Source organism: Crocodylus siamensis, chromosome 1 (genome assembly GCF_052110815.1).
Source record: "Crocodylus siamensis isolate JL-2025a chromosome 1, ASM5211081v1, whole genome shotgun sequence".
NCBI lineage: Eukaryota > Metazoa > Chordata > Crocodylia > Crocodylidae > Crocodylus > Crocodylus siamensis.
The window spans coordinates 370,678,012-370,733,660 of record NC_143395.1 but is presented as its reverse complement, the minus strand read 5'-3'; the positions used below and the strand labels follow the sequence as shown (position 1 = coordinate 370,733,660).

The 55,649-nt window shown below is 43.0% G+C and overlaps 1 protein-coding gene across 1 annotated transcript; it reads right to left on the bottom strand.

The window, feature by feature from the left end:
• Positions 1-44,706: 44,706 nt before the first annotated feature.
• STOML3 (stomatin like 3) lies at positions 44,707-54,456 on the bottom strand. The gene is made up of 7 exons (XM_090031726.1): positions 54,405-54,456; positions 51,016-51,119; positions 50,353-50,425; positions 48,414-48,496; positions 47,245-47,448; positions 45,779-45,913; positions 44,707-44,910 (listed from the first exon to the last, which is right to left on the bottom strand). Exons 1-7 carry the CDS (start codon positions 54,454-54,456, stop codon positions 44,707-44,709), a joined length of 855 nt encoding a protein of 284 aa, XP_089887852.1.
• Positions 54,457-55,649: the final 1,193 nt, after the last annotated feature.

Below are 55,649 nucleotides of genomic sequence, written 5' to 3'. Positions count from 1 at the left end.
TGTGATGGTGAAAATTTGAAGATTCCCCACTACAAATCCTCATACATCCTCCAAGACTGGGCCTTCATGCTGATGGAGTGGATTTGTAGTGTAAGAAATTGGCCTTCTGGAAACCATTGGGCATTTAGAGTTTAGACCTGTGGGTTTAGACCTCCTGAGTTCTCAAAAGTGCTGTGTTTTTAGCCTCCATCAAATACAAAAACACAATACAAATTTCAGTCCTGCTGCTTAGATCTGAAGATAACCGATCACAGAAGACAAATTGAAAAGGGAAGGACATCTTAGTTAACAAAAAGAGAAAAGAAGCAGGATATTATGCAATGAGTGAGCTAATTAAATTCAGGGCAGCAACTCTTCCAGGACCAGAAAATGGACTTTTCTAATTGCAGACATAAATGTAATTAACAGATAGAAAGTGAGGAGCATGGCATGGAGATGGGATAAGTAAACTATATTTACGTACACTTTCATTTTGAAACATCTCCCAAGTTTACACATACCTCTACATGTCATCTCCATTCATCTGTATAACATTAATTGACCTAAAAAAGAAACTAAACTGAGCTTTAAGGAGTTAGACAGATTTGGGATAAAAGGAACCGAAACACGCAATAAAAAGAAGAAACTGCATCTCTACGGCATCCTAATTTCTTTAATTAGTGACTGCATTAGTTATTTGTCTATTTCACAAACTCAGTACATAATCCAGCCTGGTTAGAGGCAACTGTCAGGTTTTAGTCAAGAAAAAATCATGGCTGTAAAATTTGGATCTGTGGGTTCTAGGACTAAGCTGCACTAGCAATGTTCCAGTGTGCCTAGGCAGTGCTGACCACCTCTTGTTTTCAGTTTTTAACAAGCACTTATGTTCAATCAATTTTTAAACCATACGGAAAGAAACCACTGCCTTCTTAACAGAACACAGATATGTTCACAGCTGAAAAACAGCACCTTCCTCTGCAACGTTGTATTATTCCTCAGAATGAAGAATCGCCTTATTGTAATTACTCTGAGTCATCTTTTCCTGGAAATGATTTAAAGATTGGATTTTCAGTACTGGCATTTTGAAAGTAGGCATTGGTAGTTCTTACCATATATATGTTAGTCATTTAATAACACACTGCAGTTAGAAAAAAAAATCGGGGAAATAGAGACTGAATAATACAGTGAAAAGGTTTTTGCTCAAATTCAGAATGCATACCACTGTGTTCTGCAGTTTACATCTCTGGAAGCATAGTCAATATGGCTTTCAGAGTGTTTGTTTAATAAATAAATCAAGACAGATTGAAACAAACTGCAGATAGCCCATTTCTTAATATCCCTACAGGCAACCTGTGCTTAACACTGTTTCGCTTACCACAGTTTTGTTATAACGCTCATTTAAAATACCTACCTAGTTTCGTTCAGCGTGGGTGTGGGGAGAAGCAGTGGTGGCAGCAGCAAGGGAAGTGATGAGTGGCAGTCGGTGGGCGCCCAGAGAGGGGTGGGCAGGAGCCTGGGAGGAGCAGTAGCAGTGAGAAGAGGAGGGTGGGGGCATGAGCTTGGAGCCCAGGCCAGCAGGTCCCAGGAGTGCAGGGTCCACTCCAGTACATGGTGCTAGAGTGGCCAGCTGGCAGGGAGAAGTGGCAGCAGCAGCGAGAAGGGACAGATGTGCGGCATGAGCGTGGGGCCTGGAGCAGCAGGAGTACGGGGCCCAAGGCCAGGGCCAGCAGGAGAGCAGGGCCTGAGCCAGTGCAAGCTGAGCCCACAGAGCTCCCCTGCTCCTGGGCTGCAGCCTGTGCCCTGTTCTGCTCCAGTCATAAACTCACCCATGGGGTACAGATGCCTGCAGTGATCTGGCAGTGGTGGCTTGTCCCAGTGTCAGGTCCCCTGAAGGGAGTCCCCACTGGGCAAAGTGGGGTTGTGGGCAGGTGGGTGGCCCCACTGCTTACCCTGTGCCAGAGCCCTGACTCAGGCCCCATGGGCAGGCCAGCTGGGGCCATGCGTATGTGCACTGGTGGCCAGCGGGTGTGGGCCAGCAGGAGCCATCGAGGTGGGGAAACAGAGAGGCCAGGAGGAGCTGATGCCTTCCCTGGCAGAGCCCGCGTGATGCGTTGCCAGGAGCAGCCCACCCAGGGCCAGCAGGGCCCAGGGTGGGGCTGCAGGAGAGCAGGGTCTGGGTTGGCAGGTGATGTGGAACCAATTATCTATATTTACATTAAATCCTATGGGGAAATGGGTTCCACTTAACACTGTTTCACTTAGTGCTCCATTTTTCCGAAACCAATTAGGAGCGCTAAGAGGGGGTTACCTGTATTTTCAAGACAGACCGATGCCATTATTCTGAGTTTTTGTTGTCGCTGCTCTTGTTGCTGCTACTGCTGTTTTTAAAAAGGGGTTTAGGCTGGGGGGGCAGTTGTAGCAAGAACATTTGTTGTAGAGGTTCTCAGTGGAAAGTTGGTTTTTGTGTTGGGCATTTGTACATTGTTATCCAGCCTAGAATATATACATTGTAAGTACATTGCTTATTAACTCTTTGCTTTGTAACAAATCCCACAAAAAAAGAAAAGTAGCAAAACTTTCTGTGGGCTCATCTACATGTGCTATTAATGTGAAGCAGTAAACTCTGGTGCTTATTTCTCCAGAGTTCATTAGTCCTGGGCATGCTGTTTAAACGTGCGCCCAGGACCACAGCAGTTTGAGCCAGGTTGGAACATCCCTGGCTGGCAAGTTACCCTGCAAGTTACAAGTACTACCCTGTGAGGAGTTTTTTAGTTTACTTTAGCCTAATAGCCCTGCACATGTAGACGCCAAGACATTTACTGAAGAGCTATTTAATCTATTCAGCAGTAAATGTTTTGTGTAGACATGCCCACTCTTTGATAAAATAGTGATGCTTGATTCTTGGAGATTTGAAAGTTAATGTAACACTAAAGAGGTGCGAAAATCTTGGAAGGAACAGGGTTTAAAAATTTACTTGCTTTCTGAGTATATGGAAATCCATGATAAACTTCAAAATCGTTAAATCACAGCATGATGAGTCCCGCTGTTGCTACTTCTTGTTCATCTCCAGATTCCTGATAGTTTACTGGATGCACAGCAATTCTTGGGATTGAACCCCACCTTTTTAATAATTAATTATATAATGCATAGATAATAGGGTGTTTTGCATCTTTTTCCCCTGTTTTTGTAGCAGAAAAGATATTGGTCCGAGCTTCAGTACTTTTATATAGCTGCTTAAGCCTTGTTTTGGAGGAATAGAGACTAAAGTTTTTTCACACACATTGTGAGAGAATAAGAGAACTGCTAGAGAGGACCACTGGGCTAGAATTCATAGTAATTTGAGGTTGTCTGATCTTCCCTAGGATTTTACATGGCTTTTTGCTAATTCACTTTAACTCATTCTACAAACTGCATGGAATGAAAGTATCTTTTGTAAGCTGTCTTCTAATAGAAACAGCAATCTCTCAGCGTTTGTCTATGGATCCTCCATGCTGAGACCAGGAGTACCACCAAGAAGCCTGCCTATCCACTTGCTCCACTCTATGTTCACACACATCTTGGAAATCAGGCAATGCACGATATTTACTCAAATCAAAATGAGGTCTGTCTCCCCCCATTCAACATTGGGGAAAAAAGTCTTGTCTTAGATACAAGTACAAGCATGGGGGGTGGGGTTTGGAGGGGAACAGGCAGTGAGTGTAGTTCCAACCCTGAGCCCCAGGTTGGAGTTGGAGCCACAGCCACTGACCCCATCTCACTACCTGCCTCCTGCAGCCTCTGCTCTCCCCTGCCTTTGCTCTCACCTCTACTTATCTCCCTTTTGCAGCACCAGCCCTGGCTGGGACTGCTCTGGCTGTGGGTGGACAGCAGAGAGCACATGCTGCTTCTGGCTCCAGCCCGGTTATACAGTGGCGGTGGCAGCTCTAGCCCCAACTCTGGGGCTAGGGGATGAAGTTGCTTCTTTTGAAACTGCTGCTGTGTGGGTGGGCTGGGGACAGAGGCAACATATGCTCTGTGTAAGTAGGGAAAACAGGGAGTGCAGACACTGTGGGAGGAGGTATAGGGCATGCAGAAACTGTGGAGGGTGGGGAGGGAAGCAGCCAAGGGAGTAAATAGTGAGGGGAACTAGGCAGCAAAGGTTGGGGGTCAGGCCACTTGACTCCCCTGCTACTGGCCCCACCCCTCCACCACCTGCCTCCCTGGTGCTTGCCCTGCTACAGCAGTGTGTGTGTGGATGTGGGAGAAGGGAGGTTGGAATTCAAGATGACCCTCCAAAATTAGATTCTAGACATGGAAAATGATAAATTAAAATGTGTCTGTGTCTAGATTCTAATATTGGAAGGTCATCTTGCATTCAGAGTTGTCTTGGATTTGGGTAAATGCAGTAGTTGCTTTCAAGTGACAACCAGGCTCTAGGCTTGAGTGTGATTTTTGGCCTTTCTAAGTATTTATATTGCCTCACTCCTTGGATTGGCACAGGTAGAGTGGAAATAAGAGGACTGGCTGCGCCAGACAGAGTAGCAGGGTAGCAGTGTAGTAGCATGCCCTTAGCAACAGTATTTTGGTTGTTTGCAAATAAAGTATCCCATGTACAGCTGACAGGTCTACACTGAATCCAGCTAATGGTGAAACATCCCTTGGCATAGCTTTTTCCTAGAGTAGAAAATAGATTCCAACTCTACCCAGCTTATCAATTTCCATCTTTTCTAGTCAAATATATCCTCTTACAGCCATTCTACCATATATGAAACAAAGCCTTTCCACTGATATTCATGCAAAGTGAATATATTTTATCAATGCCTATATTGGGAGGCTTATCATTAATCAGAAATGATATCTGTCTCTTCCTCCACTCCTTCTAATTAATAAGTAAACCTGTGATTAATCAACCAGAAAGGAGAGGCAGTTCAGTTTTTGAAGCCTTAAGACTGAATGCCTTCAACTATGTAAGAAATTAAAATGCAGTGATTAGCGTGTCTTGGTAAGACTTATAATTAACTCTTGCTTAACTCAATAATTTCAGTGACCCAATAATTTTTAAAAAATTTTGTGTTTTCAGATTATATCCTTAGATTCTATAATGAGAAGGGCCATACAAGGATCCAAAAGAACAAGTAGCTACAGTGAAACCTAAAACAGAATTGTACTGGACCAGGAAAAAGTTTCGCTTTAGACAGGTCTCCATCTTATCTGGGGAGCAGAGGTGCCTGTGCCCCCTGGCTCCCTGATAGCCTGTCTAGCAGTGAGCTTTCAGGAAACACTGTCCCCTGCCTGGTACCACCAATAAACTGATCAATTGAACCAGGCAGGGAGCGTCTGTCAGGGTGGCAGGCCAGCAGAGCTAATGGGAGGTCTGTGCCACCCAATCAGTTCTTGCTGCAGCTTGCAGGGAGCTCCATCACCCTTGCTTGCCTGAAGCAACCACAGGAGGGGTCACATGCCTGCTTCCATGTCCCCATTACTGCTCACAACCAGAGGAGCAATGAGGACAGGGCAGCACCAGTGACTAGGAGCAGCCCCCTCCCTGGTTCCACCTGGCATTTTAAAAGATGCTCTGGCAGGCCCAGGGCTGGAGAGCTGTTTTCTAGTCCCAAGGCTGCTAGTACCCCATTTTAATTTATCAGAGCACAAGCAGCCCAGGACTGGACAACCACTGACCAGACCCAGGCTTTTCATGCACCAGGTACTGGACTAGGAATCAGTAGCCTAGGCTTGGGAGTGCTACTGTGACCTTTAAAGAAAACAGTGGGCATACATGCAGACCCCAGATCCCAGTGTTGCCTCAGGACTGGGAAGTGCCTCGGGGACACAGGCAGGCTGTGATTGGGAGGTGGCTTGGCTTCCACTACTCACTGAACATGGAAATCTTGGGTTGCTGTGGAAATGCCTCCAAAAAACATTCAACTGGCATAGCGTTGTAGAAGAACAAATTTTCCTCAACTTACTATTGGAAACATACCTGGAAAGCACTGGAAATCATGAAATATGAGAGATACTGGTTCATTCATTAGATTTAGTTGGGAAACAGTTACTTTTCTTGCCATCTAAGAGAAGCAGCTTTTGTACATCTTCAGCCATGCCAATAACAGACAAGAAATAGTCTCATTTTAGCCAGGCTTTGTTTTTTGGTGAGGTGGATGTTAGGCCATATTATTCTAAACCCAGAGCTGTTTTTCATTGAGGATAACATTTGCCATAAAGGTATATGCTTTACATTGTTGTGTGATCCTTATAGATACCAGATAAAAATGCCTGCAAGACATTTCACTTGACATTGTTATTTTGAGTAATCTGTTTTTATTGAGTTCTCTCCAGACAAAGCCTAAGGTTTTGGGGGCTTTTTTATGGCAGACATCTGGTTTCTTATATCACACCCATTGTGAAGTCTTCAGACTTTTAACAATTACTGTCAGAATATATCACAGGCAGTGATACTTAATCAGTGAATATAAAATCAGATTTACTCCCCTGTTTTCTGCTGACTCTGTAAGATGCCATGGGAACACTTTGTCATTGTTCTTTGCACAAAACTATTCAACACTATCCTCTCTTTGGACAGAACAGAGCTCCGGTAAAAATTGGCCGAGTGTAACATATCAAAGGATAAGTACAAGATGTCAAAGTAAAAACTTTGTTTATTTAGTAATTTTATAGTTTGCTCTATAACTACAAAAATAAATGTACTGTATGCAGAGATCAGTCCTCACGAATGAAACCCAGACGCATTAGGAAAAAAATGCCCTAAATAAATCCAGCTCTTATTTAAATCAATTTTTCAAGGCAATCTGATCCTGCTTCCAAACACTTCATTGTGTTAACTTGAAGGGAAGATGGTACTAAGGTTGTAAGCTATTTGAATTAGTAACTGGTTTTTGGTCTCTGTTCTATAGCATCTATCAAAATAACCAAGGTTCCTAGGTACTACTCCAAATACTGATACAAAATGAATAAACATGATGTCAGCTTTATGTGGGTGAAGTCACTAAGCATAATGGATACCACAAAGTTTCACTGCTCTATGGCCCTGTAATTTTGTCATAGCTAGTAAAATCAAGATGCTGCCCTACGAAAAAGTTCTCCTGATGGAATGAAATTAAACCCAATGAGATTTTCTTGTGCAAAAAGACTAACAAGGATTATTGGTTCAATGGAATGCAAATAAGCTTCTAAACACTTCTGTGAGAGGGATGATGCCCAGAGGAAGGAGCTGGCCAAGAAGCAGTATTTAGGTAAATATTACTCATAGTAACAATATGTCATTATAACACCTGAGGCTCTGGTTGTGTTACTGTCATAATCACTACAGGAGTTTGTAAATCTAACTTCGCCAAGCATAAGGTTCTGAAATGGCTGCATAAATTTTGCAAATATGATTATCTTAGAACTATTCTGACAAGGTACTGAGCACTGACTTTGAAGTCCTGTAAAGTGCTGAACACCAAATAATTTCTACTAATCTCAATGCTCTAACTGTAGATTTAATAGACATTGGGGCTGGAAGGGACCTCAAGAGATCATCAGGTCCAGCGCCCTGCCCAAGGGGCAAGAAGTCAGCTGGGGTCAGATCACCCCAGCATGATAAGCATCCAAGAGTTTCTTAACGGTATCCAGAGTAGGTGCTTGCACCATTTCTGGGGGGGAGTCTAGTCCAGACTCTGGAGACTTGGATGGTAAATAAGTTTTTCCAGTCTAAAACTGTCTTCCATTTGTGACTGTCTGTTCACCAGGGCACCCCAAGGGAAGACAAGGTTTAACATTCTCCCAGTTCCTGATGCACACCCCTTATATATCTATAGGCTGCCACCACGTCACTCCTGAGCCTCCACTTGTCCAGTCTGAAGAGTCCCATGCCTCTTAGCCTCCCCTCATAAGGCCTGTTTTCTTGACCTCTAATCATGCTCATGGCTCTCCTCTGGACCCTCTCAAGCTTCTCCACGTCCTTCCTAAAATGTGGAGCCCAGACTTGGATGCAGTACTCCAGCTGTAGCCTCACCAAGGCTGAGTACAGGGGGAGGATGACTTCCTGGGTCTTGAGATGCATCGGTAGATGCAAGCCAGAGTTTTAGTTGTCTTGCTGACTGTAGCATCACATTGGCCGTTCATGCTTATCTTGTGGTCAGTCATGAGCACTTCACATTTCCTTGCATTGAATGTCATCAAGTTTTGATCCGCTCACCTTGCAAGCCTGTCCTCTAGCATGACCACAGTTCTCCATGATTTGGTGTCATCTACAAACTTAGCCAATCCACTTTTGACACCCAAATCCCGATAATTTATGAATATATTAAAGAGTACTGGTTTTATATGTGAAGATAAGCACCACATTGGCCCCCTTCCAATCTTCAAGAACCTCTCCTGAGTGCCAGAGTTCTCAAATATCCTCACCATTGGTCATGCTATGATGTCAGCCAACTCTTTTAGCACTCTTGGGTGCATGCCATCCAGGCCATCTGACTTGTGGATGTCCAGCCTCTCAAGCTGTACCCTCACACAATTGTTGCCAATTATAGGTGTATGATTGCCCTTACCCTGGTAGTCCCGTGTCCTGTCAGGCAGAGCAATCCCCTTGGGCTGATGGAAAACCAATGCAAAGTAATCATTGAGGAGATTAGCTTTTCCTGGGTGTCAGTTGTCAGCTGCCCCATTTGGTTGCCCCTGTTTTTTTTCCAACTTCCCATGTTTTTGAGGAAGGACTTTTTATTGTTCTTGATTCCCGTAGCCAGTTTGAGTATGGTTTCAGCCTTGGCTTTTCTGGTCCACTCCCTACAGGTACAGACCAGTGCTACATAAACCTCCTTAGTGGTAGTTCCCAACTTCCATCCCTTATAAGTTTCTCTTTTCAGATTCAGGAGGTCCATGAGTTCCCTACTGAGCCAAGAGGGTCTCCCAGCCCCTTTGCTACCTTTCCTACAGGCTAGAATGTACTTCTATTGTGCTTTTAGGATCACCTTCTTAAGGAGCAACCACTCATCATGGACTCCCCTCTGTGACAGCTGAAAATTATGTCTGTGTGATAAAGGTGCTTCCTGAAGGCTCTATGAAGATTAGACCAAGTGTTTTTTCGGCATTTGTTTAGATATTAAGCTATATGTTGTTGCTAACAGCCTAATTAAAGTTTAAGATGTAGTAAGGTCTTGTATAAAGTAAGGCCTAGTAAATTTAGCAAAGCCTTGAAGTAGTAAGGCCCTGTGGCATAGTTAAAATTAACCTTATCAAAAGGAATGCAAGGCTTGAACTGCTATTGGTCAGGCTAAAGACAGTTGAAGTAAAAAGAATCTGAATGGCTGTAACTTATCAGCACAACTCAGAAGTTATAAATGGGCTAAAACATCTGGAAATCATTCAGAAGGAAGATACAGCTCTGTGAAAAGAATTAGTTAACTGTTGACATGGATCAGTGAGCCCATGGATCTCGAGGAGCCCAAAGACTGAATACCAGGGTCCTTTCCAGTACCTCTCGGACAGCGCTGATCGGGGATGCCTGACTTCGCTGAGCTGTGTGAAAAGAGAAACTTGTACATCAGGCATCAGAGGGGACTGCTGATAAGTTGCCAATGTGAATTATTCTTGTCTGTCATTATTTGTCTTGTTACTACGCGTAGTTGTGTTTTTATTAAGTTAATAAACCTCTTACCTTTCTACCCCAGATCATACTCTCAATCCTGAACCCTCTGCAGGCAGCTGAGACACCCTCCCTGTCAGATCAGGGTCTCTCAGGGCCTCAACAACCAACATCTTGAGCTTGTGAAAGTCAGCTTTCCTAAAGTTGAGGATTTCTGCATTGTTGACTGATTTACCAGCTTTGTGATGGATAAAGAAAGTGATCAACTCATGATCACTGTCACCAAGCTTCTCTTCAATCCTCAGGTCGCTGACTAGATCATTCCCTTTGGCCAATACCAGATCCAGCATTGCCTTACCTCTTGTAGGCCTGTAGACTTCTTGAGTCAAATAGAGCTTGTCAATGCAAGTGAGGAAGCTTCACAATTGATCAGATTTGGCTGAATGTTCTTCCCATGAGATGTTAGGGTAGTTGAAGTCATCCAGACCCCAGAGGCTGAACACATTCTGTGCCTGGAAGGACCAAGGTTTGGGCTTGTTTTGATGACTTGTAGGCAGTATATTTCTGTTCACTTTAACTGGGAAAAGAAAAGATATAGTTCTATCCTAAAGTCAGGTTTGGGAACTGTAACAGAGGGCTTCCTCAGGGCCAGTCTACTAATGGCCTGCCCACCTGTTTCTATGAGCAACCGCTCGCCTCCTTTCCTGCCATGCCTAGAAGATATATAATTATGTTGTGAATTAGGAGGGAGGCTGCCCATTCTTGCCACAATGCCAGGGGGCACTATCTGTGGCTCTGTTCCTCCCCTACACTGCAGCCCAAGCCTTGCAGATGGCATCCACAGTTCTTATCATCACTGGGCCCTAGAATCCTCCAATCAGGACCACAACCAAATCTCTCCAATCAGGCAGCCTACTCCACCTTCTTTTGGGCTGCCTAGCTCCCTGAACTCTTCCCCTTCTTGGGCAAGGTCCCCCACAGGACCTTTGGCCACACAGGCCCTGACCTCACCTCCAAGGCCAGTCAGAAACCTCAGGCCCTCGGCTCTGGGCTTCCCTCCTGGGGGGCCTCTGGCCCTTTTGACTGTTCTAGTCCTGGCCCCAGCATTAACCACTCAAGGGTATTCTAAGTCAGACTTCTGAATCTATAGCCCACTCTCTTACTTGGGTCTGCCTTCTTGATCCTACTGTGGGGTAACCCACCTGGTTGTGGGAGCTGGGGTTAAGGCACCCTGACCTGCCTTCCACTGGGGTGGTAACTAGCCTGGTATTTCCTGGGGACTCCCATGCCACTGGGAGCCCCACCAGGCCACATCCCCAGCAGGGTGCAGTTTTAGGTCATGCCCAGGACCAGGAGCCTCCAAACTATCCCCTGCAGCTCCTGCCCTTACCTCCAGGATGTTGCATGCAGCCTTGCAGCCAGGCAATGTTACTGCCTGGCCTGCCAGCAGCAAACCGTTCTGTTTATATAGGCACCCAGGGATCTAAAATGACCGCCACAATCAAGCACCTGCTGGCTACCTAGCTCAGCCCTTAAAGTGGCAGGCACCAACAGTGCCCTGCCACAGGGACATAAAACAGTGGATAAGCTATGGTACAGGGATAATGCACTGCATGAAAAATAAGCTCCTATTTGTATGTGTAAACTACTAGCACAGCATAAAGCAATATTCCATTACATACCTTCACTTTGCAGCTGACAAATGGGGTAAGATTTCAAAAGTACTCATCTACTTAAGTTTACTCCCCTGGAAGTCAGTGGGACTTTTGCTTTTGATTTACAAGCTGATAGAGTCCAGCAACAAGTGCATTTAGAAAATCCATCTCAACATTTTAAAACTGCTTCATGGTGGTTCATTTGTAACTTACAAAGTTGTACACCCCTTTCCTCTCCTTGTCTCACAGACACTCCCCAAACTTATTTATTGTAGCAAGCATACTAAATCCCAGAGATCTCCTAAGAGCCTCCACAAAGCACAATTGTGCCATTACTTGTGCAGTATGTGAAGACTAGGACAGTAATGTAGAAAGCCTTCTACTGGGCATTATATGTGTTTTTTACTCTCATTTATTATATCACTTAACATTTTTGCTCACTTTAAATAGGGGTGATGCTATCAACAACATTCAGGTGGCTGTCTGAGCAAAGGATAACTCATGAACTAATGGAAATGACAGTTTATTTACAGCTAATGTTGAAGGGCCTTTGTACACACCATGTTTTTTGCCCTTTCTTGCACTGCAATGGCTTAACTGTTTGCACAAATGGGTTTTCCGGATGCTTTAAAAGTCTTTCTGGCACATTAAAGTAAAACTTCTCGGATGTAGTCCAGTTTGGCTCACTGCAAATTAAAGCATCACAGCCATGGATTCATTGCCCACAAACACAAAGGCACTCAGAGACATGTAATAATCCTCTTTGTTCATCAGATGGCACTTCAACTTTTTTGTAGTTCACCTCTTCAAATTGCTTCCACTTTTGAATTGCTTCTGCTTTTTTTTTTTTCTGGTGCTATTTGCCAGGTTCATGCTCCCACAGCTGCGTGGCACAGGATGGGGGGCCTGAGGTTGGGGGGAGCAGGGCCTGAGGCCGGGGGGGGAGGGCATCCCACTCTCCTGTGGCACCAGCCAGGCACTGAGCTTAATTCGTTCAAAAACCAAGTACATGCAAACACTGATGTACTGCTCCAAAATAAACAAGTTTAAATTTTATAAACCTATTTAATGAGGATTAAACCCCAACGTGGAGCATGATCCCCACCTTTTTCCCCTTCCCAACAGTGAATGTCTGTTGGGTTAGGGGGCTGCTTTAACTCATGGCGCTTGCTGTGAAGCACCATGAGTTAGAGTGGGGAGCTTCACTTCTATCAACACCCTGTAGTTAGAATTTAATTTAAGTGGTGAAGCATGAGGTTTAACATCCCTCGCACACAATTTTTATCATCTTATAATTTTGACAAGAGTGAATATTCCTGTTCTCCAGGAAAATGTTCCATTCTTTCGACTGTCTGTTACATTCTTGGACTCAGCAGCTTCAGTGACAGTAAGTCCCTAGGTGTAATGTGTGAAGAATTCATTACCTGCTTTTTAATTTCATAGGCTGTCCCCTTGTTCATGTAGTGTTAAATGGGACAACACAAGTTCTTGATCTACCTTCCAGAGACTATTCATTATTTTAAATATTTAAAATAGATTTCAATAAGTGGGACCAAACTTTTCAGACTTTCTTCATGAGTTTTTCAAGGCTTTTAATCCTCATCACTCTTATTTATAGCAGAAGCAACTGTGCCCCCCAAGATCGGCCCCCGACTTGGCACTGCTCAGGACAGGGCAGGTTTTTTGCCACATGAGCCAGCAGTGTGTTGGGGAGGGGGGCACAGTATAGGAATGGATATGGGGCTTTTGGCCTGCCCCCGAGCCCACCCACAAATTGTGCCCTCCCAGACTCAGGAGGCACCAGTCACCTCTGATTTATAGACCTCTAATTCTGTAGTATCCTTTTTGAGAGGGAGAGATGAATTCCGCACACTCTGTTCTTCCTGAAGCTGTAACACGGATTTAATTCACAAACATTGTACTCTTCTTCCCATTATTAATCAGCCGGTTCCTTATGCAACTTAGTTTCCTGTTTGGTTTTTGTACTTAAACTATCTGTGTGTATACTGTTCCTCCATGGAAAATGAGAGAAAACTATAGAGCTAAGCTTTTGTGAGTTAGCTTCAGGGTTTGAATTGCAGGGAGGCTTGGAGGGGCTGAGTCCCCCATAAGGGATGAGAGCTCCCCTATAAGAGACAAGACCTTCTCAAGAGTCAAATTGTAAGTCAAACCCTGGTAAGCTTTCACTTGCCATGGAGTAACAGGATACATGCAACAAACTACTGAAAGGCATCTGGCATATGGTAAATCCCTGTCTTCTTATGGTAATTGGTTAGTATGTCTGTGTCCTGAGCAGAAATATTCATCATGCATCTACAACATGAACTAAAAAGTGAATGTCTTTTCTTTTTATAGCTTTTTTTAATATTAAAAGATCAAGAGCAGGTGAAAACTTTTCATTCAGTTCTTCAAAATACTTATCAAGTCATCCTGTCTATCTGACTACCTAATCCCCAAGTCAGTTAACGGTTATATGCCATAAGCTTCAGGGCAAACTCCCAAATTTTGTTTTCCAAGTGATGTAATTCCTAGTGATGTACTACTCCTGCAGTCATTGGCACTTGCACCCCCTGATATTGGCCATGCACCCCCTGGAAATGCCAACTGCAAAATTGGAAGTGCTGGCAGAAGTGCACTTCCAGTTTCACCACTGGTGATTTCGGGCTTGGCAATTGGCCACTGTCTGTTCCCCACCCCACCCCCGACTCAGAAGGCACCTGTGCCCATGCCTACAGTAGTGATAGTAATAATAATAGAAGCAACTGAAGGAACAAAAAACCTTCCCCAAAATGTTCTTTCTTTGTGAGCAAGCAGATCTGGTGTGGCTAGTACAGGTCATGAACCTAGGGCATAATAAAAATAATGGTAAACTCCTGTTGGCTTTGGATTATGTGCTTGTGTGCTTTGTGTCCTCCAGCTGCTTTTAGAATCTTATTTGGTGAAACCATTTGAAGTATTTTTGGATTTTCCCTTATTCTCTTTCCTATTGTCTGTCTTTAGGCACTGGAAAAGTTTGTATTCTGATTAATCAAAGTATGATTTCTATCACCATTGTTCTTGCTCTGCTTTTCATATCCTGTCTATCACAGATATATGACTAGTTATTAAGAATAACTTCTCCATTTGTAACTAAAGGTAGAATATTTTTTAGGTTGGCAGCATATAATTACCTAAGTTGAAAAGAAGAATTCACATTTAGTTCAGTGCCAGTCTTTTGTCATTATCCAAGTTTTTCTATATTTTTAGCTTAAAAAAAAATCAAGAAAAGGTGAAATCTTTTCATTCAGTTCTTCAAAGTACTTATCAAGTCATCTGACTACCTATTTCCAAGTCAGTCAACAGTTAAATGCTGTAGGATCCAGGACAGACTCCCAAATTTTGTTGTCCATGTGATATTGTTCAAAAAGAAGAAGAAAGAATATTTGATGAAATTGCAGTCAACTGGCAAAGTTATTTTCTTGAGAGCTGGTTTTGAGAGACAGCCAGAGTGACAAACCTTGGGGTACATAGGTACAATATTATCAGACCAGATAAATAGCTCTAGTTCAGGGGTGAGCAAAGTCTGGCCCGCAGACCAGATCAGATGCATGGTGGATTCCATTTTCTAGCAGCCCCTGTAGTGGCAGCTCCTTCTGGCTGCTGCCACTGGACCCAGCCCTGCCACCCAGGCACCCTCACTCATGGTGTATCTACAAAGGGTGGGACCTGCGCAGGCAGGGCACACAGCTGGGTGGCTGGGATGGGGCTATTGCCAGGAATGATATAGGTGGGTAGAGCTGGGGGGACCCTGGTATCTTGGGGGGCCAAGCCGCAACCTGCTCCCCACATGCTCCCGCTATGAGCATTGGTTCCACAGGAAGGGACATGCAGGGAGTGGATCATAGCTCTGCTACTACCCCATGCTGTCACCAACCCAAGATCCCAGCCCCCAAACAGCTCCCCTCCCAGCCACACACCCTGTGGAGACCAGCCAGGAGCCACACAGGCAGGGGACTAGGAAATGGAGTTTGGACACTGGCTAGATCCCCCATTTTGTCCACCACTGCTCTATTTATATTTATATAAATATTTATAAATATAGCTATAATCATAAATGTTCTGTTCCATTATCTGTTCTACCTTTACAACATTTTTCTTCCTTGTCAGTTTTCAAAGCTCAAATGACCAGTTTGTCTTATTTTAGTCATTCTTTTAGGATTCAGGGCAGACTCCCAAATTTTGTTTCTCAAATTATATCATTCAAAAGGAAGAAGAAAGAATATTTGATGAAATTGCAGTCCACTAGATACCTACTCCCAACCAGTTATTGGATCATTGATGACTACTTATTGAGCACAATGATCAAACCAGTTGTGTACCCATCTTACAACACTATCTAGACCAGGGGTTCTCAATCCCCAGGCCACAGCCCCAGTGCTGGGCCACAGCAGGTCAGCTGCCGATCCACAGCACGGTTGGCTGCTGGACCAGAAGTGGCTGCAGACCGGCAAACTGCAGTCCCCCATAGCCAGGCAGAGAAACTGCAGATCCTTCTGCAGGGCCTGCAGCAGCACGGGGTTTGGCCCACCCCCCACACCCTGGTGGTGGGAGTATCCTTACCTGTCTTCCAGCCAGAAATTCTGGCCACAGTTGGCTGTGACTGCTGGGCCGCAGTTTGCCTGGCCACAGCATAAAAATTTTGGGAGCCGCTGATCTAGATTGTATTTCCTTAGCTTACTAATGAGAATGCCATGGGAGACCACGTCAAAAACTTTTTAGAATCACCTCTGCTCTCCCCCTTCCTCCCTTTCCCCCTCAACTACAGAGCCTGTCACTTTGCCACAGAAGGAAATCAGGTTGATCAGGCATGACTTACTCTCGATGAATTCATGCTGGCTGTTCCTGATCACCTTGTTCTTTTCCAGGTGCTTAGAAATAGATTCTTTGATTGCCTTCTCCATAATCCTTTCCAGGAACTGAGGTGAGAATGAGCAATCTATAATTCTCTGGATCTTCCTTCTTCCCTTCCTTAAAGAATGACACTATATTTGCCCTTTTCTGATCATCTGGGACCTAACCCAACCTTCAGAAGTCCTCAAAGATGACTGCAATGGCTCTGAAATTATCTCAGCCAATTCCTTCAGTGCATCCTGTCTGGCCTTACTGACTTGAAATCATCTAAATCATCTTCACTAAGTAATCCCTAACCTGTTCTCTCACTTCTCTGGACTACCCTATCTTTGATACCAACTGCAATTTTCATCTGGTAGCTGGCATTATTCTTGAAGACTAAAGGGAAACTTAGGCATGGAGGGGATGGAATTTGTGCAGTCTTATGAATTACAGGTTCATGCTCTGTCCATTAGACAACACTGTCTCTCATAATACCAAAGGAACTAAACTTGCCTGACTTCCTGTATAGCAAAGGCTATTGGATTTCAACTGTTACTGAGCCCAGATCAAAACAATGTTGGTTTCTTTTAAGTGTCCAGGATCCTGCTTCTAAATTTGCTGAACCAATAGGCCAAGAACTGGTGTATGCTTCAGACTTTGAAAAGAACAGCCAATTGTTCAGTGTTAGACAACTGAGTAGTTCTGGGTAAAACCTCTTTCTGACCCTACAGTTGATTAGTTTATATTTGGAACTCACAACTTAACTCTTATCATTGTTTCAGCTGCACAACTAAAGATATAAACTAATGTATTCTTTTGACATTTTTCTTCTGATTGTAACAACACATTTAGACAGGAACAAATGACATAATTTTGTATCACAAAGTCATGGCAATTTGACTTTTTTCATAAGCCCCCACAGATGTCTGCCCGTGGGTTGTAGGTAACACTACAGTTGGAAGCAAAAATATAGTATTAAGTACCTTCTTATTCCTGAAGGAGAAAATGGCTGTAGGGGACAGGATAGGAGCAATGGCACAGGAAATTTAGGTTGGAGATTAGGAGGAACTCTTTGACTATGACCATGGTTAAATATTGGAACAGGCTATCTAGAGAAATTGTGAAATCTTCATCCTTGGAAATTTTCAAGAGCAGGTTAAACAGATGGGAAGGGTTTAGTCAGGGATGGGGTTTAGTCAGGGAGCAGGGGCTGGACTAGATGACATAGTGAGGTCCCTTCCAGCCCTACTTTCCTATGAAACTAAATGTTACTGTAGACCCCAGATGGACAACCCATACGCATTTTTGTACCCAGGCAGAGTTCTGTTGATTCCACAAGGGCTCTGTACATGTGGATCCCCTTGAAAAATTGGGACTATAGTCATTTAGTCCTTGATTCCCAACAGTACTTAAGAATTTACTTAATTTATTTATGTACTACTAGTGGAGGAGCAGCAATGCAACTTGTATAGGACTAACTGTGTAAAAGATTGTGCCATTCCTGCTTAGATTCAGGTAAAACCCTGGGACAATCAGGACTGGGTCAAATGCAGCACTTATTTATAGCCTGGGTGGACATGGGTGAACTTTCCAAAGTCACATTGCCATGGGAAGCCTGTTGCAGAGCAAGAAACTGAATCCATCTTTACTTAATGGGCCTATCTTAATATTAGTAAATGAATAGCAAATGTTCTGTCTTTAAAGAAACATTTTGAAACTCTTCATAGCTGTGCTAGCAGGAACCACCTTTCCTTTAGAAAGAATGACAATCAATTGCATAATTAGCAGCGAGTGAGAGGAACACCTGCCCTGGGCACAAAGTTAGAAGAAGTGCCAGACTCACCACCACTACTGCACAGTCTGAACCCTGGCAGCATTGCCGTGCTAAGAATTTCAACCCACGCAAAAGAGAAAGATTGAAATAGTGGGCCTTTAAGAGCAACACAGCTCAGGCGGGCAGAGCCTGTGCAGTGGCAGTAGCTCAGACCGTTTAGGAGTTCTCATTGTGGGTAAGACTGCTTTCCACAGCCCCATTTAACTCCAGAATCCATGCCTTCCCACCAGAGGTCATGTGTTGAGGGGGCACAGGAGGCCTGTGTCCCCACAAGATTTCTGTGCCAATGGGGGTTTCAGGCTCCAGCCCAGCTAGAGCCAGGGCTCGGCGGCAGCCAGGGTGGCAGTAGCACAATTTCTGTGCTGACGGTAGAGGGCAGGGTGCAAGGCTGCAGCCAGGTCAAAGCCAGCACCTGGCAGCAGCAGAAGCAGTGATGGTGGAGCCCCCCATTGTGCCCCCTCATTGTCAACACTTACATGTTGTCTGTGCTCCCCACCCCTGCTCTTGCAACTGTTTGCTCCCTGCAACCTCGGGGTTTGCCCCAGATGTTAACTTGGCTTGTTACACCACTAACAACAATCAACACATTACCAAGGGTTTAAAATAAAATTGTACTGCTGAGCTGTTATTTGCATGAATATTGTATAATAAATGTTTTGTTTCTTTCCATCTCTTCTTGTCTCTTCTCTTCTGCCTGTCTTTCCATCTTTCTGCCTGTCTGTCCTTTATAACTGGGGAGAAGTAAATGGCCAGGACCAGATGCTTTTGCTGAACTTTCAACATGTCTTCTGAAAAAAATATTGAACCTTTTTCTAACAAAAAGGCCAGTAAAAATCAATAATTAGTTATTCTGTTACTCCTACGCAAGACTGAAATACAGAGTCCAGAATCTTTTGTTTGATCAGAAATTTCTATCCAGCTGGAAACTTTGCCTCCCTCTAGTGGTCTATTGTTATTTACTAGACAATACATTTCAAGCAATTAAGTTTTCAGGCTACATTATTTTGCAATGGGTATGATGTCTTTTTTTAATTGTGCAGCAGGAAGCCATATTGGAAATTGAATTTGCATTAAAGATCACTGTATGCTAGATAGTTTTAAGATTATGTTTTAAGATTTCCATCATGCTAATAATTACTACTTTTGAGCCTCAAAGTGCTTTTCAAATATTCTGGCTCTAGTTCAAAGGAAAAAAATGAAGTCTATTAGTTAACATCCTCTAAAAGTGGTAAGCCTCTTTAGGGTTTTTTCAATTTCTGCATATTTCCTTAAAATATATGCATCTAAAAAAAGCTTTTGATACCATAGCCCATAAAGCCTCAGGTCATCAGTTGGAGAGCCACTTGTGGCTCAGGACCAGCACCTGGGTGTCATAGAAGGTGTTAGGAGCATAGGAACTGCCATATTAGGAAAGACTTCTATGGTCTGTCTAATCCATTAGCCTGTCTCTTAGGGACTGGAAGACAACATCTTTATACTGATATAATACAGCAATTACATTAATGTACATAAGGAGCAGATAGATGAGGCAAATCCCTACACAGTTTTAACTTACTTGACTCCAGTGTATAATTAGCCCTAGAAAAACTCAAAAGAAAATACACCAGTGTAGGCTACCCCTGCCTATGCATCCTAGATCCACAGCTTCTGCCAGGGTAGGTATTTGCTATAGACAAAGATACTATTACCTGTTTCCATACTATCTGGTGGCAAAGTACAATAATTAAATTGATTGTCAACAGATACTTTGAAGTAGCTGCTCAATACTTGATCTGCTCTGGCTCCTACCATACTTTACATTTGATTTTACTTTACCCAAAGCAGAGAGCTACCAATAGCCAGGAATAAGATGATGAACTGATACCAGACCTTTACATTTTAAATGCACTTAATTTCCTTCCTTGCATTCTAAATGGAATTTGATGGAAAGAGATTATGAGCTCTTCTTCTCTAGGTCAGGAGTAGGCAGCCCCTAGCACGTGTGTCAGTGCATAGCACACAGAGCATTTTGCTTTGCACACGTCTCAGGGCAGACAATGGAGAAGGGGCTAGGGCTGTGCTGCCCCAAATAAGGATTGGGTCCCTTACCATCCACCCTGGCACACCAACATCTTACAAGTTGAAGTTGCAGGTGTTTTTGGCCAAAAAGGTTGCTGATCCCTAGTCTAGGTACTCATTTCTGGTGATTCCATGATCCTGAACTGCATCATCTATGAACGTCCTGCCTTGTGTTCTATCAGGGTGGCCATCTGAAGTGACTGTATGTCTCTACACTTTGTTCAAGATCACCGGGCAGCTTTAATTGTCTACCCCAAGGTTGGCAACCTAAGACCTGCAGAGGCATTGGAGCTGGCCTACAGAGCTGGGAGGTTTCAGCGGTGGGGACCTTTGCCCATTCTATGAACAGGTGGCAGGGTGTCCCGTCCCACTCAGTGGGGTGAAGGGAGAGGTGCTTTTGCAATCCTCTGTGCAGCGTGGTTAAGCAACACTCTCAAAATAAACAATTAACAGTTTTATTTTGGTTAACTCAATAATAACTTTAAAACCGTTGGTCAAGATTCACTACTAGAAACATTCACATGAGGCAAGGAGAAGGAAGGAGAACTTGAGAGAAAAAGAGAAAAGAAGAGAGAGAGAGAGAAAAAGAGAGAGAGAGAGAGATATCACCACCCCTGGATCTTGCGTTGTCGGCGCGTGTCTCTGTCGCTGGCGCTTCTTTCTTGATCCGTGGGTGATGGGTCGACGAGCGCGTGTTTTCCTGTCCGCCTTTTATCTTCTTCCCTCATGATGGCTCTGCCTCTGGCTGTCACTCACTCGGGCTTGCGCAATTCAGAGTTCTAGAAGCTTCCCCATTTGAGTCAATGGGCTCATTGGGGGTTTCTGGTGGTAGCTGAGTTGACCGAAATGTGACCTTTGTTTTGCACATGTTCAGATTAGCAAACAACCAACTTTACACAAGCTGCAGCTTAAGGAGGCTGTTACAGTGCACTGATCTGCATTGCTTCCCACTTTCCCCAGCACTTGTTACGACAGAGTCAGCATTTGCGGCAATGTGCTTGCTTACAATGTTTGAGACAAACCTTTTAACTTCAGGCTGTCCCCAGGTTATTTCAAATGTTTAGGCAACTTTTAAAACAATTCAACTCTGGGTTATCACACAGGGAGCTTTTGCCCACACGGTGTCCAGGCAGTAGTGGTAACAGTAGGTAGATCCTAGCATTGACCTATCTCAGCCTCAAGCTGGGTCATTCTGGCTTGCCACCAATGTGTGTTGCCAACCATTGGACTAGGTCAAAATACTTGATTAAAATATTTCCTTTCAATTTTTGGCACAGTTTTATATAGAACATATATTCATGGGCTGTTGTTATTTATTTCCCCTTTTCTATGTGTCCGTGATCATACCAGTTTTAGAGTCTATACTATTAAAATGATAGTAACAAAAAACAGATACCTCTGGATATTATTTCCTCCTATAATATAACAAAATGCTTTGACCCAGGCATCTTTCTAAACTAAAAGTCAATAGTAAAATTTCCACTAAATCATGCTTACTATACTCATTAGTCTCACTAATGTAAATATGATCATTCATAAAAAATAAATTAAGCAGAAAATTTGACTCCTAGATAAATGGAAAGAGGAGCTCATGAATATATAGATTTGTTTAAAACACTTATATTTCTAATGGTTTTTGTCAGGGAATTCTCAGAACAACTTTAACACCAGAGTTTTAACTCTTTCTTTTATTCTGTCCATTTCTGGAATATTCTAATACCTTCATTAAGGATAAATAAGTCCCGAATAAACCTTTTTTTTACTTGAAGATCTTCTGGCTGTCAAAATAGTCCTTTTACACTGAATTCTTAAAGACAGTCTTTAAATTTATATAGTCATTAAAGAAATTGTTGCCTTATTTGAGGAGTCTGGTTTCCTCTGATTAAAAAAAAATCCCCAATTTTTGGTTTTAAAAAAGTAACTGAAAATGCACATTTTTCTATGATTAAAGTGAAACACCACTATATGTTTATCTATATATTAGTGGTGTTTCATTTTAATAATGGGAAAATGTGGATTTACTTTTTTAATCCAAAAATTGGGGATTTTTTTAATCAGAGAAAACAAAGATCCTTGCCATCTTAACAGACTTTGGAGGGGTAGGTCATGTTTTACTGAGTTTGGTACTGAAATTGGTTACTACTGGAAGATATACTCAACTTCTTGTATTAATATCTACTTGTAATTTTGCCATATTGTACAAAAAAACATTTTACTGGTTTAAGCCCTCCTCTGGGAGCTGGGCTTAAAGGATGGGGCCTCAGGTAGTTTTTTCCTCTGTGCTCCCTGTTGCAACCCATGGTCCAAGGAGGCAAGAATGCATTGATGAGATAAACCAGCATCTCCAACGGTGCTGTCACCAAAAAAGCTATGGCTTCTACTACCACAGCACCCACTTCAAGGACAGAGGACTCCTGAGGAGAGAAGGCATCCACCTCATGCGGAAAAGTGAGTCCCTTTTCTCAGCCACGATGGCCGATCTCTTAGATAGGGCTTTAAACTAAGATCACAGGAGGATGGGGAAACGCTAACTGGAGCCTACCTGGGGACCAATATATAGGAAGGCTCCATTGACAATGAAACCAAGCAAGCCACTCTTATGGGAGCTGAGAAAACAGCTCCCTTTCAATGCAACAGGTGGCCAGTGACCTCAGTAGAAGAACTTAGGTGCCAGATGTATGGGGAAAAAGCAGGAGAAACTAGTCCTACCGCTTTCCACTGGGCACTACTATCTAGTAGAGATCACAGAGACCTGGTGGGACTCGTCTCACAACTGAAGCATAGCCATAAAGGGCCCCAAAGGAGAACAGCTTGAAACCCTCTAGGTCAAGCTCTGGGGCAGGTACGGCGAGAGAGACCTGACTGTAGGTGTATACTACAGGCCACCTAACCAAGGGGAGGAACTTTATCTAGCATTCACCTGTGAACTAACAGAGGCCATGTGTGCATGGGACATGGCTGTCATGGGTGACTTCAACTACCTAGACATCTCCTGGGAGGAATGCTCAGCTCAGATTGATCATGATCCTTCCTAACCAGCACTGAAGAGTTTTTTGTGACTCAGGAGGTCCACAGACCAACTAGAGGCAATGCAGTTCTTGACTTGGTCCTGGCCAAAGGGGATGACCTGGTGACCAACTTAAACACAGAGGACAGCCTAGGCGATAGTGACCATGAAATCATTACGTTCATGGTCCATCGCAAGGCTGACAAAACAGATACCAAGCTTGTAGTCTTAGACTTCAAAATGCAAATTTTAATAAGCTCAGGTCACTAGTAAAGAATGCCCTGAGAGACCAAGGACCACAGGTAAAGGGAGCAAAAGAAGAATGGTCATTCTTTAAGGATACAATCCTTAAGGCTTAGAGAAAATCCATTCCTTCCTTTATGAAGAAAAAGTAGCAGAAGGGTCAAAAAACCCTCTTGGCTAATCAAGGAAGTTGCAGCCCTCCTACAGAAAAAGAAAGAGGCATACAAACAGTGGAAACTTGACAGCCTCTAAGGAAGACTACTTGACAATGGCCCATATTTGTAGAAACCAGATTAAGCAAGCGAAGGCAGAAATCAAACTAAAACTAGCTACAAGAATCAAGGACAACAAGAAGTCCTTCTTTAGCTACACAGGGAGTAAAAGGAAAAGTAATGGGAATGTGGGGGCCACTGCTCAATGCCTCAGGATACCGAGCTCCTAAATTACCACTTTGCCTCGTCTTTCACAAAACCAAGGGGAACAACATGCCAGGTAGAGCACAGAACGAGCAAGGTGGTATTGACACCATTCCCACTATTGCTATAGAACTGGTGTACAATCAATTAAAGAAATTAGATGTATATAAATCAGCAGGATCATATGAACTCCACCCAAGAGTGCAGCAAGAGTTAGCCAAAGTAAGAGACCCTGGCAAAGGTCTTTCAAAACTCATGGGCCTCTGGAGAAATCCCAGAGGACTGGAAGAGGGCCAGTGTTGTGCCCATTTTCAAGAAGGGGAAGCGTGAAACTACAGGCCAATTAGCTTAACTTCTATTCCAGGGAAAATCCTAGAAACATTCATCAAAGAAGCTATATGTGACAAACTTGCAGAAGTCATGATACTGAATGACAGCCAGCATGGCATCATTGCAGGCAGGTCTTGTCTGACCACCCTCATTTCTTTCTATGATCAGGTGACAACAGAAAAGTGGTTGACATCATATACCTTGACCTCCAGAAATTCTTTGACCTGGTATCCCATGAGGTACTGATCAGAAACCTGGAAGATATTGGGCTCAACTGTGGGACCATCAAGTGGGTGCAGAACTGGTTGTGGGGTATGATGCAGAGAGTCCAAATGAATGGATCGGTGTTGTCTTGGCAAGATGTGGGCAGTAGCGTATCGCAGGGGTTGGTACTTGGCCCAGTGCTGTTCAATATCTTCATTAACGACCTAGATGAGGGGGTAAAAAGCCCATTGATCAAGTTCGTGGACAACCCCAAGATATGGGGTTGCGTGGACACACCCACAGATAGGCTGCAGACACAAGCAGACCTAGACAGGCTGGCATGTTGGGCAGAATGGAACCAGATGAGGTTCAGCATAGAGAAATGCAAAGTACTGCATCTGGGAAGGAAGAACCCCCAGCACACCTACAGGCTGGGCATCGCTAACCTCATCAGCACTAAAAATGAAAGGGATGTGCGGGTAACAATAGACCCCAGCATGAATATGAGCCAGCAATGCAGTAACCTCTAGGGCCAATAAAACTCTGGCATGCATCAATCAATGCATCTCCAGTAAAACCAAAGAAGTGATTCTCCTGGTTTAGTCAACAGCTTGAGTACTGCATCCAGTTCTGGGCACCGCAGTTCAACAAGGACGTGCTAAAGCTCGAGAGGGTCCAGAGAAGGGCCACCTGCATGATCAGGGACTTGCATGGCAAGCCATACAAGGAGAGGCTGAGGGATCCCAGATTCTTCAGCCTAAAGAAAAGAAGACTGAGAGGGGACTTGATGGTGGCTTACCACTGTATCAGAGGCGTACATCAGGGGCTCAGTGAAAAACTGTTCACCAGGGCACCCTGGGGGAAAACTAGAAACAATGGCTGCAAACTCCTGGAAGATAGTTTCAGGCTGAACATTAGGAAAAATTTCCTCACAGCTAGGGTATCCAGATTATGGAACAAGCTCCCCCCACAGGTAGTGCAATCATCTACCCCAGAAGTCTTCAAGAGAAGACTAGACGGTCATCTTGCTGGGGTCACCTGACCCCAGATGTCTTTCCTGCTCATGCAGGGGGCTGGACCCAATGATCCGTCAGGGTTCCTTCTAGCCCTATGATTCTATGACTGCTTACCTAATAGGAATAATGGAAAGTTATTATACAAGTTAAAACATATTTACATATCAAAACAAGCCTGATTTTTATGAGCATTAAAAGGTAACCAAGATTTATGCCAGGAAAACAAAAGATAAAACTTTTTAAAAACATTTTTTAAAATAATGTTAAGAAATTACAAAATTAGAGTGCCTATAGGAGACTTTACTTTCATGTTTGAATGTGTGGAAGAGGGTCCCATACTTGATGATATAATTGACTTTGATAACACAGCTCAGTGTTTCCCTTAGTTCCTAAATGGAATATCCTTGCATTCTTCTAAATTAGGCCTTTTTCTAGAACATAACAATAATACAAACCTTTTTTTCCTGAGATAAAAACCATGTTGTTACTACAGTAATACCTTGTACAAGGTGTTTTTTTATTGATGAGCCACTTGTTGGTATATGGGTATTTATTTTATCTTGTGTTCCCATTAAGTTAATGCTATATAATTCTATGCCAAGTAGTCAACCAAATTCCCACGATGCTTTGCTTTTTCCAACAAAGGCCTAGATAAGAGGTTTAGACTTTTATCTTAATCAACCATTTTTAAGAATTGTTTAGTAAAGGTTTTGCCTCCCTATTAAACTAAATGAATTGTGCATCTTGCACTTATGTTTCTCAGTTTAAAAATGTTGGATAATTACCAGCAAGAATTTGCCTGGTAATGGAATATTTTCATTATACTCCATTTCACATGGTTATGAACTAATTCTCTCAGATTACATGCCGCAAACAAATTAGCTATAAGAAGGATCATGTGTAGTAATAGGCTGAGCTTGCTCCATTTCAACTGCTGCAGCACCCCTGGTAGAGTATTTTCTGATAGTGGGTTCATTATGATTAACAAGGGAATGTAACCAGTAAACTAGTTGATCTTCCAAACTTATATTCATATTAAATAAGGGATACTCAGCATGTTCTTGTTGATAGTTTGATTCTTGACCAAATGGTTCCTAGCTTTCTAGTACATTTGCAGCTTGCAATTAAGGATTCTTATCATCAGATATTCTAAGCAAAGTATAAATTCCCATAACCAATGCTTATTTTCTGAAATATAGTTCAAAAGAAAAAAGTATTGAAAGTTGAAGTAAGACAAAAGCTATAATAACTGTCTTTTAGAGTTTGTATAAACTCATTTGGGTGTTCCATGGCAGAGGTGGGTGTCTTTGTCACTAAACTAGCTTTTGGTGACAGAAAACAAAAATCTGTCAGCATGCCTTTAATTAGCCTGAACATCTCATTTAACAAAATATCAAGTCAAAAGCCTATGTTTTCATAGTTTCTAAGCCTTTTTCAATCACAGTGGTATGTCTAGAAATTCAGAAAAACTGTGGGCTAAATTACACAGACCTGCGGTAAAAATAAATTACAACAATTTTATTAACAACCAGTTTTTGCATCAATATAGACATTTCCCCCTGTAGTCAGATTCTCAACTAGAATGTTCAGCTATAATACTATGTGGCACTAATGAAGTTCTGATTTATGCTAGCTGATGATTTGGCCCAGTGGCTGGGTGTGTGTGTGTGTGTGTGTGTGTGTGTGTGCGCGCGCGCTTATTTTAGACATTTATCTTGTGTTTGCCATATAACAGTGGGCGTGTCTACATGTGAGAATTTAATCCGCATTAGCCCAATTTAAGGCACATTAAGGGCATGCGTCTACATGTATATGCCCCTAATGCATCCTGAAAATGGTGATCTTAGGCTATTTGAGCCTAAATTTGATACCTACATAAAGCAGGTATCAAATTTATGTGCAAATAGCTAAGTCACATTAGTGAATGTATAGACATTCTAATGCACATTAATGCAGTGTGTATCCATTGACTTGTGACTAACTTTAGTCCCAAGGCAGTCTGCACACCTGCATTAATGTGCCTTAGTGGGTGCACAGGTAGACATGTGCCTAAACCACCTTAATGTGCATTAGGCTAATGCACATTAAATTTAGACATGTGTAAAAGCACATGTAGACATGCCCAATGTGAGTAAAAAATGTACCAACAGCTCTTAAGGAAATGATGTGTTGCTCTTTAGAAAGATAAATTTTTCAAGATAGACTGAGGAGGAATTAAGGCTCTTTCCAAAGATATAGGTAAGGAAAAGACAAACAAAATGATTCAAGATCTAGAAAAAACATACCTTAAAGCAAACAAGTTACTTAAGGAGCTCACTCTTCTTTACTTATCAAAAAAAAAAAAACATCAAGGGTGAATAAGGATCTGATTATAGTGAATAAGAATCTTCAAGGGAAGAAAATACAAGACACTAAGCTCTTCACAAAGAAAGGCATAACAAGGAACCAGCTCAAACTGAACAAAATCTAATTGAATATAAGACAACTATTTTTGATAGAAAAAGTGATTAATCCCCAAAACACATTCCCAAAAGAATGGGTAGATTATTTTCCTCCACTAAACTTTCAAATTAAGCCTGAAACTTGACGCTTTCAAACTAACCCTTTAGTTATTGGAATCATTACCAGAGGAACCGAGTGAAATCTGTTACCTGAGTTATGCAGGAAGTCCGGCTAGCTGATTTAATAGCCCCTTCTGCTTTGAATTCTATGCACTGGGGGAAAAGGTATCGATAGGGAGTAGGAGGAAGATAATATGTTGGAGCTAAACTACTAGCAACAGATCTAAGGCTTCATGTTGTTTATTGTTTATAAATGTTAAAGCCTTCATGTTACTTCCTAACTTTATTAAATGAGATTTGCTAGATTGAATAATTAAGAAAATGTGCATGCTTTAGAATAGTGGTGCGCAAGTCATGCAGCCCTCCAGGCTGTATGAGTGATACAGGGTGGTTTGTGGGCCCCATCCAACATGTCATACTGGTCTATGGGCCTGCTCTGGTGTGCAGAGTTGCATTATTTAGCCCATGGTTCTCCCCATGGGTCTGGAAATTTGCTGGTATGACAAGCACTAGTTGCCATGGCTCCAGAAACCACAACCATTGTTACCATTGAAGCCACTGTTACCACACCCTTACAGCCAAAATTTCAGACCTATGGGGAATCCCATGGACCAGATGATATGGCTCAATGGACTGGATTCAGCTGATGGGCTAGAACTTGATTGCCCCTGCTTTAGAAGATTTATCATGTTTCACTTTTTTCGGTAAACTTCAGAAAGCAGAAGAACATTTAGAGCTGACAGCTATTGTAACAAGAGACCTTGAAGAAGCCTTTCAGTGAGTTGTCTGAAGTGATAAGTGCCTTGGTTTTTTCAAAGCTTATTACCTATGTCTGTTATGGGTAGACACTGGTTATGTCTGCTGGGCTATACTGATCTGTGTAGTAATTCCTAACTGTGTCTCTTTTCTTGTCTTCACTAACAAAGCTGCATTCTTCAGTAGCAGAACAGATGAGTCAGCCTCAGTTTGAGCTTCTGTTGGTAGAAACCTAGTCAGAGTGTGCTAGAAGCCAAAAATCTGCCAGGTAAGAGGTAGGAGGAAGAAAATGTGGCAATGGGAAGCAGCTGCAACATTTCCTCCACTGTGGGATAATTCATTGCTCCAAAAGCACAGTACTGGTGAGATGGGTAGGCACAGCGGCTCAGCACATTCCTTGGCAGCCTCTACAGGCTTTAAAGTTACCCAGATGTTGATGGGGTAGGAGTAAGCCCAGATGTACAGCCACAGTTGTAAGTGGCAGTATCACAACTTATTCACCTGGGGGTCTAAACTTTCTAGCATGCAAGAGGATCAGCTTGTCCAGAAGAAAGTAACTCACACCCTGTAACTCATCATTAGGGTGCACAACTGAAGCTTTGCATTTCTTTGGCTCCTCCATCTAGAGATTGCTAATATAAATGGATTCATTCTCACAATAACCCTGTGAGGAGGAAGGAGTAACATCATTATACAGATTTTGTATACAGATTTATATACATTGTGCATATTCATGCTACTACTCATATGCATTTCCAATCATTCTTTTAATCAAGCTTAATTTTGGGTCTCAAAGATCTCCTGAAGCTATAAGATCCACAGTTTAATTATGCATTATGTACAAATATATTTCTTTCAATCAGGTTTTAATTTGCTCCTTCCGGTAGTAGTAATAGGCAGTTTACAAGGTCTTTATTAAATGAATTCCCACAAAAGTTAGTGTGGGTTTTGCCAAAACAAGGACCAAATGTGAGGTATGACTTCAAGACCTCAAACCACATGCTGTTGGTATGACCTTAAACTAATTCTATTTAACTTTTATTTAGTGTAGTGATTCTCAACCTTTTTGGACTTAAGGCACCCCTCACTGGACTTGAGGCAGCCCCTAATAATTTCTGTGAATTAAATGGCAACCAATTTCAAAAGCTAATTCATGTATTACCTCCTTACACAGGTGCTGGGCTGTAGTGGCGTTGGACCTTCCAGGCATGGACAAGCCGGAGCGTGGCTTATCGGTTTGACTTTCAGCTTACCTCCTCACATCTTGCTTATCTCCTCAAACCTCATAGCAGCTTTCAAAGGATTGTGAAACCTCAGGGTGACCTGACACCCTGCTTGAGAACCACTGATCTAGTGCTTTACATATTCATGGCACTGTATTAATGTTAATCTTGAAGGCTGCGTTCTGATGAGTAGCAGCATGCGTTTGCCCACATAGTTGTGGTGCAAATTTGTGGCTGGGTGGGCCACAGTGTGCCTCATTGTGGGGACTGTGCAATGTGTGGAGATCAGAGAGTAGGCAGCCCAGTGGGATATCCTGGTAGTAAATTTTGCCCCCACACTGCAAATTTGCAGTGTAGTACATGGTTTAACATGCAACACTTGTGGTTTGTGGTGCTACAAAGAGGTTTATCATGTCACAAACCGCACGTGCCTACATGTGTGAATGCAGTCAAAGTGTCTTAATATTGTACATCATTGCCTCTTTCTCCCTACCTTGCTCTCACAAAAACCTATTGTCTGTTACACAACCAGTGCAATCAGGTGTGAAGGTGCCTCTTTTATTGTACCAGAGCTCAGTTGCTAAGTGAAAGGTGGTCTCTGTGGGTAAGAACAGACGTTGCCAAACCAAACAGATCAGCTATAGCAGGATGGGTCCTGCCACAGGTGATTAGCTTTATTCAGCAAACTGCATGGTGCCTGTTGTTTTGCATTGGACAGGGGCCTGATATGTAAATGAGCAACATGTTCCCCTTGCCTGGGGATTCCTCAGGTCCTGTTCTGCCATGAGCTTTCTTCCTGGGACCCGCACCAGAACCCACCCTGACCCATGCCTCACATGAATGTACAGGTTGGAGCAGGTCCCAACATGGGGCAGCACAGAAGCACAGGGTGGGCATGAGACCTTGGGAATCCTGGACACCACTTGCCTTCACACCAGGACCTACACTTGACACATGCCTCCACATGAAGCATGAAATGGAACCAGAGCAACAGGGCAGGGCAGAACCTGAGAATCCCCAGTTCTCTGTGCCTCTATGCCAGGTCCCTTGCCAACCCATGCATCACATAAAGGAAGGTCATCATGAGTCCTGGCATGGAAGCACATGGATCTGGAAATTCCCTATGCCTCCTTGCTGGGACCTACATTGGCCTCCTTGTGACGTGTAGGTCAGTGCAGGACCTGGCACAGGTTCCAGTTAGTAAGCATGGGACTTCACAAGTCCTGGAGTGGAGACACAGGGCACCTAGCATTCCCTGGGTCCTGTACATCCCCATGGGGACATATGTGGAGTTTACTAGGTTATGGAGACACACTTCTGGAGATCCTAGAGCAGATCTCTGAAAGTGGGGAACCCCCACTTTCCCCACTTACAGAGGGGTACCCTGAGGAAGTGGGGAAGTGGGAAAAGCTGGGCAGATGCCCAGGGCTTGAGGGACCTGATATTTCATGGGAGTTCCTGGGGTGTGCAGAATCAGGCCCCTCAAGGGGTCACCTGCTTCATGTGCTTTCGTGCTTCATGAGGTGGCTGAGTGCAGGCAGCTCTGGGTTGCCCGCACTCTCTTACCACAGAGAAAATAGATGTTCACTACAATAGAACAGCACTATTTATACTACCTTTTGTCACAGCCACTATTATGGCATGACAAAGACTCTATTTTACTCGCAATTTGTGCTGCCATTAATATTTTTAATGCAACATCAGGTGACATCTGTTTCCACCCTGTTTGACTCTGTATTTCTCATGTATATCAGGAGTAATTGCAACCTATGCAGGTGATCTATTTAACATATACCAGCTGCTCCTTGAATCAGGAATCCATTTGTTCCTTGCAACAGTCTTCAACAAGAGGAGTCTTTTGGCAGTATTCTTAAGCAAAATTGCCTCAATTTTAGTGTATTTAATTTAGAAAAAACTGTGTTGTAAATCAGTAGTGCTCCTATCAGTATTAAGTTTTCATTGTTTCCATATGACTTGCCAACCAATCCATTCTAATTTCCATAGAAACATGACAGTGAACAAACTTTTGCTTACGTGTATGGACAACTCTCACTTCAGTTGATTTTCTGTTCAGTAGGGATTACTACTTATGCTCTGGCTCCTGTAAAACACAATATTTCAGAAAGCAAATGGGCAGAATACTTTTTGAGATTATTGTTCTTATAAATTGGACTAGATGATCTGCTCAGGTCCCTTCTGACCCTAGAAACTATGAAACTATGAAAGTCTACTTATAAAGCATTCTTCCCAGCTAAAAGGCTTGGCTTGGCATGCTCTGCTACACAATTAAAGCAATCCAAGTAAACTAAAACCAACATGTTTAAACATAGGTAGCAGGAATGCTATAACACTAGGCATATTGGAATAATGATTCACACCTTAGATTATCACTAGTAGCAGCTCTCCACTGAATTGGCATCACAATACGTTGTGTTTAGTACATGGTAATTGTGTTCAGTACACAACAGTTGTGTTTAGTAGACAATAATGAGTGGATAGATCAAAATGTTGTCAGATATTTGGTGGGGAGGGGGTTGCTTTTGCTTCCCATGCCAACCTATGTGGGTGTGTCTACAGGTGCATTTGATGCAGGAGCCGTTTATTCATGAGTAAACTACTTGCAAGTAAATGCCCCCGGGCAGGCATCTACACATGCAGGGAAGTAGAAACAGATTTGCTGCTAATGACAGCAAACTACTCCTGCTTCCTGGGGTCCTGCACCAGCTAGCCTGCCACCACTGGAGCTGTCCATATCTTCCTGGACTTCCAGCCATGCTGCCTCTGGGCCTGCCAGGCCAGCCAGGACTGGTGGCTGCACATTGTCCAGACCATCTGGGACAACAAGCAGTGGCTGGAGGTGTTCCACATGACCCGGGACACCTTTCTGGACCTCCTGGAGCAGTTTGATCCATACCTGGAGCAGCAGGACACCACCATGTGGCAGCCCACCCCCACAGACACCCAGCTGGCCATCGCCCAGATGAAGCTGGCCATGCCAGCCTCTGCTACGTGGGCCACCTCCTTGGCACAGCCAAGGTCTCCACCAGAGAAGCCATCCTAGAGGTGTGTATCACCCTCCAGGATGTGCTGGGGGACACCATGCTCTATTTGTACAACCCCTTGGTAGTGGTGGTAGGGTTCCAGGTCCTTGGATTCCCCCAATGCATTAGGGCCCTGGATGGGACACACATCCCCATCACCTGCCAACTCCATGGTGACCACCCCTACTACAGCCAGCAGAGCTTTCACTCACTCCATCATGCTCTTGGCCAGAGATGGGCAAAATATGGCCTATGGGCAACATCTGGCCTGCCAGGCCATTCTATTCAGCCTATGGGGCACCTAAAAAGTTTAGAAAATTAATATTTATCTGCTCCTGACTGCCTGTCAAAGATGACAGGAGCCAGGGGCAGTAGGATCCAGGGGAAGCTGGCAGGACCCAGCACAAAGCCTGGCCCACCCCCCACCCCACTCTACTCCCAGCCCTCTCGTATCCCTGCCACGCCCCAACTGGAAGCCTCTGGCTGCACTGCTTTCCCTGCTTCCCTGCACACCTACTCCAGCACCATGTGGCCCCTGGATGTATTGCTGGATTGCAGCACAGGGAGCACAAGGCCACTCCGGCACCCCAGGACCAGAAGCATGAGTGGGGGGAGGGGTATCTGTATAATGTGGGAAGGAGAAACAGTGTTTGTCTGTGTTTGTGTCTGTGCAATGAGGGAGGGGAAAAGAGAGACAGAGAGATCAATGAGGGAAGGAGAGAGAGAGGGAGAGAGAGAGAGAAAGACAGAGAGAGAAGAGTGTACGTGTGTGTGTGTAGTGAGGCAGGCACAGAGTGTGTGCATGTGTGTGTGTGGTGAGGGATTCACAGGGTGTGGGTGTTCATAGGGCTAGTCCCACAAGCACACCCCACCATACACATGCATCCACACCCCCCTCGCACTGCCGTACACATAGACCCCAGACCCACACTCCCTCACACACCCCGTACTCACTCACACCCTATATATCCATAGATACACTCACATGCTCCCTCACCCCACACACCTATCCACACATCCACAAAACCCCCAGACATGCCCACAGCCTCCCTACACCCCACATACCACAAATGGCCCTTAAATAAAGAGGAAACTCCTATGTGTGGCTGAGGAGCCACATGATAGGAAGGTGTGGGGGGCATCAGGACATATAAACCCAAAGCGGTTGAACCAAAGTGGTTGATCAGACTGTGCATGCTGCAGGGAGAGGAGCTCCCCAGGGAAGTTGGCTGCAGGAAGCAGGACCATAAACATCCAACTACCCATGAGAGTGAGACTGAGACAGCTAATGGGGAAATATATCTTGTGGTAGGGTATTGATTCAGGGCAGGTGAGAACTTTTGTGGAAGCAGTTTGCTTATTGTTTTCTTTATGTTGTTTATGACTAGGTTGTGACTACGGGGGTGGTTTGGAGGCCACAAGGGTGCCAAAGAGACACCCAATAAAGAGCTCCTAGTAAGGGTCAGGGACCCCAGGGGCAGAGCAGCAAGCAAGCAGTCATACCAGGGTTGGGAAACCTAAGAGCCATTACATAAGACAGGGACCAGGGGCCCAGAGCATGAGACAAGGGTTGGAGGTCCAAAACACATGAGTGTGAGATGGGACTGGGACCCAGAAGGTGAGGTCCAGGACAGTGGACCTTGGATTAGGAGGCCTACCTAGAGAAAAGAGACTGAAGCCAGGGAGGTGGAAGCTCCAATAAAGGCTTGAGGCTTGAGGGAACAAGTATGGAGTGAAGGCCAAGTAACACTGACTGGCATCTGCTCCATAGGCTTGACTGTGGAGGTAGCTGGAGGTCATGATTATTGCCTCTGAGGCACAACTGGGGTTGTCTTAAAGGGGAAACCCACCCTATAGAATTTGGGGCAGAGGACATCAGAGGTTTGGGGAAAGAGAAGGACTTCTGAGAACAATGAGGAAAAGCACCCAGGAAGAGGCTACCCCGGTTTCTGGAGGCTGCCTCCCCAGTTAAAAGACCCTAAAAATCAAGTCCTGGCAGGAAAGAGAGTGAGCAGGAGGTCTGACCACTAGGGGGCATCAGATACCAGGTGGATTGCCTGAGTATGTCAGAGAAACACTTTCATACATGATACAAACTGTAGGAGCAGACAGCAAGGTCAATTGTAAGCAAAACTCTCAGGGATTACCTGCAACCAGTAATTTCACTATTGACCCCAATTTTAAATTTCTATTATTTGCCTTGGTTTTCAGTTAGAATTTAGGTGCAAAGTGGAAGTAGCTGTAATGGGCCCGGGAAATGGGCCCCTGGGTGTAAAATTAAAGTGTATTTCATGTATTTCCCTTTTGGAAACAAAAATGTGCCAGTCTCAGGTGGCTCATCATCGCACTAACATCACATACAGCATAAGAAAGAAGCTCATACACTATCATCCTTAGACTAATCCAGTGAAAGAACACCCTGTGGCTGCTTCTGGAGAGAAAGCATCAGAATGGCAACTCTGCAGAGAGCCTGTACTGCCGCTGCAGCCTGTGTTAGGGGAGCTTTTGTGAAGGCAGCAGCAGCCAAAGTGGTTGGTCAGGCCCTGCATGTTTCTGACACTGCCTGCAGAAAGAGGTAAACACCTTCCTCCTCCTTGTCCCCACACCATGCTGCTTCAGATACTAAGATTTAGTTACACTTCTGTTTGTACCTCCTTCTCCTGCCATCCAAATAGATGGACCTTTTCAGACCATCCTGAATAGCATCAGATTATGGGTATTTAAGGCAATGGTAGAAAGGTGAAAGCCAAAGCCCATGCAACCTCATAAAAACCCCATCTTTCAGGCAATTTATTCTAAAGATAGAAGTAGTTAGCCATGCTAGTTTGACATCAGTCAGAAGGCATGGTAGCTATACTGACAACATTTCATGCAAGCAGGACATTGGCTGCGATGGTTTCCCTCCTTTACTTGTGGCAGATTAGGATGTTAGGTCTATGTTGTGTCAGATTGATGATAGTTTTATGTAGAGTTTAGATTATGGTTTGTATGGGATGGTTTGGATAGGGATGATTATGCCTCAGGCAGAGGGTTAGACTAGATGTATGTACCATTATAAATTAACTAAATAAGATATATATACACCTAGAGAAACCACAAGATTTCCTGAACCTGTTTACTTCATCAGAAGCTGCGAAAGGACAGCATAGAGCAGAGTATAAAATGGATTTAGTGATTAGAATACAATAGGTGGAAAAGCAGGAGGGAGGGGAAGGAAGAGTGCTCTGGGAGGCTTACAAGCAAAAAACCCAAGGGATCCAAGTGATCACAAAAACTGATCCAGGTAATGGGATTAGAATGCACAGTCCCTGCTTAAAGTCCAGTTTGTGGATAATTTTTTGTTTCACAGTGTTGTGTTCAAACTAGTTTTTAAAATTTTTCTGTCTGAGAACAGCAATCCCAAGGTTAGCAACAGTGTCCAGGGACAGTGAAGTGTTGTGCCACAGGCGTTTGTGTCTTTCTGCAGCTGATGGGCAGGTTTGTTCCCAATGGCTACCTTGAGATGGTCATCCTTTTCCAGGTGGGGTTGGAGATCATAAATTATGCATTTTCAGTTTTCAAGCTGGTGACAACCGGATGGATTCTGTAGTCCTTTTCCTGGGGTTGGTATTGTAGCAGGTAGGAGCAAAGTCTTAGTATATTATAGAGACATGGCTTCAACTTAAGCAGCTCCAAGGAGAGCTGCTGTGGCAGGGACCAGAAGAGGGGAATCCTTCAAGTAGGTAGGTCACAGACAGCTTAGACCTGTGGATTGTACAAACTGATTCTGTCACATCTGTATCTACTACAGGCCTCAGGAAATAATCCACGTTCCTCTCCATACTCACATATAACTCCCTACAGACGTATGTGATGTAGTGGTTTGCTATAGTTCTAATTGATTATGTTCCTTGTCAATTAAATAAAATGTTAGGACTGCTTTTCCAGACACTAAAAATATATCACTCTTCTGTGACAAAACACATGTCATTGCTTTTTTTTTGACAGCTGAAATGGAAGCAAATGTGAATAAGTGGAGGGGGAAAAAAGAAAGCCAGAAGTACACAGTAAAAGCAGAAAGAAGACAAGAACCAGGCTTGTTTCAGGACATTACTGAGTGCAAGGGACAGTGCCAGGATTAAAATGAAAATGTTGTCACTGTTCTTGTTATGCACAGTAACACAAGCCCTGGCAGCAAGAGAACATCCCTCTTGTCCTACAATAAGCTGCAAATTTAACATCCAGTGTAGATTCAGAGGTTGGTGACTGACTGAAGCAAGTAAAAGCATACTTCTGTCAGCATCTTAGAATATCTCATGATGAGAGACACCACATGAATATAAAAAGCTCTCATCATCCCTGGCATTTTAATAAAATTGATGATAAGTCAACAACAATAATCTAACTTTGAAGAACTTCAGAGAAGAATGGGAATTAAAGTACATAATAAAAGTAGAATATATGATTGTATATCAAAGCCTCATTATGAGGAGTTGGCCTGTAAACATAAATGTTAACAATTTGCTTTCTTATATAAATATTTCAAAGAAAATTGTGCCAAGGAAACTTGGAATTGTGCAGGTAATCATTTAAACATAGGATTGGAAGAGTCCTCAATTGTCATAACCTCTTGTTCCATCATGATTAGTCTTAGCTCATCAGGTGAGCATCTTTGTACAAAGTGTGAATGTAAACTAAAAGTATTTACTGATGTTAACATTTCCTATAAAAGTCCGTATGTTCCAACATATCAACCATGTTTCTCTAGGTGACCTCTCACTTCTGAGTGGCTTGGAACCTGACATCAATGAATTTGAACAGGTGAGAAGTATTTCTTTTGTTGATGCCCTTAAGGCAGTGGTTGGCAACCTTTAAGAAGCTACAGGCCAGAACAACCCAGCTCTGGTCTAGGACAGGTCAGTGGCTTTGGCAGCACATCAGTGCTTGGTGGGCGCTTTCCCTGCACCTGTGCTGAGGCACACAGCTGGAAGCTGTCTGCAACACTTCAGCTTCTCCCAGCATGCCCCTGCCCTCTGGCTTTGTGCAAACTCAGTTTCCAGCCAGTTGGGAAGGCTGCACTGGGGCTGGGGAGTTGCAAACTGCATGCATGCTGCCCTGTTTCTCTCTGGAAGCTGCAAGGCCCTGGCACACTTCCCTAGGAGCTGGAAGCCCATGAGAGGGTGCAGATGGGGAGAAGGGGCTGTGGCACAGGTACAGCTGAAAGTCACATGGCCCCAACAGAGCTTCTGTGCCTGTGCCTGTGCTTGCGCCTGCATTAGGGCAGAGCAGCAAGAAGGTGTGTCGGGGCCAAGGGAAGAAGGATGGGGAGAGGAGGACAGAAAGAAGTAGTAGTGGCACAGGTGCAGCTTTCAGCTCCCCAGACCCCGAAGAGCCCCACACCAGCTAGAAGGTAAGCCTATGTGCATCTAGGGAGGGTGGCAGTGGGGAGAGGGTTGGGAGAAGTGGTGGCGCAGGCAAAGTCCTCTAGCTCTTGTGCAGACCAGATTCAGTGGCTCCACAGGCTGGATCCAGCCCATGGGCCATATGTTCCCAACCTCTGCTTTTTGGTAATTGATTATATTTTCTGCACTCTTTAGGAATCTGTATTTATCAACACAGAGAAAAGGATTCACTCTCTTTTTTCATCCTCACTTGCCTCTAAAGATTACAGAACCATAAATTCCCACAGTCTCCTGAGAGGCTTCTGAGTATCCTACAATGTGTGGATTATAGAGCAACACTTTCCCACAAGTTGGTGTGCCAGAAGCCAGCAAGGAGGACATTGGGATGTCTACCAACAATGTGATACCCTTCTGTTAATATAACATGATATCTCCTGTATGGACACAGCACACCAGTACAAGTAGCTGAGTATGAACAGACTTTTCCAAAATCATTGTGGAAACATCTCTGTGATGACAGGACTCTCATCAGAACAACTTCCCAGTGCATACAAGCCTCAGTTTAAAAAATGATCCTTTCTCTGGGTAGCTGTCTTGTCTGATGACTGTTAGATTTGTCCTTTGCTAGATGATATATATATATATCCCCATATATATATATGCCATCATCTAAGTTGTTGTTTGTTCATCTATATTGAAGGTGAGATATTTAAGACGTAAGATAAAAAGTACAAAATGTCAAAAAACAAGGTACCAAAACCATTCAGGGATCAGTTTAGATATATAACTGATTTTATATATATAAAATATATATGTTAGATGAGTGGCACAGGGCTGGTCTGTGGCCCTGTGCCACTCATCCAAATTGTCCTGCTGTGGGCAAACTGCCCTTGCCCAGCTGTTCCCAGTTCCCAGTGTGCTGGGGCACAAATGTAACATAAAGATGCTTCAGCCAGGAGGAAGAGCATCTCACTGGAGGACGAAGCCTCCATCTGTTCTGGTGCACACTACTGTAGTGTGCTCTGTGCCACGTTTTTTTTCTGGTGCTTTCTTTTTTTGCTACTGGGAAATCCTGGTAGCAAATGTTCGCCCCACACTGCAAATTTATTTTTTAACATTCCACACACGCAGTTTATGGTGCCACAAAGAGGTTTGCAGCTCCACAAACTGCACATCCCTGCTCATCCATCTGCGACCAATGACTATAATGCCAAATGCACCGTGTATGCTGACTTATATTGGGAGTCAGACCATTCTAAGTCCAGTGTTGGCTTTAGGGTTGTTGGGGCTCTAGGCAAGAGAGTCATTTGAGGCCCCTTAGAGGTTTAATTTTGATTACCTATAAGCAAGGTGGACATTTTCAATTTCAATTTTACTTTGCCCCTATCCATGAAACTGCAATGAAAGTATCTTAATATGATATTGATAATACAAATATTCAGTGTAATTAATTTGTATTATTATTATAAAGTGTCGGGCCCCGGGGCATCACCCAGTTTGCCCTCCCCTAAGGCCACTACTGCTAAGTCATGGCACTCTTCTAGATTGCACTTTAATAAGTGTATACATCTGCCAATTGAGCTGTATCCATACAAGTGAAAGGGGACTCTGGCCTGCAGTTCACAGGGTGATCTGAAAAATGGATGGATCACCAGTCCTTAGGGTGTCCACTATACCTTCTGTGTCAACTGGACTTGTGGTGAGAGGTGTCATGTGGAAAGTGAGCACATCTACACATGTCCCTATAGCACTGTTGTTACTGCACCATTGTTAAGTACTTCCTTTTGGAAGTACTAAATGATGGAACAGTAATAGCCCATACAGCACCATGCGCACTGCATATGGTTATTTTTAGCTGCTACATCTCCGTAGCAATGCAGTATACTGAGGGGGTGCGTCACTATGGTGATGTAGCTGTGGCATCACGGTTTTTGCTCGTGGACACAGCATCACATATAGATGTGCCCAATGTAATTTTGAGAAAGATTTGACAGTGAAGCGAGTCAGCTGGTATCCCACAAGCAGTATTGGGCTTGTGACAGAGGGCTGGAGAAAGAGGAGTAGTATTGTACACATGTGTATATACTTATTTTCTTAAAGGATTAAGTCAAGAGACCTTGAGCTTTGCTGCTAATGGTCCACCAGGCTTTCTTTTCTTCCGTCCAAACACAGGCACTCATCCTTTCCCCTTAGGGATTCTGGTTCGTGTCTTCCAAGAGGCTTCTCCTGTATGAAGTTCTCTCATGAGGACTGCCACTCATAGGCTTTCCAAATAGTACAGTCTGAACATCTCTTTTTGTCTTACAGGGTAGGAATTTCAAGCAGGTATAGTCCTATGTGAAGAAGCCTGTTCTTTGCTCCTAAGGTTGCTTATTCAGTTTTCCTAGTGACTCTATTGCAAAAATGAACCAATGTTGAAAGCTTGTTCCTTCCTCTGATGGGCCAGTGTCCACCTTCCTGAGACACAGAATCAGACTTTCTCTTGTCTGTTCTCCCCCTGTGCCCAGATTGAGGAAGGTGCTCTTGGTCATATCTGGCGGTTATGTTGCTGTCGAGTGGCATAGAAGGGTCGAATCAAATTATCTCTGGGGGAAGTGAGCCTAGAACCTATCCTGGGAAGGCGCTCTAACCTCTAGGCTGCTGAGCAGAAGGTGGAGTACTGTACTGTCAAAGGAGGTACTTATTGTTTTGGGTCAGCTGGAAGTTAGGGGAGGGTTGCATGCTGCACTTTCGGCACAGCTGACTCACGATGGAATGTCAGTGGATTTAGAAGTTTCTGAAGCAACAATGAATAGCTTCCAAGGATGTACAAAGGGACAAAGTCATATATGGCAAAAATGTAGCCACATAAGGCATTTAGCTGTGTGCATGCGAGACAAAATAGTATGCTGTTGAGTAACTTAGAAGTGTAAAAACTATGCAAGTGTCATGAATCTTAGCAGGTAAATAGAATTCAGTTCTTATTATCTAAGTAGGCAGCAGGTAAGGCAGGGTGGCCCATTAGGGCATGACCTTTCATAGGCAACAACCTTCTTTATGAATTGTATTAACACAATCCTGTGGTTGCTTTGCTTCTAGTGACATACCAGACTTTTTGCTTTATCTATCTTTTTCATGAAGAGCAGAAAGCTTTTCCTTTATCTTGAAAGGAAATATTTACAGCCAAGTAGGGTTTATGAGAAGTGAGGGTGTCACCCAAGTAAGAGGACAAATGCTCCAGTAGATAGAAGAGTAGTCTGGGATCCCAGACTCCATTCCCTGTCTTGCCTCTGACTTGCTGCGTGATGTTCAAGGATCTTAGTTTTCTCTGATTTAAAAAAATCCCCAGTTTTTTAACTGAAAAAGGTAACCCCAAATCCACATTTTTCCATGATTTAAATGAAACACCACTCATAAATAGATAGATGGATAGATATATAGATAGACAGATAGTGGTGTTTCATTTTAATCATGGAAAAATGTGGATTTGGGGTTATTTTTTTTAACCAAGGAAAACCAGGACCCCTGACTGATGTCAGACATGTTCTATTCATCTCAGTTTACCTTTTGTTAAATAGGCATCATAGTCCTAAACTACTACCCAGAGGCATTATGAAAATGAATTAAATTTTGTAAAGCACAAGTACTGAAGGAAAGAAAAGCAGTGTTATCATAAGCCAATGGTGATTTTAATAGTTCCTGGCCTACATCCTACATGGCAGGGCAGTGGTTCTAAGACATAGTTATTACTGTGAACATTAAAGGTTTGCCATCTTTACTAATGTCAAACAACAATTGACAATTTATTGTCCACAATAGCTGGTGATAAAACTCTATCAATAAATAATCATTGGCAATTCATAAAGCATTCATCTTGTGATTTAGTGGTGGAGGATGATGAGCAATACCTTCTGATGGGGAAAGATGAGCAAAGCATTGACCACAATGAATTAAGTGCTGCTTAAGCAATAGCAACTGCTATTGCAAGATCCACCAGGAGTTATTAAAGTAGGATTCAGAAAGTGCTTTCTAGCACATCCTGCAATCTAAGGGCACCTGTGGTAACAAAATGCAACTGGATTCCCATTGACTTTAGCAGGCTATGAATAAGGCTCCAAAACATTTCCCATTATTAGTGGGTGTGCCCTATGGGCATGTCTACACTGCATCCATCCTGTACTCAGGAGCTCTACTGTGAAGTACAGGCAGTCCTCAGCTTACAACATTTGATGTTACAATGTTTCGTACTTGCAGCCTTTCTAAACTGACACCCTGTTTCAACTTTCTGACATCAGTTTAGACTTACAACGTTTGATCTGATGTGACACCATGCCAGCGAACAAGTTGCTGTGTCACCCATCTCCCTGGAGAACATCTGTTGAAACTTCCTTGGACGCTTTCTTTAAGAAAGCAGACAAGACTCCAGAAAAACCTGCAGCCAAGACTCCTGAGAAGACTGCAACCAAGAACCCCTCAAAAAGAATTTCTTTACTGTCCGAGTCCCCAAGGTCTGGAATAGCCTGACATCACAGGTGGCTCAAGCACCGACACTGAACACCTTCAAGAGAAATTGGATGCTTATCTTGCTGGGATGACCCCAGCTAACTTCCTGACCTTTGGGCGGAGGGGCTGGACTCGATGATCTTCCAAGGTCCCTTCCAGCCCTAATGTCTATGAAATCTATGAAAAAGTCCAGCAAAGTCACCTCAGAGAAGTCCTTCCAAATCAATATGATTGCTATTTACAATATAAATACATTAATGTAGCTATATTACTCATCTATAATTGATAGTGTACAAAATTCTGGGGTATTTTTGGTGAAAACAGGGCATCAGGCCTTAGTTCAGGAACAATCCCCCACTTATAACATTGTTTCCTATGGGAAAATCAGTCTGAGTTACAACGTTTCAACTTAAGATGCAGTTTTCAGGAACCAATTGTGTCATAAGTCCGAGGACTGCGTATACACCCATAAATGCAACTAATCCTTATTTGCCTTTTCTTTTATGTCCCATAAGCCATTAAAGTTTTAGGAACCATAACAGAGCCTATTTTGCCTTTTTCCTGTGAGTTGATTTGAATCACATAATATCAGTGTTTTTCAAACTTCCTAAAGTCACAGAACCCTATTATACTTCTGCTGCTGTGGCACCCCTAACCCTATCCTAAAAGCTGACATGGAGCTAAGTGACCTGGCCCCACAATGGTGGTGCACTGCCTCCTGGCCTGCTCTGATATTATCCCAATCTCTTTGCAGAACCCAGAGTTCCACAGAACACAGTCTGAAAACCACTGATATTTATGCTCTCTGGATGAAACTTATTCATATGACTGGACAGTGGAGCAAAGTGGAATTTTGCAATGTAGATCTGGCTTGAGCCTAACTCAAGAAGACACATTTGACTATATGAAATGTCTGCAACAGCATCTCTGTGCAGGTGCAAACTGCTGTGCATTTCAAAGGCTGTAAGATTCAGATTCCAATGATGATACATGAGTGTCAACTCTTTCACTATCCAATAAAATGTGGTAGCGAGAAGAGACATTTCACAAAATGTTTGCTTATGTGGGGAGGAATGCAAAGGACTAGTTATGGGGGGAGAGGAAAATGTATATTAACATGGGTAGATGTTCAATACCACATGGTTGTGTTGCCATCATGGCAATTGTGGCAAATATGGCCACTAAGCATACATTCTCTTCCATTCTCTTCCTTTTACAGAGTTGAGATCCATTTGAATTACATTGCAGAGAACATATTAAACACAGTGGCCTGATTCTCATTTACATTGGATCTACAAAAGGGTAACACTCCATTAAAATAAATAGGGGTACTGCTAATTTACACCAGTATGAAATCAGAACCAGGCCCATTACTGTTACAGCCATTTACAGATCACCTGGTACTTCTATACACAGTCATCAAATAATCTTTCTAATGTTAATGACCCAGCTTCTTTCTGTTACTTTGGTTATTTAAATGGAGTTGCTACAAATTTATTCCCTAACACAATAGAATTGGGCCCATATTCTGTATGAAATTATTTTATTATCTCTTATAGGAAGGCTCCTGTTTAGCAGACCAACCACAAAATACCTGCCAGACTACTGAGTCCGTTCTCTGTAAAAGGAAGTGACATCAGAAGCAACAGCCTAATTTTAAGTTTAACCTACAGCCTGACAAAGATTTCTCCTTTTTTCCTTCAAGATGAACCTAAGTCACTAGAGCTGGATGCCTTACTCGGGAACCACAATCAGATTTCAAGACATTCAGATTTCATGTTTCCATCTCAGTTTAGCTAACCACTTTTTGATGTGTGCTATCAAAGTAGCTTCTCTACTTTAACTCTGAACTTTTGCAACTGCTTGAAACACCTCTTGATAAGGAAAAAGTATAAAAGGGTCTCACTATGTCTAGACCATGTGGGACAGCAGTAGGGAGTGTTACCATGAATATATGCCCTGCTCACTCAATTCTGCTCTGAATGCTGTGTCATAGATGTAGCAAGAGCAGGTGGGAAGAACATGTTTTCCTGGTGACACTCCTTCATACCCTCTGATGCAGTAAAGACATGTATTCAGTTGCTACCTATTTTTTCTCTCCATTATTCTTATACAAACCCGGCACCATACTAATAGGGAGAGGGAAAACAATTGTGGAATTCTTCTCAGTTGCCATTGTGGTTAAGGTCTGCAGGTAGCGCAGTTGAAGTGCTACTGGAGATTCAACCAGCACTGTGGAGGCCTGTTTGAGTGCTTTTGAAGCATTCATTTCTCCTTCAGCCGCTACAACCTAAAATAGGATGGAAATGAGCACTTGTAAAAATGTACAATACAGCAATAAGGATCAGTCTGGGTCATAAATGTACCACATTTCAACCATGAGAAGAAGAGTGCTGCCCAGGGGTGGATCCTGGGGGGTGCAGTAGTACAACTGCATCCCCCTTTGATTCCTACTTCATCCAAACTTGAAAGCCAGCTTCCCAGGAGGTGCAGTGGTATTTCTATTCAGGCAGCCCAGAGGGAGTCAATTGACTTTATGGCTCCTTATAATCTATTTGATCCCTACTAATCTGTCTTCATTCTGCAGGTGTTAACAACTCCCTTTCCTTTTTAATGGCCTTGATGTTCCATTAATGAATCTATCCTCTATTCTGCAGTTTTGCTATCTGTTATACATTCTTGGTAATATATCTCATCTATTTCACAGCCCTGCAGGCTGTTTTTTGCTTTAGCTAAGAATCTTAACTCGGGTTTGGTAATATTAATTTAGATGCATATTAACTCTGGTGTGAAAATGATTGACAGTGAAGTGCTGAGTGCACTTTCAAGATGCTCAAGAAGACTAGATTTTTTTTTACAAATCTGAACAACAGATGCACATTTAACACTAGTGACTACAGGACTGATAGAATAGTTTCTTTTGACTATTTTTGCCCAGCTTTTGTCTAGCAGATTAATGTGCGTTACTATAACATTATACTTATTTTTGCTTTGATCTTAAACTGAATAATATAGTGCATTCCCCTACCATATTAGTAAAGCATCTAGTCTCTCTTCAAATGGAAAAAAATATGTGTTGTTATACGTAATGATGCATCACACCATCTGCATCCCCATTTTCAAAATTTATGATCTGCCCATGGTGCCTCCAGTCTCACCTTAGCTCTAGCCTCTCGTGTTGCTTCTGCTTCAGCTGCCATAGCCCTCTGCATCTCCATAGGGATCCTGACATCTTTGATTTCCACACGTGCAACTTTGATTCCCCATTTATGAGTGGCACTATCCAGCATAGTCTTGAAAATAAAAGCATGATGACTATTGGAAACAAAACCATGGGAAATACACTCCCCAGAACGTTGAATGCACAGTAGAATGTTTGATACTAACCCAGTGTTTTAAAAAGATTTTTTTTAATTAAACTAAAAAAGAATAAATGGGAAGAAATGGTACTCTTCACAGGGATAATTTCATGGGTTGGTCCAAAGGATAAAGTAACCCAATAAATTACTGATTGTGAATTGTTCTAATCTATTGCATGCATTGAAGAAGACAGAATGTACTTTGATGGGGTTAAGGTCATTATTTTCAAACATCAATTTTGCCTGGTGCTAATCATTTTGGATGAAACCATTAACTTCAATACTGGTTAGAAATTAACTGGGGCTGCAGTTTAAATAGCTTGTGAGAGACCGTATTTGTGGGGCAAGATGCAATAGAAATCTGCTGGTAAAGAAAAAGGAGCAAGAGGCTATAAAAAGGTTGGTATAACTAGCTAAAAGAAAGGCATTCAACCTTTCATAGCAGGCAAGACAGTATGTAATGAGTCACAGAATAGTGATAGTGATAGAGTGATACACTGTATTTTTGACATTCAGGCTTGTATCTTAATGCCAAACACAAGAGGGTTCTGGTCCATGACTACGGCTATTCCAATACTGTGAATTAACAATGTTTTGACTGTTCATCATTACATTGGATATAACCTTATGCCATATTGCTTCTCCCCCTCAGTATATCCTGGCTGCTGTAAGGGAACATGTCTGTGCATGTTGAGTTGCAGGAGGAAGAAGGCTGCTCCTTTCTTTTGTCTCTCTCGCTCTCTTTCCTGGGTGCTAAAAAATAACATTTTCTTTCTTCTTGGATCCCCCTCTGTGCTGCCAAATCAACAATTAATTGATTGCTAAAGTAAAGGAGGTATTTTTAACATTGGAACAATTCTGTTCAATACAATGCAATGCAATTACTTTTATTGAAATGATATGAAGATAAACTATAATCAGGTTTAAACTTTAATCAAGTATCTATGCAAGAAAGGCCTTCCCAAAACCAGTATATTTTTCCACTGTTGCACATTACTGCTCATTTTTGACGACCATCTATATTGTCTTGTGTACTTCTCCCAAGGTTACATTTAAAAGATCTTGCTTGCTAGTTTCAGGGGAATCTGGAGAAGTATCTTTATAGTATTTCTTCCATTTCCTTTCAACAGCAGAATATGTGATACATGAAGAAAGATGATGGAGTATTAAAAATCACTTTTAAGAAAGTGCATTCCTTTTCAGTGTGCATTTTCATAAAATGAATCGCTCTGCATATTCACAAAAAACATTAGATGTGGATTTACCTGAATATTATGGGCAATCTCTTCCCTACTGGACAGGATCTGAGACAAGCTTTGTGTACCTAGAACATTTCTCAAAGTTGTCTGTGCCAGTAGGTAAGTTGCCAAATGGACATTAGAGACATTAGCCACTGAACTGATTGCACTGCAGATTCGGTAGTAGACCACTCCATCAACTTGGGTAGTTACAGAATCTTTTGTGAGGATCTGCAACAGAGAAAAAGGTATAAAATCAAATGATAATAAAAAATACAGAGATCCCAATGTTGATGAATCTTTTGTTTCTGCCATCATGAGAAAAAGGTCAAAGTTAAACCCATATGGCTAGTGTATGTACCAACCCGTGCAGCCAGTGTGATTAAGGCAGACCAGTTTCTGTAGCCAAGAGTACACAAGGCAATGATGTGGGTGGTATCATACCCAGCCATCTTTGGCTCCTCAGTTTGGCATACTGAAGCCAGCCTTAAGAACAAGTCAGAAGGTGGTCTCACATTCACATCTCTGGAGCCATAGTGAGATACCTTCATTTTTTGCCATCACATCTCAGAATGCGGTGCCATCATAATCCAAGGAAGCTAAGACAAATTGGTTTCAAGGCAGAATTTGGTACAAAATATTTAACTGACTAGCCAGTGGTCTGGTATCAATTTCTGATTCTGAGTACACTATTACTTCAGTGAAGGCTTTTGAAATAGCATTGAATTAGTTGTCTATCAGATTCACTTCATACTAGCAACATAAGTTCAGGTAATTGTACACTGGTTTATCTCTTGATTTGTGTGGATGCTGGAGAGAGAGAGAGGAATAATTATATTCAATTGTGAGTAATTCCACCTCTTTTATTTGGTCTTCTCTCGCTCATCTTTGGCTGTCTCTAATCTCTTGTCCTATTCATACTTTATGGTGTCTAACTCAAGATTCTGAAAGTAATAAGGAAGAACTTGATGGCTTAGACAATGTTGCGGCCTGAGCTGGTATGGCTGTAGGCCTTAAGCTCTAGATCTACTCTAGTGCTAGTATGTGGACATCAGTGAAACAAATTAAGCAAATTCTTTACCACTGCTAAGCCTATAAGCAAATGAACATTGTTTTATTTATCAAGCTGATGCTGTACAAATCACAGCTTTTGTACATTTTATTTCTAAAATAAATGGCTACAGAAGAGTTCTTACCTCTTGTGGGGGAATGTTCCAGGTAACAGTTCTCAGATCCACCTTGGTAAAAACATCTGTACATGGAAGTACCAAAAGCAGACCTGAAATGTTAAGAAAATCCTGAGTTTGAAATACTTGTCTGTGAGGGCTAAACCCTAATCCTAATATACTGTTTATACATCAAGAAGACATATAAGCATATATTATGGTGATACTTCATTACCACAGTTGTGAGTTTTGAAGCATGAGGTGAAAAGGGAAAGATTTTATATTATGTATAATGGAAGGAAATGCAAAGGTATTTAGATTAATTTAGCATGGTTAAGGGGGTAGAGCACAGAACTCATAATCAGGAGATCTCAATTTAGTCTCATACCACTGCATAACCTTGGAAGACTTACTTTGTCTCTGTGTCTCTGAAACTTGTCTACTTGCACTTTGAGTTATTTAAGTCTTTGGGATCATGGACCACTTAGCATACCTCCTCTGCTAGCCCCTGCCCAACTGTTGTTCTGTAGAAAGATGGTGGGGGGAAAGAGGGGCAGGAGGTGGATGGTTCGCATTGACCCTTTCCACTTACAGAGCTCCACAGCACGTTTTCCAATCAATTTCCTTTCTTCTGTGTGGTGCAGACATAATTATTTTAACACACTTGTTATAATAATAATAATCTGGGCATTACTGTATCATTGATTACTGTATTACTTCATTACTGTATTATTTGTATTATAATTTAGTCCCAGTGGGGATCCTGTTCTGTACAAACACACACATGCACATGATCCGCTCCAAAGCTTGTGACTTTAAATACACAAGATGGCTAATGCATAGAAGAAAAGAAGTATCATCATGGCCACTTCGCATGTGGAAACTGATGGAGTTAAGGGTCAGATCCAAATCTTTTTTGTAGGCACTTAAATGGGACTTGGGCAGAATTTAGGAACTCAGAGGCCAGGGTCCCATGGCCTTCTCAATCTAATGGGATTTACATTTCGCACTTCCCAGGAGAGTATGCTAACCAGCCACCTGGCTATCCATCAGACTGGGCAGGGACATCACTCATTCCTCCTGCTGAAATTGAGATGGCTAGGAGTGCAAGGGTTATGGGGCCAGAAAGACAGCAAGCAAGAAGCCTTCCCCCTCAGCCTGTGAGGGAAGTTCTGGGTTCTGTTCCCAGGACTGCGTATATAGTTTACATTAAACAGCTGGTTAATAAAATAAAAAAGAGATAATTCTGGATCCAGAGACCAGAACCCAGGACTCCCCTCTCATACTGAATTCAGTATACTCAGTGTGATTTAGGCACCTCTTTTCTGGGTGCTAAGAGTCCTGAGATGGCAGGAGTGCCTAATGGGCATGCATCTATGTTCTGAGAAGAGTCTAGTGTTTCCTATCAGCTCACTGTAGGCCCCTTCCTGTTCAGCACCTAAGTGCTCTGGATTACTCATTGAGGGCAGCTAACTCTGTCCATTGACTGGCCAGGAACCAGAGATCCCAGCACTATCAGTTTGGCTCACCCTCCTGGGATAAAGTATCTAATTTTTAGGCACTGCAATATTCAAGTGGTGCTTTTGAGAATGATTTGTGTCCAGCCCTACATGACTTGGCAGAGGTCACCCAGGAAATCTATGGTAGAGATGGTACTTAGAGCTCTCAAATTCCAGTCAATTATTTGTATCATACATTCATCTTTTCCCACCATGTGAGAAAGCCAAACTGATTCTCAGGATTTGATGACTTCCTGTGTTGTGCTGACTATTAATTTGGATTGTCCCTTTAAATAGAGCAGCCAACAAACAAGGAGCAGATGCACCCCTCAAGGTGAAAGAGTCACTTTGTATAGTTCATAGTGGTCTGAATCATCCACACTTGACCAGGGATCAAATGAACTTTCACAGCCAGAACAATTCCACATAGTCTCCAGAAATCTTCCTAGAATAAAAACACAGATACTTACCTGGACCCTTGGCTTTTTTAGGCAATATGCGTCCCAGCCTAAATACAACCGCACGTTCGTATTCTTTGATGATCTAGGGAACGAATGTCAAAGTATATTAAAGAAACCAACAAAATGCATGTCCAACTATACATTTTCTGGCTTGCCCTCCAGCTATTTTTTTGCTGTGGAATATGAGGCACTGATTGCACAAATACCTTTGAACCTGATTCAGCATGTCAGTAGCTTCATTGGTTTCACTGTGAACTACTCCTGGCTCCTATTTCAAATTAAGCGTGTACCAAAGTGTTTGCAGGACTGGGGCCTAAAATTCCTTGGAATGGGGATTTGCATTGATATTTGTCTTTACTCATGTTTATCACTATTTCTGTGTTCTTCATCAGCAATGAGCTTCTCAAAAACCTTTGTAAATTTATTATCCTACCATCCCTATAAGGTAGGGAATCCGTATTATCTCCAGTGAACAGATGAAGAAACTGAGGCACCAAAAATGTAAGTGTTTTTTCTAGAATGATATAGGTAGTCTGTAGAAGAAGAACTGACACACTATTCTCTTGCCGCTCAGTCCCACAACTTAACTCCATAGTCAGCCTCCTTCCATCCTGGTCAAAAAAGAATAGGAATAAGATCATTTTCTCAGTGCTCCCATTCCCATCAGCTTACCTTGACACATGCCCAGATGGAGAAAGGGAACGTTAGAACCACAAAGAGGAAAGAAAGGGAAACCAGGATCCAACCACAGACACCAATTCCTTCCTTTCTATCGGCTATAGAACACAAAGAGAGAAATCTGATCAGGCTTTTGGGCTTATAGTCAAATATTTGGCAGAACAACAAAATAGCTCTGCCTGTGGGAGACAAATAAGGCCTCCCAGTACTTTTTAGTGGAGGAAACATAGAGCTCTCTGCTGTTCTGCTCACTATGCCCAGCTCTGCTTCCTTCCCTCAGCACATGCTTATTGACTGAGGGTTTCCGGTCGTGCCCAGAGGCCCCCCCTCCTCCCCCCACTGCCCAGATCAAAGCCATGGCTCTACTCAAGCCGAACAGCCCATTGCATAGAGTGGTTAAAACACACCTGTTTCAATGGCCAATGGACACAAAGAGTGATGTATCTAGCACTACTGACCCCTCAGCATAGATGACCCAGTGCTCATTGACAGGTGGATCAAGATGGAGAGGACAGATACAGTGTTTGGGGGTGGCATTTGGCAAAAGCCTGGAATAAGACTATGAGCTCATGCCTCCTAAAGCCATAGCAGGACACCGTAACTACTCTGAATCCATACGCTGGCACCTGCCCAGCCATCAAAAATTATTTTGGGGAGGGGACAGAGGACCAAGAAGCTGTTCTTCTTTTAAGATGAAAGAAGATACTGAAGTTGTAGCACTTTTCACAGGAACAGCTGTGAAGAAGAACAATGAATGGAACAGTTCAGTTGAATCATGTGTACAAGTTCCTGAAGGGCAAAAGCCTTTTAGACTGGGAGAGCAGCTGGGGCATAAGTAAAAGGAACAAGGGCAGCAGCAAGGAGTGGCTGTCTTTGGGGGAAGGTTGCCTTAGAAGAAATTTTTGGAGCAGATTATGGTGGCAGAATGTGATTTTTGCCGGCCTCCTACTGAGAATGAGTGAAGCTGAAAGTAGCTGCCACCTCCAGCCCTTCCCTCTGCACCCCACTACAGCTGTCAGAGGGAAATATAAGACTTGAAGGACTCAAATCTAGTCCCTGCATTCACAGGGAACATTTACCTAAGGATCTGTGTGAAGTCCCAGAGCTCCAGGAAGAAGGCATCTTCAGAATCCAAGTGCCTGGACCCCTGCTCCAACCCTGCCTTCTCCTGTGATGTGGACATGGTCAGGGCAGGGTTGTCACCCATGCAAGAACTAAAATGTTTTCCCTGCCCATGTGCTTGTGCTTGTGCTTCTCCCTGGCAAGAAGACTTAACTTTTTCAAAACACCTCCCCACCCCCACAACTGTCTATGAGGAAAGGGGCCTGCTGTGCTTGACTGTGTATGAGCCAAGTTTCTGAGCTCCTTGCCACAGATTTATTAACTCACCTTGTCTTTACTCAAGAGGACCAAGTGTCAGGCTTTGTTCTGAATGTCCTGCCTTTCCTGCTAAGAGCATCTTGGCTTTTGTTCTCACCCATTTCAATGGAAAAAGACATTTAGATTCACAGTCAGGGCTAGGAGCAAGCTGGTGACTAGTAAAATATTATCTGTCCCCTCACCATTGCTAAAACAGATTACTCAGTTCCTCTAAGGAAATGACCATGCAAACCTCAAGAGAATATATGTATGTGAGGACAGGACAGAATCTTTGGGGGTTAGTGTTGAAAACTTGTTGCTTCTTCACCCCAGCTACTGCAAACTTCTAACAGGTCCACATGAGCTACTTCCTTAACCAGAAGATTATGGCCACATTTGTACTGTGATACTGGCAGACTAATTAGCATTATCATTCCACAGTGGAGCAGCACAGTAAGTTTGAGGTGGCGCTCTTTGGTGTGGTAAGTTTTTCCACTAACTATCAGGTGATAGCTAGTACATTAAGTGGCAGGCAAGTGGTTAAATGTCTCTTCTATCAAGTCAAAGACAGCAAGATAGATTATGGGGTGGACAGCATTAGAAATAGTTCAGCCAAACCTTAACAGGGAATCAATAGAAGTGTTTTATTTGCATACCAAACGTAGGCACGAGAGCTTCTTGAACTATTTCAAAGTGATTCTGGAAAGCCTCACACATCACCAATAGATGGGTAGAAACACACTAGCTGGGACTAATTTGGGACCAAATGCTCACATTTTTATAGACTGCCATCTTGCCTTTTTCTCAGCAACTGAGTATTGTGAGCCAGTAAAGGTAGGTGGTGCATTTACAAAGCACATTGGTACAACTGACTACTGCCAAGAGAATCATCTGAGGGGTGAGGAAGTCAACACCAACAGTTTGGACATCTTTGTGCAAATCTTACCACTATCACTCTGAGAAGCAGCAGCATACAAGAATATACAAGAATTTAACTATATAATACTAAACCCAGACTAAGATGTCCAAAACCTCCCAAGATGTCTCATTAATTTCAGGAACTCCTTCTAATTACTGGACAAAGCTCTGAAAACCTTTGGGCTTCACCATCAGACAAATAGTGGAGGTTATGAGAAAACAAGCTGCAAGACCTGACAGTGGATCCTATAGATCTACCACCTGGTTTCACCATACCAAATAAGAGATCCATCACAGCAACAGTATCAGAAACTCACATGTGCACTGCAATCATCTATTGGACAAGGAGATAGTGGAGAAGACAGCCAAAACATAAGGACATCTAATAAACTACTGCTATCTATAATCCTTCCCTGAAAGAACAGGCTATGTCAATAGAGCCACAGTCTTTTGGATATCAAATTTTAATGTTGCTTTTTAGCAGCAGTAGAAGAATGACAAATAGAAGTCTACTGGGTCTATCCTGTAAAGATGGAGGCATGTGGAATGAATAACTGATTTTTTCCCCTCGATTCCCATCTCCCTGCTTTCTGCCAGTATTAAATCTGAAGACTGATATCTGTCATGTTTATCTTACTCACTCTGATGATCAAATGCAGTGTTAACAAATAATAGCCAATAGCTGTGTAAATGTAGGTTTACTGTCTGCTCCAAGTATGAGACCCTCCTTGGGAATTAGGACTGTGTTTTAATCACAGAGGAATTTTACAGCTGCTGAAAAAGGCATACAGTATCTCAGCCTCAATCATCCTTCATGTATTTAGGCCCTGACTCCTTCCACCCGTATTTACCCACCCAGCACATACATCTCAGTTGATAGGCCAAATTAGCCCTTTTGACCTCTGGAGAAAGTTGCACATCCCGCTGCTTTCAGGTAAGGGTTAGGATATATTGGCAGGACAGTTTAAATAGGATGGCATTGTTGCTGCCCATGGAGATTTAGGATTTTAATCTCCAAGGAATCAACCCAAGGCTTTTGACCCACATTTAATTTCACACATACAAGTTTGTTATTTATTGAAAGTACGACTGAAAAGAGGGCTTACCAACTAGATTCTCCGCACTCTCTTTCCTAGGTGTATTTGTCTCAGAATCCATCTCATCCTAGGGAAATTCTTATCACCTCACAGGCAGATACACTTTCAAAGAGCACAAAGGTCTGGAAAAGAAAAGTACAGCGAGAGAAGGACAAATTCTCATCTGTGTGGGAGCTCTCCCGGGGTTAGTTGCCCTGGTGAGGACACAATGTTTACAAAAAACAAAGTCTAATGGGTCATGTTCATCTCTGAAGGAGCTCTACTGTCTTCTGTGGTTTTACCACAGGGATGAATTTGGCCAAGCCCTTTCAAGTCATTTCAGTGCTCTCCTTGGGAACAATCAGCATGCAGCCCAACAGTGAATGACACCATTTACAAAGCCAGATTATAAAGGGAACAAATGATAAAGGCAGAGCGTGAGCTCTTCAGGACTTTGTCTTACTCCATCTTAGTACGGTGCCCACTGTAATGGGACCCAATTCTGATTACAGTCCCTAGGTAGCACTGTAATACAAATATTCCCTAAGGCAAATTCTTCACTCAAGTTAATTTGAGACACCTTAAAATTTTTATTGCAGGACCCAGAGGCCAACCAAATGGGAGGCCTTGTTGTGCTAGATGAATCAGATGAAATTCAAGAAGGACAAATGCAAAGTTCTGCGTTTGGAACGAGATAATTGTATGTGCAAATACAGAATGGAAAATGATTGATTAGGCTACAGTACGGGGGGGACCTAAAGATTACATCAGATCATAAACTGAATATGAGTCAACTAGTGAATTGTCCATAAGAATGACGGGGGGAGAGGGGAGGGGAAGCCTGCTAACCCCAACCCCGCCACCTCCCAGAAGCTTTCCCCTGCTATCCCCTCCATCCTCCTCCTCCCTCTTCTACCTCATTCAGGAACTCACCTGCCATGCCTTTGATGGGAGAAAATTGAAAGACTCATTCCAAACACAGAACATTAGGTGCTTCAAGGTGTTTAACTGAAATAGTTGTTGGTTTCTTTTCATGTTCCCACCTGGGAAACTACTAACATGGATATTCATTCAACAGAAAATAAGCACAGTCCTTAAGGTACTTTATGGCTCAGAGTTAACTCACTCTGCAATAACTTCCTGTCTTGTCTTTCAGGTTGTCTGGTTTCCATCCCCTGCACAGTCTTCATCGCAGCTGATCGCCACGGTAAGTAAGCAAATCACGGTCTCACTGGCTGGTAGTCTGTCCACTCCTTTGCGGTCAGTCTAAGTTCA

Bases quoted from the DNA above. Each gene is read 5' to 3' on its own strand.
- STOML3 (XM_090031726.1), bottom strand. From the start codon at position 54,456: ATGGATTCTGAGACAAATACACCTAGGAAAGAGAGTGCGGAGAATCTA. The intron at 48,497-50,352 runs GTAAGTATCTGT...TTAACATTTCAG, and splicing joins TAAAAAAGCCAAGGGTCCAG to GTCTGCTTTTGGTACTTCCA. The intron at 47,449-48,413 runs GTAAGAACTCTT...TCTCTGTTGCAG, and splicing joins GGAACATTCCCCCACAAGAG to ATCCTCACAAAAGATTCTGT.